This window comes from Malania oleifera, chromosome 10 (assembly GCF_029873635.1).
Source record: "Malania oleifera isolate guangnan ecotype guangnan chromosome 10, ASM2987363v1, whole genome shotgun sequence".
NCBI classification, from domain to species: Eukaryota; Viridiplantae; Streptophyta; class Magnoliopsida; order Santalales; family Ximeniaceae; genus Malania; species Malania oleifera.
In genome coordinates, this window is record NC_080426.1 from 29,207,019 (window position 1) to 29,279,107 (window position 72,089).

General features: G+C 38.9%; 3 protein-coding genes across 3 annotated transcripts in view; 1 reads left to right on the forward strand and 2 right to left on the reverse strand.

The window, feature by feature from the left end:
- The first annotated feature begins 8,629 nt into the window (after positions 1-8,629).
- On the forward strand, positions 8,630-26,850 carry LOC131166302 (pleiotropic drug resistance protein 2-like). The gene is made up of 20 exons (XM_058124733.1): positions 8,630-8,813; positions 8,904-9,024; positions 9,468-9,556; positions 9,658-9,742; positions 9,849-10,139; positions 10,233-10,323; positions 10,405-11,305; positions 11,416-11,576; positions 11,756-11,859; positions 12,052-12,217; positions 12,305-12,394; positions 22,357-22,463; positions 22,906-23,238; positions 23,346-23,636; positions 23,735-23,818; positions 24,340-24,473; positions 24,578-24,805; positions 25,237-25,408; positions 25,673-25,927; positions 26,397-26,850. Exons 1-20 carry the CDS (start codon positions 8,740-8,742, stop codon positions 26,664-26,666), a joined length of 4,047 nt encoding a protein of 1,348 aa, XP_057980716.1. The 5' UTR covers positions 8,630-8,739; the 3' UTR covers positions 26,667-26,850.
- On the reverse strand, positions 24,968-33,972 carry LOC131166303 (putative disease resistance protein At3g14460). Its single transcript, XM_058124734.1, is given in 3 exon segments — positions 24,968-25,480; positions 30,826-33,641; positions 33,643-33,972. Coding segments are annotated over 2 exon segments (3,009 nt in total). The 5' UTR covers positions 33,904-33,972; the 3' UTR covers positions 24,968-25,480; positions 30,826-30,893.
- A 36,066-nt stretch (positions 33,973-70,038) lies between these two features.
- The window catches only part of LOC131166578 (auxin-responsive protein IAA13-like), a 3,066-nt gene continuing 1,015 nt past the window's right edge, over positions 70,039-72,089 (reverse strand). Inside the window, exon 3 of the mRNA XM_058125167.1 lies at positions 70,039-70,108. Within this exon, the coding sequence (XP_057981150.1) occupies positions 70,039-70,108 (70 nt within the window). The remainder of the gene's footprint in view (positions 70,109-72,089) is intronic.

Here is a 72,089-nt window from a genome sequence, read left to right on the forward strand (position 1 = left end):
ATGAACTCTAGCTTTAGTGCGAAGAGAGTTTCATTGTCATCTGGGGCGGAAAGAATGAATCCAGCTCCCCCTCCAGCAGCATTAGAGGACCCATTAACATGCAGTGTCCATATATCCGACTTAGTGGATAACTCGGGGAGCCTTTCTGCTGTAAAATCAGCGAGTACCTGAGCCTTAATTGCGGGGCCTTGCTTGATACTATATGTCGAACTCACTTAATTCGATTGACCACTTCGTCATCCTTCTCGAACTCTCCGGCCGCTGTAAAATTTGTCTCATTGGTAGGTTTGTTAACACGACAACCCTGTGGGCTTGAAAATAAGGCCTTAACTTCTGTGCTGCACAGATGATGGAGAAGGCGGCTCTCTCCACCATGCAATAGTTCTTCTCAGCACCATTTAATACCTTACTTGTGTAATATACGGGCTGATGCTTCCTGCCTTCTTCCTGGACCAGGACCGAGCTGACGACATTCTCCGTGGAAGCTATATATAGATAGAGGTCTTCTCCATTCTTTACTTTTGTTAAAAGAGGAGGGGATCCGAGGTATTGCTTAAGCTGTTCGAAGGCTTTGGCCTGTTCCTCCCCCCATTCGAATCCTCCCTTCTTTCGTAGTACTCTAAAGAAAGGTAAGCCTTTGTCCCATGAGCAGGAGATAAACTTGCTGAGGGAGGCTATCCTCCCAGTTAGAACTTGGATCTCCTTTTTGGTATTTGGAGCTTCCATTTCCAGCAGCGCTTGTATTTTATCCGGGTTTGCTTCTATACCTCTATGAGTCACCATAAAGCCCAGAAATTTTCCTACAGAAACGCCGAATACACACTTCAATGGGTTCAACTTCATGTGGTACCGGCAAAGGAGCTCGAACGTTTCCCTCAAATCTTTACAATGTTGCCCTGCTTCCATGCTTTTCACCAACATATTGTCCACGTACGCTTCCATTGTTTTTCCGAGTTGGTCTTTAAAAATCTTGTTCACCAACCTCTGATATGTGGCCCCTGCATTTTTCAAATCGAAGGGCATCACCCGGTAACAATACAAGCCCCTTTCGGTGACAAAAGAAGTTTTTTCCTCGTCAGCTCGACTCATGGGGATTTGGTTGTACCTCGAGTAAGCATCCATGAAACTGAGGAGCTTGTGCCCCGAGGTCGAATCCACTAGCTGGTCGATTCGAGGGAGAGGGAAGTTGTCCTTCGGGCACGCTTTGTTCAAGTCCGTGAAGTCTATGCAGGTGCACCATTTTCCGTTTGGCTTCCTTACTAGAACGACGTTGCTCAGCCACTCCGGGTAGTCTACTTCTCGGATGAAGTTGGCTTGCAACAGTTTCGTCACTTCCTCGTCGATTATTTTGATCCGCTCCATCGCGAAGCTCCTTTTTTTCTATTTTACAGGTCGGTGGTTGGGATTGACCTGTAACCTGTGCTCTATCACAGCAGGGTCGATGCCGGGCATGTCTGCGACCGACCACGCAAACAATCAGCGAATTCATCCAAGAGTTCAGTCATCTCTACTTTCAAAGTGTCGGGTAAGTGGTTCCTGATCTGTATACTTCTCTCTTTGTGGCCCTTCAGGGGTATGTGCTTGATATCTTCATGTACTGTACTGATCTGGGGATACTCTCCTCTTACTTCTAGATCTTCCACCGTTAAAGCTTCTCTAGCCTCCATCTTCCCTTTTAGGGCCATTACATAGCAACTCCGAGCGGCTGCCTGATCTCCCTTGGCAAATCCTATCCCTATTGGTGTAGGGAATTTGACTTTGAGGTGGTACGTTGACGTCATCGCCCGAATTGCGTTAAGGAAAGGGCGACCCAAGACGACATTGTATACCGAAGGTCGGTCGACCACTAGGAATTCTGTCAACGTCGTTACCTGCTGCGGGGTAGTCCCTATTGTCACCGGTAACGTGATCGTACCCAAGGGGTGAACAGTGTCTCCTCCAAATCCTACCAAGTGGGTCGAGACGGGCTTCAGTCGTTCCTTGCCGATCTTCTTTCCAACCAGGACCGACCAGAACATGATATTGGCCGAGCTCCCATTGTCTATTAGTATGCGTCTGACCATGTAATTGGCCACAAGTAGGGAGAGCACTAGTGCGTCATCATGTGGTTGCTGCACCCCTTCTTCATCTCCATTGTCAAAGGTTATAATGTCATCTCCTATGTTTCGTTTGCTACTGGTTTCCCCCTTCTCCATCGTCAGCACCTGTTTAGCATATCTTTTGCGTACACTCCCGCTATCTCCTCCACTGGCGGATCCTCTGAAGATCACCGCAATTTCCCCAATGACCTGCTCTTCCTTCTCTTTTGCGCCATGTCTTCTCTGCTCGATTGGTTCCCTTTGTGGATTTTATTTCTTGATAAACTTTGACAGATTACCCCTTCTTATTAGGACTTCGATTTCTTTCTTCAACTGAATGCATTCTTCTGTGTCGTGGTCGTGATCCCTATGGAATGCGCAGAATTTGGACATGTTCCGCTTATGTAGAGGTATTCGCATGGGTTCAGGCCACGAGATGTAGTCCTTCTTTTTGATCTGCATAAGTAACTCTGAGCGCGGTACATTCAGGGGTGTGTAGGTGGAGAACTTGTTATGCTGTCCTCTCATCTTTTGACCCGGGTGCAGGGCACTAGCCTCGTGTCTTTTTGCGGATCTAAAGGGATCCCCTGTTTCTCTGCTGCTGTTTTTTCTTTTCCGCTCTAAGCGACTTCCTCTCGTATCCATCATCTCCTCCAGATTGATGTACTTCTGTGCTCAAACCATCAGCTCCCCCATGTCTACCGGTGACTTTTTTCCCAGCGAGTATAAGAAGCTTCCAGGCTAGAGAGCCGTTGTCAGGGCTACTAATGCTACCCCCATGTCTAAGTTGCGGATCTCCAGGGTTGCCGTATTGAAGCGATGCATAAAATATTTAAGGGTCTCCTGCTCTCCTTGCACCATACTCATGAGATGACCAGTTGTTTTAGCAACTCTTCTGCTGCTAAGGAAGTGACCGGTGAAGAGTTGTTCCATGTCTGAGAAGGAGCCGATGGATCCGGGTCGCAATGTGCGATACCAATCTATGGCATTACCCTTAAGGGTAGTCGCAAAAGCTCGACACATAATTGCGTCTAGAGCTCCTTGCAATTGCATCAACATTTTAAAATTATCCAGGTGATCAATTGGGTCAGATAAACCCTCGTACCTGTCAAAAGTGGGCATCTTGAATCTACTTGGCAACGGAGCCTCCATGATTTCTTTATTGAATGGCGGCTCCGAAGACCTCAGAGATGCTTCCCCGTGGTAGGGTTTGGTTCTGCCCTCTTTCATCATCTTCTCTATATGATCTATCTTCTTGATTCTTTCTTCAAGCTCCGTGGATCTTTGTTGGTTGACGTCCACGCTATTTGCATCTTCTACCTTTTTATTGAGTTGAGTTTTCTCCTCTTTCTCCACTGGTTTGTTAGCTTGCTTGTGTGCACTGGGATTCTCTTGCGGTTGGGGGAGGACGTGCCCTTTTTGACCCTTTTGTTGTAAGAGTTGGTTGAGCATGTCCTTCATCTCCTTATAGAAAGCAAGGAACTCCTCCCTACTAACACCCAATGATTCTGCAGGCGTGGATTTGATGGATTGGGATGGTTCTTTTGTAGCAGGGAGGGAAGTAGAATTGCGTGAGGTCGGCATTGCTGGATTGTTGAAAGTCGAGAAGCAAGATAATATCGCCTCCTAAAAGCAGTTCCCACAGACGGCGCCAACTGTTACGGGTAAAAATAGCTGGGATGCTCCTTCGACTCCCGTTGACCTGAAAAAGGAAGAAAATAAAGGCTTGGAGGACCCGGGGTGTACTCCGGGGGGTCACTCCGATGCGTAAGTAAGGAGAATACTTTTAGAGAGGCTGAATGCAACAGTATAATTGTGTTGAATGACTTACCTTGGCCTTCTCTCCAGATCCCTTCTTATAGGCGCTCGAGTTGACCGTAGGTTGGCTCGAATTTATTGCACGGGGGCGTGAATCGCTCCCCAGCCATAAGTGCGTGCACCTATTACTCGGCTATTAAAGCCATTGGCGTGGATCTCTCCTCCTCTTTATTGGGTTGGAGCAAATCACTCGTCAAAATGTCAGACCCGGAGAAAGTACGAGATAGGCGTTGACTTGCCCTCATTAGTGTGATTTATTATGGGCATATCAGTTGGTAATTTGCGTTAAAATTTTATTTAGTAATCAAAAGTGTTTGGTTAATCAAACTGAATTCAAATTATCTCTCCAAACCTATAAAGACGGGCTTCTGAAGTGAGGAGAGATAGTGAAGAATTCATGTAGGGATACATTCGTAGGGAGTCAAATATATAAGTAATTGAAAAGTGAGGAACAGAGAGTTCTTAGAGTGTTGAAACTGAAGAACTTATAAAGTTGCAGTAGGAATTTCAGAGCTAAAATTTAAAGCTAGAGGGTTGCCAAAAGTTAGAATTCGGGATTAAGGATTTCAAACAGATCCAAAAGGGAAGTAAAAAGACAGAAGGAGTTGAAGGTAAAGGTTGATTTTATTTTATTTTTAAATTATGTTTTGATTTTATGTTCTATTTTCATACAATTATACAAATCCAATAAAAAACTGTTCTGAAATTGGCCCATTAAACTAGATTCAATTCGTTGACTCGACCCAATCCAGCTGGAGTTGGAGCCCAAAGCCCATGACTCAATTACCAGAACCTTAACCCAATTTTGATTCAAGCCCAAAATTACTCATTATTATTTCATTATTTTCCACTAATATATCAATAATTCTCATTTCATTATTTTCTCAAAAATTACTCATCATTATATGTCACATTTTTCAATATGCGTCATATGCCACACAGTTTTCATCTAATATTCAATATATATTAATTTCACAAAGAAAAATATCATAACTTTATTTTCCAAATATTCATTCAATCAATAATATAAAAACACCGCTATAATTTATTCCCCTTACTTGCCTTATTGAGAGTCTCGTTAAAACTCAAATCCTACGCCCTTTCGCCCGAAACTCAAATCTTGTAATTCGCTTTATTAATTAACTCATTTCCCAAAATAATATCCATATAACCTTCCCTAGGCTCCATATACTCCAAATTAACATTTAAACTAATATTTAACACCCTTACTTGGTTTCTTAAATTATGTCTGCAGGGTCCCGAAATTACACCCGCAGTGCTTACCCGAACCCTGAATTCAACAACCTAAATTTAACCTCAGAATGCCCAACATTCTAACATTTCTAAATCTACATTAATTATATAATAATTAGTCCCTTAATAACCCCCTTATCCCAATTTTGAGATTATGCCTACGACGACCCCACGAGAAATACGCTCCACTAGACTTGTAGAGAATTATCCCTAAATTCTCGTTGTGGTATCCAATCGTTAATTGGGTTTAAGATTTACAAGAAATTGAGGTAAAAGTAAAAATTTAGCTTACCCCACGAGACATGCTTACGCCGCTCCTACGACCAATCTGCTCTAGTAGAATTGATGGCTGCGAAAAATGGAGTCCAGCAGTATTTTATGATTTTCGATCGGGCGAGTATCCGTCGAGAAAATGAGGAGAGAGAGAGAGAGAGAGAGAGAGAGAGAGAGAGAGAGAGAGAGAGAGAGAGAGAGAGAACGAAGAGAGGGAGAGAGATGCTGGTGGGCACTGCCTGCGGCTTCTCTCTAAAATTGAAATCAGATGCTTCCTAAAGCTTTAACTTTACTTTTATATATTATAAATTATAATTTATATTATATTATAGTATATTATATTATATTATTTAAATATTCATTAATTAATTTTATTTTTAATTTATTTTTAAAATTTTTAAATTTAAATTTAAATTTTACTTTATTTTTTTTAGGATCCACTACATTCTCCTATAATAATCATTTTTGAGACATTACATTTGCACTTGTCACAGCTCGTTAGCAAAGATTAGTTTATTCAGAACGACTAATGGGTTGCTATTATCAAAATATGATAATTAGAATCATGTAGCCACCAAGACTAACAATATATAATATGGAATAAATAGGTTCAATGGTGTTTTGAAGTCTAACAAAATCATCAGAAAAGTAAAAGAATTGAGATGATTGAGGAAGGAATTGAGAGGCAATCTAGTCAAGTTGGGGCGTTAAGCAAATTAATCCTCTCAAATTTTCAATCATTGTGTCCTTAAAAAGTTCCCACTCTTCATATGAGGGTTTGTTGCTAAGTTTTGCCTCAACGGGAATGGTATTTATTTGTTTATTTAATTGTTTATTCTAGAGGAGTTAATTAAAGAACATTAAATTCAATTTATGAATAAGTAATGATTAATTAGGTATCATTTGTAGAATATGTAATTAGGGGGTGTTGATGCCTTTCCCTAACATAATTGAACTTTCGATCCCAACTCTGGTGAAAGCAAACGAAGAATACTGGTTCCTTGATCATTCCCTTATGTGTGTGTTAAATTAATTGATCTGTTCATATGTTAGATACATACATAATAAACTTGTGTTTTGTTAGCATTAAAATAGGTATCAGACTCAAAAAGTTAACAGTAATTTTTAAAATTATAAATTTTGGTGCATGACTTTTGATTGTGTGGATTTAGAATAAAATGTATACATAATATACACAAATTAAAATACAAAATCTAAATTCCATGCTCAACTTTCCTATATAAATTTTAAAAAATTAAAAAATAAAAATAAAACTATTTTTCACAAACAAATAAAGTAAAACTGATTATGTTGTTCATTATTTTTTTTTACAAATATTACGAATAGTAAAATTTTAGTTAATTTTTTAATAATTATTTTGAAAAAATAAAATAAAAACATAATTTTTCTAAAAAAAAAAAAAAACTGAACATGCCCCTTAATTTATTTTTTCTTTTGAAAATGAAATGGTATATGAAATGATTAGGCGAAGTGTCCCATTATGTGGCTTAGGTCCAGTGGGCTCCAATGAATCCGAAAGATAAAAATAAAAAAACAAATATCACCCAATCATATCATAAACAAAACAAATGATGAAAAGTAGTTTGTAGGGAATTGATTACACTTCTTCTGCTGCTTTATTTGTTGCTTCTAGCTTCCAAAACATCGGCCAATTAAATTAATTGTACTTTTTTTATTAACCTTATCCCATAATTGAACTAATCGAATTGATCTCCATAATCGAATCGTACCTAACCGAACCGACTGTTGGGTAATTCAATTAATCGAATTTAACTGAATAAAATTAAAATTATTTTTTTTTTTTAAAATAAATGTATAATTTGAATGCCGAAATTTTAAAAAAATAAATGTATAATTTGTACGACGAAATTAAAATTAAAAACTTAATTATAGAAAAAATAATTTATATTTAATTATTAATTAATTAAAATTTAGGTAATTCAATTAACTGAATTACATTTTTCCCATAACCGAACCAAAAACCGAATACCTGAATTTATCCAATTCTAAAACTGAACTGAACCGAATTGATTGAATTCGATTGGTTAGTTCAGTTACAACTGAATTTTGCTCACCCCTAAAGAGTTTTGTGAAGATCTATAACCCATTATCGAGTTATATTAATGCCCTAATTAAAATGATGCTCGTAACGTATGTCAGTTCTATTTGTGAACTATTCGGATTTGATTCTTTTCTTAAATTTTATTTAATTTATTTTTTAAAAATATTTTAATGAATCAAACTTAAATTTAATTTTGAGCCTGATCAAGCTTTTTAATTTTATTATTTTTGTATTATATAAGTTACATAATAAATATTTTATTATTTTATAAATATATTTTGATATTATACACATTACGTATGTATTTGTACTTCTATTTAATATTAATTTATGGTCCATTGGAACTTAATTGAATAAAGATTCAATTTTAAGAACTAGTAGTCAAGTCAAATTTGAGTTTAATAATTTTGAAATCGAACAAGTTTGAGTTGAGCTTTTTATTTCACATTTTCGAGTTGAGTTGAGTATTTTGCTCCTTTAACTCGATTCGACTTGAATACACCCCTAATTATAAAATCGATATAATCAAGGCTCATATTAAACAATACAACGTAGTTATTTAACTAAGCCTCCTAACTTGAGGCAAATTTTAAATTGTTATTTTTTTTTTCATTTTGAATTTTAAACTCTTTAATCACTTATACTGACAATGATTTTCAATAATATATTGTAAACAAATTGAATATGAAACGTCTAAAATATGTTTGAAAACATGAATTTTGAATCTTGAATTTAAATTTAAAGAGTTTGACAATCAAAGATTGCCTTTTATATTTTTTACTTCTTAGAGATTTAAACTCTTGCACATATGATTCAAATTGTTAAAGAGGAATTCTATTATATGGGTTTGCGAGCTAAACCAAAAAATCACAAGGACTGGAACCTCAACCAAATTATGAACCGTGCTTACATTTTTATTTTTGTTTAATTTATTATTATAATTGTATTTAATTCCCAACAATTTTAGATCGTGCGTGGAGCAATCAAAGGCGCCACTTTTTGGAATCCGACGTTGCGGTGTTCGACGTCAAGTAATTTGGATGTATTTCAGTAATGACACGCAGCGCTCCTCTACTGGCTAGTAGGGTGGTAATGGTATGAACCAATAATGGCTGTGTCACTTGGAGATAAGAAATGGAGTTCCTCGTTAGCTTTCGCTCTGAAAATGAAAATCAATTATTTTGCTAAAGCTATAAAGAGAGGAATCATGAGGAGCAAGGGTGGGGCAGTTAGATGGAGAGCATTTTTAAGATGGTGGAAGACGACAACGAGCAGTTTCTTCGGAGGATTAGGGACCGGATTGATCAGTACTGATGATTTTGTTCAATTCTTGCGATTTTATTTTTAGTTTTTATGGTTTACGATTGCATAAGATTTATGGGTCTTGGTGGGTGCAGGGTGGGAATTGAGATTCCTAAGATTGAAGTCCGGTATGAGCATTTGTGGGTTGAGGGAGATGTGCTTGTTGGGAGCACAGCTCTTCCCACTTTGTTTAATGCTACATTGAACACAATTAAGGTAATCAGACTGTGTCTCCTATCTGTTAAGTTTCCCTTTAACCCTCTGTTTGAAGTTCTGTTGTCTTCTTCTTTTTCTTTTTCTTCCCTTTTTAAACCAGTTTCAATCCAACCAAATAGTTGTATTTCCCTTCTTATTTTATGCTCCTCTGGTTCAAGCAGTGACAATTCTGCAGTTTTCAGAGTTTTACTTATGGTAGAAGAGTGAATTAATGAAACTACATATATATTTTTTGACAATGAGCTCGTTCTTTCTCTGCATTTGTACATTAGTTGTGAAGTAGTCAAATAACTATATAAGTTTTCTTCAATAATTTTTACTGTTATACTCTCTTTCTAACAATATTTAACCAAAGATGGGACTGGGTCACTGGAAGTCATTTGAAATGATTATTACTTCTAACGGTTAACTCTATATGTGTTTCAATCTGCTATGTGCAATAGGGAGTTCTTGAATTGATTCGGCTTGCCCCGTCTGACAAGAGAGAAATCAGGATACTTCAAGATGTTAGTGGAATAGTGAAACCATCAAGGTATAAATTCATATGAAGCAGTGATTTAATTTTTCTTTAGTCTTGCCATTCTCTTCCACAATCTCGTCTCCAAGTAATACATTGTTTTCGGTGTTTTTAAGGATGACCTTGCTTCTGGGTCCTCCATCATCCGGGAAAACGACATTGTTGCTGGCACTTGCAGGGATGCTTAGGCAGGATCTTAGGGTATGTTTCCCATTTTCTCCTAACTATTTTGGTTTCTTTGTTTGTTTCGTAACTTCCATTGGCATTCGGATGCATGAGAGGTTTGATAACTAATAGCTGTGAATAGGTAAGCGGGAAAGTCACCTACTGTGGCCATGAACTGGGTGAATTTGTTCCTCAAAGGACCTGTGCTTATATTAATCAGCATGATCTTCACCATGGAGAAATGACAGTGAGAGAAACATTGGATTTTTCGGGACAGTGTTTGGGGGTTGGAAAGAGGGATGAAATGGTGGCTGAACTCTCAAAACGAGAGAATGAAGCGGGAATTGAACCAGATCCTGAGATGGATGCATTTATGAAGGCCACAGCAGTGGCTGGCCGAAAAACCAGCTTGATTACTGACTATATCCTCAAGGTTTGTCATCTCCGAAAGTAGGTAAGAGTTGTGTTTTCTTGTATAAGAAGAGAAGTGCAAATGGTGTACTTACATTCTAAACTCTATCAACAGATGCTTGGATTGGATATTTGTGCTGATGTTTTGGTTGGAGATGAGATGAAAAGGGGTATTTCAGGAGGACAAAAGAAGCGTGTGACCACTGGTCGGTTTTCATGACAACTTTATTTCCTTTTCATCTTGAACTCTTTCTGCCGGTTACAAATTTTGATTTAAATATGTGCAGGAGAGATGTTAGTTGGACCGGCAAAGGCTCTTCTTATGGATGAAATATCAACTGGGCTGGACAGTTCCACCACTTTCCAGATTGTTAAGTTCATGAGGCAAATGGTTCACATAATGGAAGTAACCATGATAGCTTCTCTTTTACAACCTGCACCTGAGACGTTTGATCTATTTGATGACATTATCCTTCTTTCAGAAGGTCAGATTGTTTACCAAGGTCCACGCAGGGATGCCCTTGAGTTCTTCAAATACATGGGCTTTAAATGCCCTGAAAGGAAAGGAGTTGCTGACTTCTTGCAAGAAGTAACTTCCAAGAAAGACCAAGAACAATATTGGTTTAGGAAGAATGAACCTTACAGATACATCTCGATTTCTGAATTTGTGCTGGCATTCAATTCTTTCCACACAGGGCAACAGCTTTCATCTGATCTGGGGGCTCCTTTTGATAGGTCCAGAACCCATCCTGCTGCATTGGTGACAGAGAAGTATGGCATCTCCAAATGGGAACTGTTCAAGGCATGTTTTGCAAGGGAATGGCTGCTAATGAAGCGAAACTATTTTATATATATATTCAATGTCACCCTGTTTGCAATTACATCCTTGATTGCCATGACTGTGTTTTTTAGGACAGAAATGCCACATGGAAGTTTAGCAGATGGAGGAAAATATTTTGGGGCACTGTTCTTCAGTCTCATCAATGTGATGTTTAATGGGATGGCAGAGCTTCCAACGACAGTGTTTAGGCTTCCTGTCTTCTATAAACAAAGGGATTTCCTGTTCTATCCTGCTTGGGCTTTTGGCTTATCCATTTGGATCCTCAGGATTCCTCTATCTTTCATCGAATCAGGGATATGGACGGGTCTTACATATTACACAATTGGGTTTGCTCCTGCTCCTAGCAGGCAAGTGGTGTTGCTTTGTGAAATAGATTCCAATTTTTGGGTTCAGATTGAGTATTAAAACTTGAATGAACCAAGATGTTATATACTGACATTTCTTCTGTTTCTTTTAGGTTTTTCAAACAGTTCTTGGCATTTGTTTGTTCGCATCAAATGGCTCTCTCCCTATTTCGGTTCATTGCTGCAGCAGGAAGAACACATGTTGTTGCAAACACACTGTCAACCTTTACCTTGCTATTTATGTTTCTACTTGGAGGATTCATTGTGGCCAAAAGTAAGAAATTGGTATTTATTAAGGGCTTTGTTGTATTTAATCTAAGCTATTAGCTTACCATGGTCTCCCTATTTTGCTGATATCTGTCTGATAATTGATTTAAGATTAATGGATTCTTGTGATAGGTAGTTCTTCTTGTTTATCAAATGAGTATAATTATCCTTTTTTTTCGCCTGCAGATGATATTGACCCATGGATGATATGGGGCTATTATGTTTCTCCTATGATGTATGGACAGAATGCCATTGTTATTAATGAATTTCTAGATGAAAGATGGAGTGCGGTACTATCTCCTCCTAGTTTGATAGACAATTTTGATTTACTGTAGTTATAATCTATAGAATTCTTTTTCGATGACTTATTGCTCTTTAAGTACATATAGGCTATGCATGTTTAATTTTTGGTTGGACATTGGGAATGTACTTGCATTAGCAAGAATCAAATTTCATGCTTTCATTTTCATTTTCCTATGCAGGCCAATACAGACCGCAGGATCAATGAAACTACGGTCGGTAAAGTCCTTCTCAAGTCCAGAGGCTTCTTTGTAGATGGCTACTGGTATTGGATTTGTATCGCTGCATTAGTGGGGTTTTCTGTTCTTTTCAATGCTTTATTTATTGCATCATTGATGTACTTAAATTGTAAGTTATCTTTGCATCTTCTCTTTAGTTTGGTTTCCTGGAACTAAATTCCAGTAGTGACATCCCTGCCTTAATCCTCAATTTCAGCTTTGGGTGGTTCAAAAGCTGCTGTCATGGATAAGAATGATGACAGAGAGAAGCTGTCCACTGGCCAACATAGAACAGAGGAATGTGAAGGTTTGTTTCAAACCTTTCCTTTGCATCTTCTTGATGTCTTCTGTTATTGGCCATTTCATGTTTCCACTACTCATTCTGCTAGCTGAATCAAATGAATTATAAATGAAAATTTTAGTACAATATCTATTGAAATTTTGGTGTAGAGGACTATATTTTGCAATAACTGCAAAACATATTTGAAGGAGTTAAAATATCATTATCCACCAGTTTTCTCATAATATAATTTGCTATAGGATATAGATTAAGCTGTAAGCCTGTAAGGCGGTAACTCATGTTTGAAGCAAAACTAGCATGACATATAAAATAGAGTTGGAATTGCTAAAATTGCATTTGGAGTAAATTTTGGGAAAAGGGATTCCTTTCATATAAAGTAAGATGACTTAGTTGCTAATATGTAAGGTGAGAGAGGGAATGAACTTCTTAAGTATTAGGTTTAACTTCTTTCTCAATCATTTAAGCTTAGAGTTACAACATATATAGAAACTAACATCTACAAAGTACGAAAAATATTGTGGAATATCGCGGAGGAATATTTCGGGAATAGTACGCTGATATCCTTCTGCAAACCCAGGGCATAGAAGATGTCCACCAGAGTTTGGAAACTAAATTTTGAAATTGCCAAGGAAGGTGGGCCTTAGTGAAGATATCTGCGGTTAACTGGGACACATCGTATACTTCCTTGAACGACATACTTTGACATGAAATGAAAATCATTCTCTATATTTTTAGTGCACTCATGGAAGATATCATTATGAGCAATTTGAATGGCACTCTTATTGTCATTGTGGATATCAGTTGCACAAGAATGCATCCCAACCATATCTTTCAATTTTCAACAAAGCCAGAGTAGTGCTTGAGCAGTGTCTGCAAGGACACGATACTCAGATTTAATGTTGGACGAAGTTTCGACAGGTTATTTCTTGCTGTGCCAAGAGACGAGCAAACTACCTAAAATAAGCAGTGGCTGGAGGTGGAGCAGCAATCAGTAGGATCACCAACCCAATTAGAACCAGCAGCCACAACCAAAAACCTCGAGGGTGGAATAGTTAGGGAAGTGCCAAATAAACATTCATGTGGGGACTAATTGGCAATGATGGGATATGGAACACAGTTAATGGCATAAGCAACACTAAAGTCGTGTCCCCCAAAAGAATTCAAGAATGAGGCAGGCATAAGAAGAGGAAGGAAAGTGTCCAAAAAGTTGCATCCCACATGACCAGTCTGGGGTGAGATTCTTGCACATGACTGATGAGGAAGCGTTCATGGTTGTCAAGCAGATTGATGAATGCAGTGACCTGATATTCCACGACATTATTAAAATGAAAAAACTTTGGTATGGCACGAAAATGAGTCTAACCATAGCAGAAAAGGCCAAATAAAAGTGCATAAGCTACTACCATATAAAACAAGAATAGTTATTCATGACAATAAAATATTTAGGACCCCCACTGTAACATGTGATGATGGTACTATATATGAGAATAAATAAAAACAAAAGATGCAACAGAAATAAAATCACTATTATTAAAGAGAAAAGTAGGTTGTTTAGCTAACTGACACAAAATACGATCAACATTTTCAAATTGCTCAGGCAACTAAATGGAACATATCCAACACAAGAATGCCAGAGTTTGGTGGATGAGGGGGGATGAAGAAGAGAGGGACCCAGCAGATTGGTCATTGGAGGAGAATATGGAGGTTGGTGAGCTCAATAGAACTTCATAACCAGTATCAAAAAGCTGCCATGCCCGAGGATCCTGCATGTGACAACCCATGGCAGAAAACTGAAAAACAAAATGAAGATCATAGAGTTGACAAATTAAATGTAAGGTTCAGAGTAAGTTTAGGAAAGAGGAAAACATCAGAAAGAGTAAAAGCATTAGTAGAGAGGGAATCGATGTGACTAATTAACATGTGTGAACCATTCATAATATGAATAGTAGAAGCATAAAATGCACAAGTTTTGGATGAGAAAATTGTTGAATAAAAATCATTTGATTACAGCATGTTGGGTCAAAATACCACAAAGAATTGCCTGTTACTAGTGAAGGCAAAGAGTGGTCATGGAATGAATAGTTGGTTTCAGCAGCAGCAGCAGACTTCACTTTGAACTGATTCTAGTTTCTGATCTAGGTTGATTTCCTCTGGAATGGCCATCATTTGCTTACTGGGATTTTTGGTGCAATCTGTAAAACAGTGATCTGTGTTTTGACAAAATTTGCACACTCAAATTGGACACTTAACAAGGGTATGACCAAGCTTATGAAAGTAATAGCAAATAAGTGACCCTGCAGAGCCTTGATCATCTTTAGAAGGGTGACGATGAGACGATGTGGCAAGAGTAGTCCCCAGGCGTTGATTTCTAAGGCAAGTCTAGTTTCTTTGGAAAGCAATGAGAAAGTACTCTTGAGATCAGGGAGAGGAAAGAAATTCTATGGCTCAAGTATTTAGTATTCTCTTATTTATTTCCCATGTCTATTATTTAGGCAGAATACTGTCACCTTTTCTTACTAAGAAACTTTTTGCACTATTACGAATACGAAAATAATGGGAAAATAAAAATTGGATTCAATTGTCAACTGCTTCTATTGCGAATCAGGTTGACTACGGATTCAAGCTGTAGCACATGGTAGGAATTCAATTGGTAATCTCAGCATTTAATGTGTATCTTGAATAATCTCATTTTTCAATTATTAAACCATTTCATTTTACCAAGTTCAATATTACCCAGATTAGTCAACATTTACTCAATGTATCCAAGCTTGCCCTAAATATGTATTAGAAATGATACCATGGGATGGATGTAAAGCTAAACAAATGGTCCTCATCTTGGACTTGGACCAGGTATGTGAGAAAGGAAGTTCTTTCTTATTAAAACTGGGCCATTAATATTTAATAGAACATTCCCAAGGTTTAAATAGTAATTCTTTGGATCTTTCTATGGGTCCTAAAGAGGGTTCTTCTCAACCAGGGTTTTCTAAGCTGGGTCTTGCTTCTAAAAGGCCCGTTGTGAGGGTACGGGTACTAGGCTCATCTCTTGTCTGATCCCATTAGTGATCAGGTTCAATCCCCAGTCCAAAATTCACTGAATTCTGAACACGCAGTTGGGTCAGATAATTCTTAACAAAGATAAAGGCCTCTATCCTTATACAAGAAAAATTTAGAGAGGATAAATATTCAGTGTGTTATCAGGAAGACTGTAGCTTGGTTTTGAAAATCATCCGGGAAGAAAATGATGATATTTATAGAAGTGTCAGATTGGTTGTTGATTTTGGTTTTGCATTAGAAACTGGTATATCCAAGAGAAATGGGTAAAAAAGAAGCTGGTATACAGGATAAATGGAAAAAAAGAAGCTGGTTTGGGTACAAAATCTGATACTTCAGGTTTTAAATCTGAAAAATGTAAGGGCCCAAAAGGTATATGCTCGTCATAAGGTTGTTCTTATGGATGTAGATATGAGGAAAGTATATGATGTGAAGAGAGTATTCTGGTGAGATAGGTCGAAGATTTTGAGAAGAGATTCTGCAGGAAATTTGAGTATTGTGGAAGATGCACGTGCTAAGATGAAGGATATAGGAAGTAATGGAACTAGCAAATTAAATTAGGTAAATAAATGGGGAGATATTTCAAATTATGACAGTGATGATGTTAGTGAGTTTGAGTGTAATGAGGGCTTGCTGTTGGAAGAGATTCGGGAACAATATGGTTATGTTTCTGAATCCTGTGATATTCTTGGGGACTTTCATATGTTCATCCAGCACCTTTGGAAAGATTGGAGGGGGTTTCTAATTTTGGTAATAAGGGTTTAGAGAACAAAATGCAGTGGAATGGTGGTGTTTTATCTACACCAGAGGTGGTGATTTCTAGGAAGGATTTAGAAGCCCAAGAGATATTGGATAAATTGGATTTGAAAATGGCTGATCCTGGAGGAATGGGAGTGTGTTTTATAGGGAGTATATTCAAAGCCAAAAAGGGTCATTGGGAGCTAGCAAATTTGAAGTGCCTTATGAATTACGATGGGAAGGGTTTGAAAAGGATTACCTTTGTTAATTGTTCTTTTTGGTTATTGTTGTTCTTGTTGTAAATGAAATAAAGAGGAATACAAAAAAGTTTGGAGCTATAGAAATTCAACAGTCTAATTCTTCAGGAACTAGATGTTGCTAATCATCTTACCATCTCATTTTGTTGTAAAGCATGTCCTTATATAGGCAAATACATTGACATCCCAAAGGTTAACCACATAATGAACTATTATGTGGGCATACCAAAGGTTGTAACCTATTTTCTAGATAGTCGTCCACATAAATATACATGTTTTACAAAACTTCCCCTTGGATGACTATACACTATGAATATGCCTCGTTAAAACCTTCGCTAAGGAAAATCCTGTGGGACAAAACCTTAACGAAGGAAAAAGAGTACAATATTCATACTTCCCCTAAAAAATACAATCAATTAAGAAATGTCCTTAAGTTGTCGCATTTCAATGTTATGTACTTGCTTCTTGAAAATTGAAGTTGGCAATGCTTTTGTGAATAGATCTACTGAGTTGTCACTTGAATGAATTTTGCAAATATCAACATCTCCTTTTTTCAGAAGTTCATGAGTGTAAAGGAACTTTGGTGAAATATGTTTAGTTCTATCACCCTTTATGTACCCACCTTTGATTTGTGCAATACATGTTGCATTGTCCTTGTACAATATTGTTGGCGTGTCATTCTCCAATGATAATCCATTTGTCTCTTTAATGTGTTGGATTATAGTTTTTAACAATACACATTCACGACTTGCTTCATGAACTGCCAATATTTCTAAATGGTTTGAAGAGGTAGCTGATCGTTTACTTTACAAATTGCCATGAGATAGCAGTATCACCACATGTAAAAATATAGCCTGTTTGTGATCGAGCTTTATGACGATAAGAAAGATATCCAGCATTAGGATATCCTTTCAACACAGACTTTACTCCCTTTGGGTAAAACAAACTCATATCAGATGTGCCACGGAGATAACGAAGAACATGTTTTGCTCCATTCCAATGTCTCTGAGTTGGTGTAGAACTAAACCTTGCTAGCAAATTTACTGCAAAAGCTATATCTGGTCTAGTGTGATTTGCAAGATACAAGAGTACTCCTATTGCACTAAGATAGGGTACTTTAGGACCAAGGATTTCTTCCTCATCTTCTCGAGGACGAAAAAAATCCTTTTTCACATCAAGTAAACGAACAACCATCGAGGAGCTTAATGGATAAGATTTATTCATATAAAATTGTTTCAAGATTTTTTCTATATAAGATGATTGATAAATAAGAATTCCACTTGTTAAATGTTCAACTTGAAAATCAAGGCAAAATTTTGTCTTCCCAAGATCCTTCATCTCAAATTCTTTCATTAAGTAGTCAGCAGTCGTTGAGATCTCTTCTGGAGTTCCTACTATGTTTATGTCATCAACATAAACTACGACTATAGCAAATTTAGAATTTATCTTCTTAATGAAAACACAAGGACAGATAAGATTATTTTCATATCCAATTTTCAACAAATATTCACTTAGACGATTGTACCACATTCGTCTAGATTGCTTCAATTCATACAAGGATCTTTGTAATTTAACAGAATACATTTGCCGTTGTTTTAGATTGTATGCTTTAGGTATTTTAAATCCTTCAGGGATTTTCATATATATGTCATTATCCAATGAGCCATACAAGTAAGCTGTTACTACGTCCATGAGGCGTATGTCAAGTCCTTCAGAAACCATTAAACTAATCAAAAATCTGAAAATAATTGCATCCATAACAGAGGAATAGGTCTCATTATAATCTATACCAGGCCTTTGGGAGAAACCTTGTGCTACAAGACACTCCTTGTATCTCACAATTTCATTCATTTCATTTCTTTTACGTACAAAAACCCATTTATACCCAACAGGTTTGACATTCTCAGGTGTTTGGACTACTGGTCCAAATACCTTACGTTTGGCTAATGAGTCTAGCTCAGCTTGTATTGCTTCTTTCCATTTTGGCCAATCATTTCGATATATACATTCTTCTACAGTTTGAGGCTTAGGCTCATTATCATTAATAATTTTTGAAACAATCGCATATGCAAACACGTTGTCAACAACAACTTCATTTCTTCTACACATATTTCCAAATTTTAATGAAATCTCATAATTTTATGATACTGGAACTACTTCTGGTGTTGCTTCTGTGGAAATATGGGATTGTTGATCTATATTTCTTTTAACCTCTTCTTGAGTGTTAATGAACTCTTTTGGAGTATTACTTTTATTCATTTCCTTTTTCTTTCGAGAAATAGTATCCTTTGCACCAATTGGTTTACCACGTTTTTGGCGCACTTTAGATTCATTAGCTGCTATTCCCATTGGGTGTTCTTTAGGAACAATCAATCTACCAGGAATATTTATGGCTGGAACATGTGATTGAGTGACCCTTTTAGTGTATGTAAAAACATCTGGCAATCGATTTGCAGCATTCTGCAAATGAATTATTCTTTGAACTTCAAGTTCACATTGATTTGTGCGTGTATCAAGATTAGACAAAGTTGGTGTGTTTCAACAAATTTCTTGTGTTTTTAATCCTTTAACTTTTCCTTTTCCTAATGACAGGAAAATTGATTCATCAAATTGACAATCTAGAAATCTTGTTCTAAAAAGATCACCTGTTAGTGATTCAAGATATCTAATGATAGAAGGAGAATCAAAACCAACATAAATATCAAGTCGACATTGTGGTCTCATCTTATTTCGTTGTGCAGGTGCAATAGGAACATATACAGCGCAACTAAAAATTCGAAGATGAGATATGGTTGGTGGTTAAACACAAGCTGTGAAGGTAAAAACTTGTAATAGGTCTAATTCTAATCAAAGATGCAGCATGCACTATAGCATAACCCCAAGCAGATGCAGGAAGCTTTGATCGCATAAGCATAGGTCTAACAATAATTTGTAAACGCTTAATGAAGGATTCCGCTAAACCATTTTGTGTATGAACATGTGCAATAGAATGTTCTACACTTATTCCTATTGACATGCAATAGTCATAAAATGCTTTTGAAGAAAATTCACCTGCATTATCTAAACGGAGAGTCTGAATGAGATGATCAGGAAAACTTGATCTTAACTTTATTATTTAAGCAAGAAATTTAGTAAAAGCAACGTTACGAGTTGAAAGTAGACAAACATGTGACCATCGAGTGGAAGCATCAATTAAAACCATGAAATATCGAAATGGTCCGCAAGATGAATGGATTGGACCACAAATATCTCCTTGTATTCTTTGCAGAAAAGATGGAGACTCTAAAGATAATTTAGATGGAGAAGGTCTAATAAGTAATTTTCCTTAAGCACAAGAAGTACAAAAATAATCACCAAGTAAAAGAAATTTCTGATCCTTTAATGGATGTCCATGTGTATTTTTAATGATTCGTCACATCATAGTTGAACCAAGATGGCCAAGACGATCATGCCAAAGTATAAAACTTCTACGCTCGGAGCACTTCCGATGCATAAAATTTGATTCAACCATCCTTATTTTTGTGAAATATAGGCCAGATAAAAAACTTGAAAATTTTTCTAATATGAACTTTTGGTTTGAAACTGTAGATGTAATAAAAAGATATTTCATATTTCTTTCATTTTTGGTTTCAACATGATATCCATTACGACATATATCTTTAAAACTTAGTAAATTTCTTCGAAATCTACTAGAATATAACGCATCATCAATATACAATTTTGTCCCATCTGGAAACATAATATGAGCTCTTCCAGAGTCCTCTATTACATTTGTAGAGCCAGATGTTGTATTAACATTAATTTCAGCTAATGTTAATTGTAAGAAACATTTTTTAACACGAGGAATTTTGTGAGTCATGCCACTGTCCACCAAACACATGTCATCCTCCATTTTATCAAGTTTATTTTGTATGATCTAGTAAATGAAAAGTAAAATTTAAGAATTAGGAAAGATAACAAAATATTACCAAGCATATCATATGTAAAACTTTAAAAAATAAATAAAATTACATAAGTTAATTTTTTCAAAATAACATAAACATAAAGATAATTTAATAGTAGACATTTTCATCCCCAATCAAATGATCAATTTTGCCACTAGGATCAAAATCAACATCCAAAGGAGACTCATTCTTAGCATCAATGGATTCAGACAAATTCACTTCAACATTTTTCCCTTTTCCTTTTAATGATGCCTTGTAAAGATAAACTAGGTGTTTAGAAGTGCAACATATTCAAGACCAATGACCTTTTGTTTAGCAAATATTGTCATTATTTTGCACTTTGTTATTTTGTTCAGAGCTTTCTTTATTCTTTGCCCATTTCCTTTGAGTCTTTTTAGCACCTTTGCTTTCAAACTTTGAAGGATGATCATCACGGGTTCAACAATTTTTCTAACCACAACCCCTTTTAGCACCACGACCTTGTCCACGACTTAAGAAAAAGCCACATTCACTTCAGGGAATGGTGTTGAGCTAGTTGGATGAGATTGATGATTTTTCAACAAAAGCTCATTATTTTGTTCAGCCACAAGTATACAAGAAATTAGCTTAGAATATTTTGTAGATCTACGCTCTCGATATTGCTGTTGCAGGAGCACATTCGAGACATGAAAATTCGAATATGTTTTTTCTAACATATCATCATCAGTAATTTTTTCTCCACATAACTTCAATTGAGAGCTAATTTTGAACAAGGTTGAATTATATTCACTTACAATTTTAAAATCTTGCTGTCGTAAGTGTATCCAATCATATCGAGCTTTTGGAAGAATTATCATTTTTTGGTGTTCATATCTCTCCTTTAAGTTGTTCCAAAGGACTAATGGATCCTTAATAGTAAGGCACTCAATTTTCAATTTTTCATGTAAATGGTGTCGAAGGAAAATCATTACCTTCACGCAATCCTGCAGGGATGCTTGATTTCCTTTTTCAATTGTACTTCCAAGATTCATAACATTAAGGTGAATCTCTGCATCAAGTACCCATGGCAGATAATTTCTTCCAGAAATATCAAAGGCAATGAATTCAAGCTTTGTGAGGTTTGACATCATAAAGTCACTTTGAAAACAAATAAAAATTCAAAGTTAGGTAAATATTAAATGGAAATGTTATTCTCACATATATCCCAACATAAAAATATTTAAGGACAAGTACTCAAAATAAGAGATATAGTTAACATATAAATATAATTTGATGAAAAACTAAAGTTATAAAGATAACAAATGTTAAAGGAAACAAGATTTTTACCTTAGAATAATACCAATGAAACTTGCTATACCATTAGAAACTTGATCGTGCTGATAACGTGTTGTAAATGAAATAAAGAGGAATGCAAAAAAGTTTGGAGCTATAGAAATTCAACAGTCTAATTCTTCAGGAACTAGATGTTGTTAATCATCTTATCATCTCATTTTGTTGTAAAGCATGTCTTTATATAGGCAAATATATTGGCATCCCAAAGGTTAACCACATAATGAACCATTATGTGGGCATACCAAAGGTTGTAACCTATTTTCTAGATAGTCATCCGCATAAATATACATGTTTTACAACAGTTTTTTGCTTTATATTTTCTTTCAATTTTTTTTTTTTAATTTTTTCCGGCAGGACTTCTTGTTCCCTCAGTTTTTAACTTCTCTCTCTCTCTCTCTCTCTCTCTCCCACATGTACCTTCTTTTCTTATCTAAAAAAAAAAAAACAAATTGCTTTTGCTCCCAGAACAGAGGATTGTGAAAAAAGAAATATAGAGGCATTATTAGTCAATGACTCAATAAAAGAACTGTACAAAACAAACTACTCTACTCATCACAGCAGAGTCAGGGAAAATTAAAAAAAAAAAAGGGGTGTAAAATTTTAAAAGCTCCAGCGACTGTAATCTCTTTGATTCACTGACATTTTTGAATATGTACTGGCATTGCAGAAAATGTGGTTGCTGCTGATCATGTGCCAAGAAGAGGAATGATTCTGCCCTTCCAACCGCATTCGATAGCATTCAACCATGTGAACTACTATGTGGATATGCCTGCTGTAAGTCAACTCTTTTTTAAATATTCCATCCTCTAAGGTTCGCCGATATTTTTGGTCTTTTTGAATCTTCATTTTTCTACTTTGAAAATATGATATTTAAGGAAATGAAATATCAACCTGGTTTATTACCATGGCTCCATTATAAACATAAAGAAGATTGCAGCAAGCACTTGCATTCCTGTTTCAGTCTATCTTGAGAAGTCTTAATGATCAGCATGTTCTACTTTAAATCACTGTATTGTGCCTAAAAATATTGCTTTTGTTAGAAACAGCTCTCATTTTGCAGTGTACTTTTAGATCGACAGCTTTAACTTAAGAGCTTATACCAGTTTTCTAATTGTGCACGATAATTAAAGAATTTTTTCTAGAGAAAAGGTGAATGTTTAAAAAAGTTGACTCTTGAAGAGCAAAGCATGGGATGAACCTTTGATATCTTGACCAGGAAATGCAGAGTCAAGGAGGTAAGCAAGATCGTCTGCAACTGCTCAGAGACATCAGTGGTGCTTTCAGACCAGGGGTATTGACAGCACTAGTCGGTGTTAGTGGAGCTGGAAAAACTACCTTGATGGATGTCTTGGCAGGAAGGAAGACCGGTGGTTATATTGAAGGAAGTATCTGCATTTCTGGTTATCCAAAGAACCAAGCAACATTTGCTCGCATTAGTGGTTACTGTGAACAAAATGACATTCATTCACCAAATGTAACTGTCTATGAATCTCTCCTGTACTCGGCCTGGCTTCGTCTTTCTTCTGATGTAAAAGCAGAAACACGAAAGGTATTTTAACTAGCTTTGTGGGATCATCTTTATCTAAAGCTTACACAAAAGTTCGAAGATGTGTTCTCTAATCAACGTACTATTTTTTTCTCTCTTCTGAAAAATAGATGTTTGTTGATGAAATTATGGAGTTGGTTGAACTCAAATCACAGAGGGATGCTTTAGTTGGCCTTCCAGGAGTAGATGGCCTTTCAATAGAACAGAGGAAGAGGCTGACAGTAGCAGTAGAGTTGGTTGCAAACCCTTCTATCATCTTTATGGATGAACCAACATCTGGCCTTGATGCCAGAGCTGCAGCAATCCTTATGCGAGTTGTGAAAAATGCAGTGGATACAGGGAGAACTGTTGTGTGCACAATACACCAACCGAGCATAGACATTTTTGAAGCATTTGATGAGGTGCGTGTGCTCATTTCCTAGATTTCTTTTCACAAAATGTGCTATTTTTACATTTTAAATACATGCATTTTTGGGGTCTGATATCATGTATGTTGCAGCTGCTGTTAATGAACAAGGGGGGACAAGTCATTTATGCTGGATCCCTTGGTCGCAACTCTCACAGGCTTGTGCAATATTTTGAAGTAAGCATCTTCTTTTTTATCTTTTACCCTGCTAGTGGAATGCCTATTCCAAGAATAAATTAGTTATAATAGGTTAGTTAAAATTAGCTACACAAAAATTATGTTGATACTATAAAATGAGTAATAATGTGAACCTTTTTATGAGTTCATAATAAGAAATAACTATGCTCAAACTTCACCATGGGAATGTCTATTCTTTACTTATTACATGTTGAAAGAAATAATGAGGAACATACAAGGAATAGCTATTAGCTATATTCCCAAAAATTGCACAACATTCCTTCTTATTCAAAGGAATAGATATTCAAGGAAGCAAACAAGCCATTAAGTTTTTATGTTTTTGTTACAGTTTTATACTATCAGAAAGGTTAAAATTAATCAATGTCTTGTGTCTACAAATATGCATACTTTCTTTTCCACTTGCAAATTTATGAAGTCCTGGTTTGTAAGTCTTTATGATTATAGAACAGCAGTTACTTTGGCTGGAATTGCAGCATGGAATAACATGCATACTTTTGCAGGCTATCCCAGGAGTTCCTAAGATCCAGAAAGGTTACAATCCTGCTGCGTGGATGCTTGAGGTCAGTGCTCCTTCAGTTGAGGCTCAACCGGGTGTGGATTTTGCAGAAATTTATGGCACCTCCTCCCTTTATCAGTAAGTTAAAAATGATACCGTAATGTTAACAATAATCATTCATCCATCATGCTTTGATTTGTTTCTGAATATTCTTACTAAATCTTATCTTGATTCTTTCTCAGGAGGAATCAGGAACTTATAACAGAACTTAGTACTCCGGTGCCAGGTTGTAATGACCTCTACTTCCCAGCCAAATACGCTCAGCCATTTGCCACTCAGTGCAAGGCTTGTTTCTGGAAACAGCATTGTTCTTACTGGAGGAACCCACAGTTCAATGCCATCCGTTTTTTCATGACAATAGTTATAGGAATTTTATTTGGTGTCATCTTCTGGGACAAAGGGCAGAAGCTGTAAGTCTTGAGTCATTCATCAATCTATGTTTACTAAATGTAGTTGCTAAATGTTTTGTTCCAGATTCCATGTAGTGATTGTACCGTTAAATTGATGTAGTAAGACTGTAGGAGAGCAGTGCTGAGAACCAGTATTAGTAGGTTTTGGTATTCGTGCTCAAATTGGAAGGGAAAAATGAAAAGCATCCTTCATTGCTTTGTATCTAAAGTTAACTTATCCCATATTAGGGAGCTTGGGGTTTGGACATTGGATTTGGATTTGTGGGGATTTAAATAAAATGCAATGTAAAATTATGTTGACTTTTGGCCAAATACATACAAATTCAAATCTGAGACACAACACCCATACTCCTAAACACAATCTTATTTCTCCTGTTGGTTGGGAGTTCCATAATTGCATCTGAATTCTAAAGTAACTCTTTTGTTAATAGATCCAAACAACAAGATCTGATGAATCTCGTGGGAGCTATATATTCTGCTGTGATTTTCCTTGGAGGAACCAGTGCTTCTGCAGTGCAATCTATTGTTGCTACCGAGAGAACAGTTTTCTATCGCGAGCGAGCATCAGGGATGTATTCTGCACTGCCTTATGCATTTGCTCAGGTAACACAACTCAAAGTGATCTTTTAGGTCTTTTCTCTCTTCCATCATGGGTGACACTTTATTATGCCCCACCTGAATAGAGTATAATAGTAGAACCTGCAGTTAAGTATATCTTTCCTTCTAAACTGGTACTTTGAAAAAATTTTGATGGCTTAAAGAAAGAAAATTGAACAAAATATGTCATAAAATGGCAGGATATTGGAACCTTATTAAACAATTTAAAACTTGACTAAACACCTGTTTCTGGTATTTGATATTCTGCAGGTTTCTGTAGAGATGATATATGTCACAATTCAAACTTTTGTTTACTCTTTTCTCCTTTTCTCTATGATTGGGTTTGAGTGGAAGGCAGACAAATTCTTCTGGTTCTATTACTACCTATTGATGTGCTTCATCTATTTCGTAATGTATGGTATGATGGTTGTTGCACTGACGCCAGGCCTGGAAGTTGCAGCCGTTGTGACGACCTTCTTCATCAGCTTCTGGAATTTGTTCTCTGGTTTTCTCATTCCTAGAATGGTAAGTGATGTTGAACACAAACAATAGCCATTTATCTGAGTAGATGTTAATCATCTCAGTGCATCAATTTCTAAGTGTTTGAATAGTATCTCCTGTTTATGGGTCACCTTCTCTGGTTTCCCGCATTCTTTTTGAAGGTGCCATCTTTTGCCCAATATTCCAATTGTATCTTGATTTTCCATGATATTTTCTTCATTATTAACTCGAGGATTATACACATGTAACCTGGGCATTGCAAATGATTCCTAAAGTCTTAACCTGTTTCTAAGAGCATAGATTTCAAGCTGTGGATTTATATTTGTGAGGATTTGAACAAATTTCAATACAATTTTGGATTGCCTTTTGTTCAAATCTACACAATTCAAGAGTCTGAATTTGAAGCTCCCAAACATAGGGTTAGGCAATTCTTCAGCTAGCTACATTAAAAATTATTAATTTTTCAATTGTCTACATGTACTTATCATTGCAGCAAATCCCTGTTTGGTGGAGGTGGTACTACTGGGCTTCTCCTTTAGCCTGGACAATCTATGGCCTCATAACCTCTCAAGTTGGTGACAAAAATGTTGAACTAGAAATACCTGGAGCAGGTAACCTGCCACTGAAAACCTTCCTCAAGGGCAGTTTTGGTTTTGATTATGACTTCCTTCCAGCTGTTGCTGTAGCCCATATTGGCTGGGTTATCCTCTTTTTCTTTGTCTTTGCCTATGGCATCAAGTTCCTAAACTTCCAAAGGAGATAACGAACTTCATTTCCAAACTGGCTATTCTTGAAGCTATAGGACTATATCCAGGCAAGAGGACTGTGATTTCAGCAAAAGGGTGAAGGGGGACAAACAGTTAGCTCTTACTATTTCATTGTGTAATTATTCTCGCGTCCTAGTCTTTGCTTCATTATATTAATAAATAAATTTCTCCGCTGTCAAATTATTTTTCCAGTCTCTCATAATTGTCAGCTAGATTTCCTTCTCAGTCACAGTTTTGTGGCAAAGCTAGCATATGTTTGGAATTGCAAGCTTATACTAGCACCAAGCATAACATCCTTGTGCACAGAATCATTGCATTGCTAGCTTGATAATATACCTATGTGGCTCTGCCTCTTAAGATTGAGGACTCTTGCAGCAGCAGAATGGGTTTACAAAGGAGGTGCACTAGTTAGATACAAAAACTAAAAATTTTTTGGTGGGGACTGTTAGAAATTTTACTTATGTAGACTTATTTTGATTATATATATTTTATTTTTTGAAAACAGAGGTTAAATTACAAAAATCATACTTAAATTTTTTGTCAATAGCAAATAACTCCACTAACTTCGACTCGATATAAGAAGGCGTACTGATCTTTTTACACATTGCAACTTAATCCACCAACTTTTATTTCTAGAAAAACTACTAAATATCAATGTATATAGTTATCATTAATTAATTTGATAAAAAAATTAATTGCTATAAGATATTATCTAAGCAGTATGTGATATTAAGAATAAAACTTCAACTTAAAAAAAATAGGTTTCTCCGTAATGTTGCCTCACATTATAGGATAAGTTTAATTAAATAAGTTAATGTTAATTATTAATTTATGATATTTTATGTAATACATTTGTACTAGCTCTTCATTAGAAAATAAAATTATTATTATTATTATTATTATTATTATTATTATTATTATTGCAATGGAAAGGATTACCAAAAAATGGGCATGCTGTATCTTATTATTCAAGTTATTTAACAATGAAAAATTGAGCTTCAAAATTAAAATAAAAGTTCTTATTGATTGTAAATGGATTATATATGAACTGCACAAACTTCATATCTAACATATAACTTCATATCTAACATATAAGGTTTTCTATCCTTTTTAAAATATATTTCTAAAGATAAATTTTAAATTTTTTATTAATTATAGATATTCAAAATAAGAGCTTTTAAGTTCAAAAACTATATATAAATGATACCAACTAATATTACTGCAGATAACTGAAATAAAAGTTTTCAAATTCAAAAACTATTCTTCTAAATATATAAAATGATATCAATTGATATTCCTGCATATGATCCTTTGAATATAGTTTTTTTTTTCTTATCAATACATATATTATTGCACATGAAAAAGAAGAAAAATCTTAATGAGTTTTTTTTAGCTGACAACTTTTACATACAAGTTACAATATTATAATCATCCATTTGATTTTATCAATGTTTTAAAAGGCTCAATCGAGGCTCACCTCAAGGCAAGGCATGCCTAAAACGCCTTGACGCTCAAACTAAAATACTGAATTCCAAAAAGATTAATGCATTACATGCTGAGGTTTATGCATTTTTACAAAAAACATGCCTTTTTGGCCTTTTTAGTTAGGCTTACACATTTTGGGTGTGTGATTCTCAAGTAAGAATTGGTTAGAAAATTTTAAATACATGTTTGTATAAAAGGAACATCATAATATGAGTTTATTTCTAAAACTATTGAACTTCAACCTTTTCAAAACAACTGAGAGTTATATCCTACATTTGAAAATAGTTTGAACTTTGTAATGGTATAACTATCTCGTCATGATTTATGCCATGTATTCAAGTTAGCAATTTTTGAATGACCAACCAGTATTTTGCGAAGTACAACTAGGTTTTCTTTTTTACATTATATTAGTGATTTTCTTAATTTTTACTTTATTATATATATATATATAATTTATTTAATATATTTTTATCTTGAAGACAAATTCTTAAATGGCTTATGTCCCAATACCTTAAGGCTTATACCTCGCCTCTTGAGGATTAAAAAGCCTTGCCTTACCCTTTTGCCTCTTAAAACATTGGATTTTAAAATAAGCTGTATTTCTATTTTTTTTTTATAAAAAAAAACTCCAATTAGAGGAAGTACATTGAAGAAATTAGTAAGGCCATAAAAAAGTGACAATTAATAATTAACAAGAAAATAATATTGGCTTACTAGTAAAATAAGTTGAATCAGTATATCTGGATAGTTAATTGTTTTCTTTGTATTGTATTCAAATAGGTGGATTGAATTGTAAAATGAAAAAAGTAAATGACTTTTCATCCCAAAAAAGAGGATGAATTACAACCTAAGCAGGATGAATTATCCCGCTTCATTGTTAGAAGGACCAAATTATTTTTCTTTGGACCTTGGTAGACGATTATGGACAGCTGCTGCATGTATGGAACAACATAAAAGGTGAAGATGTCTATGAAATGGCTGAAGGAATTTCGCTTTCCATAAGATATATGACCATAGAAGGAGAGTTATGCAGGATCACTCTTCCTCTTTGCCTTCAATCCATTAAAGCAACAGAGATGGGTAGACGATATTCAATAAAAAGCTCATGATGAGTAGCACTTCTGGCAATGAGGAAAATGCAAGAGCAATTGTGTTTCACTAGAGGTCTCTTCGGAATAAAATTGCTAGTTAAAAAATTATTAGAAAATAAAAATTCTGAAAATTCAAATCCCAACATGATCATTAAAGGCTCAAGGCTACTCACTTTGCACCATTGATTGGTAGAATTGATAACACCATTGGGTCGTGGCCAGGCAAGATTCTGTCGTATGCAGGAAAATTGGAATTGATAAATGCTGTGGTGCAGGGCATGGAATGTTTCTGGCTTTCCATTTTACCCATTCCAGTAGCAGTGCTTAACCATGTGGTCAGACTATGCAGAGTGTTCCTTTGGGGTGGCAGGGTCAAGCCATTGGTTGCATGGAGAGATATTTGTCTTCCCAAGAATGAAGGGGGTTTAGGTGTGTTTGACATGAAAGTATAGAACAGAGCAGTGCTTACAAAGGCGCTGTGGAACATACATAAGAAGAAGGATTCGTTATGGTCAAAATGGGAGAATCAGGTCTACCTCGGAAATTGCAGTATATGGGAAGCTACAACAAAAAACGGCGACTCACCCTTGTTCAAGAAACTAGTGGAAATCAAAAACTTGTTGCTTCAGCAGTGCAGAAGTAGTGAAAATGCTGAACAGCAGTTAATGAAGTGGATTGATGGGGATCAAATGAATTGCTCTAAAGCTTATAACTTTTGGAGAAGGAAGGGTCCAAAATTACCATGGTATCCTCTGGTGTGGAAGAGTGGATGTACACCAAAACACTCATTCATATTGCGGCTAAGTGCCAAAAATAAACTGTTGACAACTGATAAGCTTTCGGGCGTAGAGAAGCTGAGACAGTAGATCATTTATTCTTCAAGTGCAGGGTAACTGCTGAGGTTTGGAAGCATTTGAGGGGTTGGCTTGGATGGTCTAGATCATCGACAACACTAAAAGCTGCTCTTAAATGGTTGAAGAAGGAAGTTAGAGAGACGGGAGTTCAAACAGTTGCAAAGAGGGCTTGTTTGGCTGCAACAGTGTATTTTTTATGGCATTTTAGAAACATGAGTAGATTTGAGAAAAAAAGTACACTGGTTGAAGCCATCATCAAGTTTATACAGATGCAGGTGGATAGAACTGTGTATAAGAAATTTCCATATCTTATTCAGTATGGAAGTTGAGTTGTGTACTGTTGACTTTCATATGTTCTGTTCGTATTGATGTATCTATGTTGCATAGTTAGGGAGGCCTATGGTCTTGCCTTTTGATTGTATTGCTCTGCAGTTTTGAGTGGGACTCTGTTTCCCTTTTGCCTGGGTATGCTCAGAGTGCGTTGTATATATCTCGATTTGATCAATACATTTAGCTTTACAGATAAAATAAAAAAATAAAAAATAAAGAGAGTTGATCAAAATTTCCGAGGAACTTGAACAAGCAGAACTAGTACATGTTCGCAAAGAGATTAATGAACATTTACAGAGATGAATATTGTAGAAAAATAATGGAAACTAAAATATAGGTAAAATATTGTTGTGCAAACTAGACCAATATTATGGATTAGACATCATACTTCGTACCTGAATGGATACTGGAGATTTGTCTGCCTGTTTAATTCTGCACAATCCCATAATCAGTCTCATAGAGTTCACGAGATTGTCTTGCCATCGATGTTGACAAATGGAATGTGAGCAATGTTAGGCCAGTCTTTTCCTTCATCCCTTCCAGACTGTTTCATCAGCAAAGGGCAACGCCAAATTAGCAGAACAGAAAGGGAAGTGGGCAGTCCCTCATATGGAATGCACTGTAGCTTAGGGCAGTCCCTAATCTCCAACTCTTCAAGAGAGGTAAGGCGTTGAAGCCCCTTCACGTCCAGCATTTTAAGATTTAGAACACGGGATATTTTGAGAGTGCTAAGAGTGGCAGGCAGTAGCCACTCCTCTGGGAATGACTCTTCACGTGCATCAGCAATCTTGAAAACTCTAAGATAAGGGAGCCCTTGTAAATTCCATTCCATCCTGTTGGCAGTGAGTCTGCTACAATCACGAATTGCCAGCAAATTTAGGTTGGGGGGCAACCCCCCTTCTGGAAATGATTCAAGTCTCGGACATCCACTTAAAGTCAAGCTTTTTAGGGATGTGAGAGTGTACATCCGTTCTGGCAATTCCTTCAGATTATCACAGTGCGAGACCAAAAGAAATGTCAGGTTGGGGGCAGGCAGGCCCCGACTTGGGAAAGACACAAGATTAGAACAAGCCACAATTTGGAGGTGATTGAGAGAGGTGAAATTTCTGTGGCAAAATGCTAGTGGAATTGAAATGCGTTCAAGATTTGCACAATGAAAAACAACAAGAGTTTGAAGCATTGGAAAGCAGAACAGTGGGAGGGATTCAAGAGAATTACAGCCATTCCATAAGGATAAATGCTCAACAGATGAGCAGGAGTGCATTGTGTCTCCATGTGACCAAAGCTCTAACTCCCCACATTTATAAATATCAAGCGTCTTCAACGAGGTGGGCAAACCAACTTGAGAGAACAGCAATCCTTCAGGTAGGGAACATAGGCTGTCACATTTCTCAATGATAAGATGCTGAAGAGACCTGCTATTTTGCAGCCCCTTCGGCAATTCCTTCATCTGGGACATGCTTGAAAACAGCAATCTTTCAAGATAAGGGATGAATTGCAATACAACTGAGTCATCATCACTTTTCACTACCAAGTTTTCACAGTCACTTAATTCCAATTCTCGGATAGCTGAAGCTGTACTTGGTAGTGTAGACATAAGTTGTGGACACTTAACAAATGATAATTTTACCAGAGAAGGAAGGTGATTTGGTAAGTGCCCAGTCAGTTTAGGACACTCTAAGATACAAAGCTCCTTTAGATGAGGAAACTGTTCGCCATAACTGCCACAACAAAGCCATTCCTCCCACTTTAACATTTTTTCAAACCTTAGAGTCTCCAAAGATGCAAATGGCATAATTGATGAAGAATCATTCCCATAGAACTCAGGACCAACTTTTTTCACCCCATCAATCCCAACAAGAAATAGCCTTTTCAGAGAGGGAAGCTGACCAAGTGGTGGCAAGGACCAACAATATCTGCAGTTGCTAAGGCGTAAGAAAACCATGTTTGAGAATGTGGATTCCCCTAACCAATCGGGAAATCTTGTACCACCATAGTATTCAATGACGAGTTTTTTCAAATTTGTATGAGGCACTAGTTTCTCAAGTACACTCCTTGCATTTTGTGAATCATCTCTATCTCCATCCCACTTCAACACTAATTCCTGAAGGTTCTTTTTGTTCTTTAGATTGGCCTCAAATGCATCCATGGCATTGGCTACATTTTGAAGATTTAAAATGGCAAGGGAACCCTGAAGATCCTGAAGCTCTTTCAACTCTTTAATACTTGATCCACTGTGTTCGCCCACTACGAAGGCAGTCAATGTTTGGAGATTTCTCAACTTACTCATTTGTACTGGCATCTCTTTTATGTCAGTTTCAGTAATATTCAGATGACGCAAATTAATTAGTTTTCTCAAATCTGAAGGTAAACACACAAGAAAACAGCAATTTGACAAAATCAATGTTTGTAAATTGAACATATTGCTCATTGAATCTGGTAATATTCTGATTGCAGTGTGAGATAAGTCGAAGTAACGCAACTGTTTAAGGTTATCGAGTGCATTGGGCAACATAGTGATCTGATAATTAGATAAAGATAGCACCCGTAGGCATCTTAGCATTGGTAGCAAATCATGAGTCACCATATTAGTTAAATAGTGACGATTACTGTGAAATGGTTGCTCTAATTGTAGAAATGTCCGCAAGCATTTTACGTCATTAAAGGCTCCAAACTTTTTAGCGCTGTCGTATTTGCCTCTATAGTATGAGAAATGATGAGCTTTTTCAGAAACACGATGTTGATTACCACCCTCCAACCTAAAACAAAATTTCCGAGATATTGACTGAGCCAGATCATTAATGAGGTCATGCATTACAAAACATGATTTACCGCCACATGATTGTTGAAAAAACGACCTTGATAATAAATCGTAAAAGTACTCATCACCCACCACATCCATTGTTTTCCCTGATTTTGGCGGCTGCACAAAACCTTCAGCCATCCATAATAGGACTAATTCCTCTTTTTTGAATTTATAGTCCTTGGGGAAGATCGAAAAGTATGCAAAGCATCTCTTTAAATGCGTAGAGAGATAGTGATAGCTCAGCCTTAGAGCTGGAAGAAGAATGCTATCGTTTGGCAAATCCCAAATCTCACTTTTTAGTATCTTATTCCATTCCTCAAATTCTATTGTAGAGCATAGAAGACCGCCTAATGCCTTTGCAGCCAAAGGCAAGCCATCACACTTTCTAACAATTTGTCTGCCAATCACTTCTAGCCTCTAGGTTTGTATAGGCACTTGGGTTACTGTTTCCAAACGCATGTTTTGTGAATAATAACCAGCAATCATCATCTGATAATTTTCCAAGATGATGAGAAGAAACAGGCCGCATAACTGACGCAGCATTTCTACTGCGCATTGTGGCAACAATTCTGCTTCCATGTGCTCCATCTTTGAAAGGCCTTTGTAACACATCCCAGTCATTGTAATTTTCATTCCAAACATCATCGAGGACAAGTAAAAATTTCATTCCTCTAAGGATCTCCCACAATTTAACTTGAACTAAATTGAGATCATTGACCTCAAAAGGTTTGCAAGTGATCGACTCAATAATTGTTTTGGTTACTCTTAAAACATCAAATTCTTCAGAAACAAAAACCCATGCTTTCAATTCAAAACAGGCATTCACTCGGTCATCGTTGTATGCAAGCTGAGCAAGCGTGGTCTATTGGTCTTGCCAACGCCACCCATACCCACTATGGTAACCACGGCCACCTCGTTATCACCAGCATCATCAGACAACAAAAACCTAATCAATTCCTCTTTATCATATTCCCTGCCATATACGCGGGTTTCATCCACTAAAGAAGTTGTTGGCCATCTCCGTAAGGGTCTTCCCTCAACACCTTCTTTCAAACCAAGGGCATCTTTTTGTTTCACAAAAAAATCTAATCTATCAATAATCTCCTCAATCCTGGATTCTACAGCTTCATCAAACGAACTGACAGAGGTTGATGCGAAATTGTGCACCTGATTTACACTGCAATTAGATCCGGCGGCGATTTTATCCAACAGGTCCTCTGCATCGTAGATTGCATTTTTGAGCTCATCGAGCCACTCTCTGACCCAAGGCTTCGTGATTTGCTTCTCCTCCGCATCGTCCAGAACCGCGTCGAGCGCGAGCAGCGTTGTCTTCAACTTGTGGGTCACAATCTTGTTCCTGAGCTTTTGGCATCGAAAGAAGTCCATGAAGTCGCGAGAAGCCATCCTGTCGAAGAGGACTTGAAGGGAAGCAGAGAGAAACGCTCCTCCTACCAGTGCCGCCGCCATTCCCTTCTTTGAGAGAGAAGAACGACAAATGCAAAGCTCCAGAGCAAGAGATGAGAGAACGGACTGGGCGTACTCGCTATACGCGTCTTGCTCTTGGTGTTTGATCAGTCAACCATGGAAGCACGCCTCTTCACTCTTGGAGTTTTTTCCGAATTATCTTTTTTTTTTAAATAAATATATTAAATAATATCTCTTTCTCAAAAATATTTTCCAGAATGACTCTAACGTTCCTTTTGACTGAAGGGCTCGTGTCGACGCGTGACAAATCTTGCTACTTGAAATAGCGAGATTTTCTTCGGATACTTAATGCTCGGCTACCCGTTGTTTGACGCTTGGCAAATTTCGTTACTTAGAGTAGCGAGATTTGCTTCGAATTTGAAATGCCCATCCACCCGGCTATCGACGTGTGGCAATCTCGCTACTCCAAGTAACGAGATTTGCTTCAGACTAATTTTAATTGTTCTTCCTCCTTCCTTGCACGAACAGAGCAGTAACTTTACAGAGGGGAGGAGCAGTGTTGCAGGTTACCGTTAAAGGACTCCAAAGCGCAGGTGACCGTTGCCACGAATGGGGTTCAAACTGTTGAGGGCTATATAAACTCAAGATGGGGTAAGACACATTTTCAATGTTTGGTTCATAAATTTTTAAATTAATTTTGTTTGATCGAAAGCCTTTGATAATCGGAGAGTCTTTGAGTTTAGAGTGTTGCAAGCTTTATTCGGAAGTGCTTTTCTTTAAGGTTAGTATTTTTATTTTTGTATTTGAATTTGATTTTTTATGGTACTACTAAGAATATGTAATTTTTTTTGTTTAGAGTGTTGAAAATTTTTTTTCTCCCTTTCCATCTCTTTAGGTGATTTCATACAATATAAACAACAATAAATTCTAATTTATAGATTCATTGTGATTTGAGGGCGCGATGTTATAGGTTTTAATGATATTTGAACTATTCAATCTAGAAGATAAGGTTTTATATATAATGAGGTTTTTTTTTTTTTTTTTCTCTTTCTAGTTCTGTAATGTATAATAGATCTAAAATAATATTACAATTTTGTTTTAATATATAACGCTAGTGCCCTAATTTACCATTTTGTTTTGGAACATAACTATTGTTATTATTGACATGGAATTCGAACTTCTAAAATTCCAAAAGTGAAAAGAGAAAAGGGATGGTGAATTTGTGTGTGGGGATGTATGTTAATCAAGTCCATTTTTAGAAATTTAACAATGCAAACCAAACAATAGTAAATTGGACTAATTAGTATGTATTTGTTAATTTTTTTTTTTTTATATTGATTGAAATTTTTAAGATATAGATTTAATTTGATACATATTCTTAATTTCTTTTTATGTTAAAAATTTGATCACTTTTTATTTATATGTTGTTCATAATAGATAGGTCAATTGTGCTCTTTTTCAAATGTTTATTAGAGCTTTTCCTTATTGGTGCAAAAAAATGTTATGGATATTGTAAGAACCCGGAAAATATAAAATGGATTTCTGCAGATTTCGTCGACGAATAGAAGCCAAGAGGTCTGAAAAAGTTTAAATATCAGACTTCGTCAACAAGGCTGCCGACATCCGCGACGAAATCCTTGACTTTTCGTCGATGAAAACCGGGTGGGTAAAAGGGGGTATAAAAGGAATTTTCCCTTTTCTTCTTCACTAAGTTTCTCTCTCTCTCTCTAAACTCTCTCTACTCTCTCTCTCTAGAGTTCCTCGCCTGTCGTTAATAGAATCAGAAATCTGAGATTAACACGAGGATCGTGGAGGGATTCTCTACAACTTCTGTGGATCGAAATTTCGGTTCGAGCGTTTTCAGGTTTCGGGCCAAAATCGAGGTAAGACTCGGTTTTCATTTTTGATTCGGTATATATGTACTAGAATGGATTATAAGCATGTTTAGTATTGTGATTTGTAGATTTAGAGTCTCCATTCGTAGTTTTGAGGGCCGTAGAGTTCATGGTTTGGTTTCGGGTTGAGGTAAGGGGATTCTGTTTATATCAGTTCTTTTTTGAAATCAAGATCGGTAAGCCTGTAGGCTACAATCGTATGTATGTTTTGACTACTTATTTGGGGAAATCTATAGGGTAAAAACACGGGATTTTCGGGTTATAGTTTTCGAGAAAATTGGGGATTTCGGGTATCATCTCTTATTTGATTGGAAAATCGTTTATGTTGTTTAAACTGTATATTGAGGTGACCGTAATCCATATTTGCATAAACTGTATACTTGAAATTGTAAACGATATGATTTGCCGTAAACCAAATAAGTGTGGTACGTGTGTATGTATGTATGTTGTTCTAGATATTTGTGAAAAATAGCTATGTGGCGGCTTATTACCGTACGCTGAAATGTATAGGGACGTGAGTTCCAAAGTATTTCCAGATTTTTTGAAATCAGCTAGGGGCGGCTAATTACCGTACGCCGAAAGTGGCTGGCTCTATATCCGGGGTGCGAAATATCACCGAGAGTGGCTAGCTCTATATCCAGGGTGCGAAATATCACCAAGAGTGGCCGGCTCTATATCCAGGGTGCGAAATATCACCAGTATGATTCGGTTGGTCACCGAATGTAGCAACGGACCATAGTGGGCCTAGGTTGACACAGTGTAGTTTGCACATGATAATGTAATCGGGGTTAAACTAGGTGACCTTGTGTAGTTGCATGTGTAGCAATGGATTCACTATTGGGTCTGAGTCGGAAACCTTCGTAGTTTAATGTGTTGGAACGTAACCGCTGTGAGACTAGGTGACTTGTGTAGTTGTGAGTAGTGTGACGACACTAACCATATGTATGTATGTATGTATTTGAGTATCGTATGAACTAGAATGGATTTGTGAAAATACTGGAACTGTATGAAATTGTATGGGAATGTATGGAACTTGTTTTGAAACTGTACGTATGTGTTTCAAACTGTATCGTATGTATGTGTTATGAAGTATGAAAATGACATTGGTATGCCACACACTGATATAACCTATTTTCTCCCTTACTAAGAGGTGTCTCACCCCGAATATATACAAATGTTTTTCAAGTCCTTCGGGTAGCCGAAACTAGCATCCTAGCATCCGGAAGCGGGGGGTGTGTTTAGCTACTATTAGTACCTGATAGGTATGAATTTTGTAACCGGGTTGTCCTAATGGATTTTATAGACACCCGTGGTATGTATAGTGTTTGTAGGTATGTTTAACCTTGTATGGTATAGACTCTGGTATGGTACAATTTTATGTAAAGAAAGACCATATTTCGCTGCGTATATTGATGAGTATGGACATGTATTGTATGTATGTATATAGGGCATCCGTTACCCCATGGGGTCGGACCCTCTTGTATATGGTATCATGTATGTTTTATATTGATACAAAGACAGGTTAGGTTACTTAATTCACCCTTGGGTCCCATTTCAAGGTTCGGGGCGTGACAGCTTGGTATTAGAGCTAACCAGGTTATTAGGTTTTGTAGACTTGGTTAGGAGTATTGATGTGTACATACCAGAGTATAGGATGTGGATATGGGTAGAGTTGGTTGTGGGTTGTTTGGTTGCTAGACTGGGAATTGTCGACGGTATTCCTTGTTTTTCCTAGGATGACGACTCCAGTAAAAGCGGGGTAGATCATTGATGACTTTCGTATCAGTGTGATAGGACAGACCTAGACCTGGCAGGGAGTAGTTAACATGATTAGTGTAGATCATTGTGTTAACTGTATGTGTTGTAGGGATTCTAACCGAATTCTCATCCTGTTTTCAGCATGGAGCCCAAGGATAATAACTTGGAAAGTGGCTCCGAGGAGACGGCAAGTGATGAGTCTCCTTCTGTGTCTTGTAGTATGGCGAGACAGGTGATCCGGGAAATTGGGCGGAGTGTTAGGAGACATGAGAGCTCTCCTACTGATGCGGGGTGTACCATCGAGAGGTTCACACGCATGCACCCTCCGACATTTACGGGAGGACCAGATTCGATTGTGGCAGAAGATTGGATTGAGAAGACCGAGAGGATTTTGGGAGTCTTCCACTACAATGAGAAGCAGAAGGTATTGTACGCTACCTTCCAGTTGGCTGGGGAGGCAGGGCGATGGTGGAAAGCTATGAGTCTACTTGAGAGGCAGAGAGCTGGTTCATTTGATATGACGTGGGGCCGCTTCAAGGAGGTATTCTTCGAGAGATACTTTCTGATCTCCACTCGGGATGCCAAGGCTGATGAGTTTTCAGGCCTGACGTAGAGGACTTTGTCGGTGCAGAGATATGCTTCCAGATACATCGAGTTATCTCGATTTGCACGATACTTAGTTCTGAATGAGCACGAGAAGGCTCGAAGGTTCGAGAAGGGTTTGAGGAAAGACATCCGCCGTTTTGTGGGGATGCTGCAGATCCGTGAGTTTTCTGTTCTGGTGGATAAGGTCACCATAGTTGAGACCGACCTTTGAGGAGATGAGGTAGTACAGGTACAAGGGAAGAGGCCAGTATCTTCTGGTCCTCAAAGTAGTTCTCGGCAGGGATTGTGGAAGAAGAAGAAGAGCTATAGTTCTGGGTATCGGCAGAACATCGAGCGGCTGAGTTCTTAGGGGGATCCATCCTCCGCATTGTGCGCGAAGTGCCATAAATGGCACGATGGCAAATGTCAGCCATTTTGGGGTGTTTGCTTTAACTGTGGCCAGTCGAGCGACATGGCGAAGTATTGTCCGAAACAGAGAAAGATTATGCCTGTACAGAGTCAAAACCGTTGGAGTAATCAGGTGCCTCGGGAAAATTATCAGGCAACCATGGCTCTGGCAACGGCTCGTTCGAGACTATATTCACTTACTCCAGCGGATGCGGAACACGCTGGGAACGTGGTGACAGGTACCATGTTATTGCTTTCGAATAAAGTTGTTGTTTTATTTGATTCGGGGGCAACCTATTCGTTCATATCTGCTAGTTTTGTGAAATTGTGTGAGGTAGAAACCTGTGTGATGAATGAGATGTTGTCTGTGATTAAGCAAACTAGGAGTGCATCGGTTTGTAGTAAGATGTTAGAAAACTGCCCAGCGGTGATTCAGGAGAGACTATTACCAAAAAACCTTGTAGTATATGATATGTTGGGTTTTGATGTTATACTGGGAATGTATTGGTTATTTTTTAGTTATGCGGTGATTGACTGTCGGAAGAACGTAGTAGTATTCAGACCTCCTGGGAAACAGGAGTATGAGTTTGTGGGATCGTGTGTGCGTCCGACGCCACAGATCTTATTAGCATTACAAGCGAAGAGGTTACTCTTGGACGGATGTCAGGGGTACTTAGCTTGTGTGCAGGAACCGCCGCGGATTGAGTTGAGACTTGAGGACATTCGGGTAGTCAACGAGTTCCCGGATGTGTTTCTAGATAATTTACTCGGTTTACCTCCGGATTGTGAGGTGGAGTTTGCAATAGAGTTACTGCCTGGCAAGGCACCGATCTCTAAAGTTCCGTATCAGATGGCTCCAAGAGAACTTCGAGAGTTAAAGGAGCATTTGCAGGAATTACTGGACAGGGGATTCATTCGACCTAGTGTTTCGCCCTGGGGAGCTCGAGTACTATTTGTGAAGAAGAAGGACGGGTCGATGCGGATGTGCATTGATTACCGTGAGATTAACAAAGTGACGGTGAAGAACCGTTACCCTTTGCCTCGTATAGATGATCTCTTTGACCAGTTGCAGGGGACGCAGGTCTTTTCTAAGATCGATTTGCGGTCAGGATATCATCAGGTAAGGGTTAGAACAGAGGATGTAGCGAAAACTGCTTTCCGAACCAGATATGGCCACTACGAGTTCTTAGTCATGCCTTTTGGGTTGACGAATGCACCAGCGGTGTTCATGGATCTGATGAACAGGGTTTTCCATGAGTACTTAGATCGGTTCATGGTGGTTTTTATTGATGACATTCTGGTATACTCGAGGAGTACAGAAGAGCATGTGGGTCATTTGAGGTTAGTGCTACAGAGGTTGCGAGAAAAGAAGTTGTACGCTAAGCTGACGAAGTGTGAGTTCTGGTTGAATTAGGTCGAGTTCTTAGACCATGTGGTGTTTGAGGGCTGTATCTCTGTTGATCCTAGCAAGATCGAAGCTGTGGTTGACTGGGTTAGACCGAAGGGTGTGTAGGAGGTTCGGAGTTTTCTGGGATTGGCAGGTTATTATCGTCTGTTCGTAGAGGGTTTCTCTAAATTGTCTGGACCTCTGACACGATTAACCAGGAAGGGAGTTCATTTTGAGTGGACTAGTGATTGCGAGCAGTGTTTTCAGGAGTTGAAGCACCGGCTAGTTACTGCTCCAGTGTTGACTATTCCTTCGGGGGATGGTGGATATGTGATTTATAACGACGCGTCTCTGAAGGGTTTGGGATGTGTGCTGATGCAACAGGGTAAGGTAGTGGCGTATGCTTCTCTACAATTGAAAGAGTATAAGAAGAATTACCTTACGCATGATTTAGAGTTAGCTGCCATGGTATATGCACTGAAGATCTAGCGACACTATCTGTACGGGGTGTAGTGTGAGATCTTCACGGACTACAAAAGCCTTCACGCAGAAGGAGCTGAATATGAGGCAGAGGCGGTGGCTAAAGTTGATCAAAAACTACGATTGCACGATTAGTTACGATATAGGAAAGGCTAACGTGGTAGCTGATGCATTGAGTCGTAAGTCAGAATATACAGTAGTATCTACAGTCGTAGTTCAACATCATGTCAGACGGGATCTGGAAAGTCTTGGTGTGGAAATGGTGTTTGGTAATCATCAAGCTTTCATTACTAGCTTGGTGATTTAGCCAACCTTGTTTGAGCGTATTAAAGCCGTGCAGGCTAATGATGCGGAATTAGTTGAGATTATAGAGAAAGTACAGCAGGGTTTGGCTGCAGATTTTAACATCTCTGACAGAGGTGTGTTGAAGTTTGGGATTAGGTTGTGTGTTCCAAACGATGAGGAGATCAGAAAGACGATTCTGGAGGAAGCGCATCATTCTTTGTATACGGTACATCCGGGTAGTACGAAGATGTATCGGGATTTGTGCGAGTCCTTCTGGTGGAGTGGTATGAAGAAGGATATTGCCCGGTTTGTGGAGCAGTGTCTGACGTGTCAGCAAGTGAAAGCTGAACATCAGAGGCCAGCAGGGCCGTTGCAGCCTTTGCCTATTCCGGTGTGGAAATGGGAGCATATTTCCATGGATTTTGTTATCGGATTACTGACAGCACTTCACGGGTAGAATGCTATTTCGGTAATTGTGGACAGGTTGACGAAATCTGCTCACTTCATACCGATGAAGGTTAGCTATCCTTTGGGTAGACTAGCTGAGATGTACGTGCTTGAGATTATAAGAATGCACGGGGTACCGGTGTCCATTGTTTCAGATTGGGATACGAGGTTTACTTCTTGATTTTGGAAGAGCTTACAGGAAGCATTGGGGACAAAGCTTACTTTCAGTACAGCGTTCCAACCCCAGACTGATGGACAGTCGAAGAGGACGATACAGATCTTGGAGGATATGTTACGGGCTTGTGTATTTGACTTCGGTGGTAGTTGGATTCAGTTTCTGCCACTAGTGGAGTTTGCCTATAACAACAGCTTCCAAGCTAGTATAGGGATGACACCGTTCGAGGCTTTGTATGGTCAGAGGTGTCAATCTCCTTTGTATTGGGATGAGGTCGGTGAACATCAGGTTTTAGGACTTGAACTTGTGCAGCAGGCGTCTGAGAAGGTGGGTTTGATCCGGGAGAGGATTAGATCAGCTCAGAGTCGGAAGAAGAGTTACACAGATGTTCGCCGCAGTGAGTTAGAGTTCGAAGTGGGAGGTAAGGTTTTTCTGCATATCACTCCAATGAAAGGGGTGATGAGATTTTGCAGGAAGGGTAAGTTGAGCCCGAGGTATATCGGATCATTCAAGGTACTTGAGCGAGTGGGTCCGGTAGCCTACAGAGTTGCATTACCTCCAGCACTTTCGAGGGCCCATGATGTGTTTCACGTCTCCATGTTGAGGAGGTACGTGTTGGATCCTTCACATGTTATCAGCTATAATGAGTTGGAAATTGAGGATACTTTAGCGTATGAGGAGATACCCGTTTAGGTTTTGGACCGTAAAGTTCAGAAGCTCCGTACCAAAGAGATACCATTAGTGAAGGTATTGTGGCGAAACCACGAGGTAGAGGAGGCTTCTTGGAAACTAGAAACGGAGATACGCCGGAAGTATCCACAGCTATTTGAGTAGTATTTTGATAGCAAGGTAGTATGAGTATGTATGTAAGTAATACCCTGTTATCATTTGGTATTAGTGGTTAGTCTTTAGGTGGGTCTTTTTGTATTGTGAACTCCGAGACTTTGTATGTATGTAACCACGGTTTTTCCTCCACCATAAGGGAGGGAATGTATGTATGTATCGTAACGGGGCTGCGTATAAATGGCGTCATATTCATAGAGTATGTATGTATCGTAACCGCTTGGTATCATGGCCGCTGTATTCTCTAGAGTGTGTACGTATTATTGTAACGGGGCTGCGTATAAATGGCCGCCGTGTCCTCTAGAGAATGTATGTATGGATGGTGACCGCTTGATATCAGTATGTATGTATTGACACGGTTTGGTATCCTCTAGAGTACGTATGTGTCTATCGTGACAGTTTGGTTTCGCTTTAGAGTGAGTATGCATGTAGTAGTATGAATGTATTGTAATGAGAGATTGCAAATTTCGAGGACGAAATTTTTGTAAGGAGGGGAGATTGTAAGAACCCGGAAAATATAAAATGGTTTCTGCAGATTTCATCGACGAAACCAGATTTCGTCGACGAAAGCAGTAGACTTTTCGTCGACGAAATTCAGAGGTTCGTCGACGAAGAGAAGCTGAGAGGTCTGGAAAAGTTTAAATATCAGACTTCGTCAACGAGGCTGTCGACATCCATGACAAAATCCTTGACTTTTCGTCGACGAAGGTACTTTTCATTGACGAAAATCGGGCGGGTAAAAGGGGGTATAAAAGGAATTTTCCCTTTTCTTCTTCACTAGGTTTCTCTCTCTCTCTCTCTCTCTCTCTCTCTCTCTCTCTCTCTCTCTCTCTCTCTCTCTCTCTCTCTCTCTACTCTCTCTCTCCAGATTTCCTCGCCGGTCGTTAATAGAATAAGAAATTTGAGGTTACCGCAAGGATCGTGGAGGGATTCTCTACAACTTCTGTGGATCGAAATCTTGGTTCGAGCGTTTTTGGGTTTCGGCCAAAATCGAGGTAAGGCTCGGTTTTCATTTCTGATTCGGTATATGTGTAGTAGTATGGATTATAAGCATGTTTAGTATTGTGATTTGTAGATTCGGAGTCTCGGTTTGTAGTTTTGAGGGCCGTAGAGTTCGTGGTTTGGTTTCGGGTTGAGGCAAGGGGATTCTGTTTATATCAGTTCTTTTTTGAAATTAGGATCGGTAAGCCTGTAGGCTACGATCGTATGTATGTTTTGACTACTTATTTGGGAAAATCTATTGGGTAAAAACACGGGATTTTCAGGTTACATTTTTTGAGAAAATTGGGGATTTCGAGTATCATCTCTTATTTAATTGGAAAACCGTTTATGTTGTTTAAATTGTATTATTGAGGTGACCATAATCCATATTTGCATAAACTGTATACTTGAAATTATAAACGATATGATTTGCCGTAAACCAAATAAGTGTGGTACGTGTGTATGTATGTATGTTATTCTAGATATTTGTGAAAAACAGCTATGTGGCGGCTTATTACCATACGCTGAAATGTATAGGAACGTGAGTTCCAAAGTGATTCCAGATTTTGTGAAATCGGCTAAGGGCGGCTAGTTACCGTACGCCGAGAGTGGCCGGCTCTATATCCAGGATGCAAAATATCACCGAGAGTAGCTGGCTCTATATCTAGGGTGTGAAATATCACTGAGAGTGGCTGGCTCTATATTCAGGGTGCGAAATATCACCAAGAGTGGCCGGCTCTATATCCGGGGTGCAAAATATCACCAGTATGATTCGGTTTGTCACCGAATGTAGCAACGGATCATAGTGGGCCTAGGTTGACGCAGCGTAGTTTGCACATGGTAACGGAATCGGGGTTAGACTAGGTGACCTTGTGTAGTTGCATGTGTAGCAATGGATTCACTATTAGGCATGAGTCGGAAACCTTCGTAGTTTAATGTGTTGGAACGTAACCGCTGTGAGACTAGGTGACTTGTGTAGTTGTGAGTAGTGTGACGACACTGACCATATGTATGTATGTATGTATTTAAGTATCGTATGAACTGGAATGGATTTGTGAAAATACTGGAACTGTATGGAATTGTATAAGAATGTATGGAACTTGTTTTGAAACTGTGCGTATGTGTTTCAAACTGTATCGTATGTATGTGTTATGAAGTATGAAAATGACACCGGTATGCCACACACTAATATAACCTGTTTTCTCCCTTACTGAGAGGTGTCTCACCCCGAATATATACAAATGTTTTTCAGGTCCTTCGGGTAGCCAAAACTAGCATCCTAGCATCCGGAAGCGGGGGGTGTGTTTAGCTACTGTTAGTACCTAATAGGTACGGATTTTGTAACTTGGTTGTCCTAATGGATTTTGTAGACACCCGTGGTATGTATAGTGTTTGTAGGTATGTTTAACCTTGTATGGTATAGACTCTGGTATGGTACAGTTTGATGTAAAGAAAACCGTATTCCGCTGCGTATATTAATGAGTATGAACATGTATTGTATGTATGTATATAAGGCATCTGTTACCCCACGGGGTCGGACCCTCTTGTATATGGTATCATGTATGTTTTATATTGATACAGAGACAGGTTAGGTTACTTAATTCACCCCTAGGTCCCATTTCAGGGTTTGGGGCGTGACAGATATCCTATGTATTTGGGAATCTTATAATGCAAAATACACAACTTAAATTCAATTTGATAAATATTCATAGTTGAATTTTTTTTTTTAGCTGAAAATTTTGATTATTCTTCATTTATTGTTCATAATAGATGGGTCAACTATGTAATTATTTAACATTAAAAATTTTGAACAAGAGGCAAAGAATCTAATTAGATTCTAGGCTTATAAGTGTAGGCCTAATTAATCTAGCCAAAAAATAAAATAGCAGCACATGTTATATAGCATCATATAGAACTTGTTTCATTTTCTACAACAACTAAATTAGAGTTAGTATAATAAATTTTCTTTGACAAGTTTTATTTGATTTGGCTTACGGCATGTCCCATCTTAAAAGTTAGGCCCCAATAATGAACAATTAATTAAACCATATGATACATGCAGCACTACTTGTAAGAACCTGAACCGTGATAATGGGTTTATATATATAAAGAGAGGGACATTTTGGTAAAAGAGCATATTCATTGACGAAGCCGAATTTCATCGATGAAGCCTTTGTTCTTCTTGTCGACGAAATTCAGAGACTCGTCGATGAGGGGAAGCCGAGGAGTCTCGGGAAAATCGGAGATCCTAGATTCGTCGACGAGGCCACTGATTCGTCGACGAAGCCAGTGGAAGATTCATCGACGAAGGCACCATTTCGTCGATGAATTGGGCTGGGTCAAAGGGCTATAAAAGGAAATTTTCATTACTTCTTCATTAAGAAATCTCAATCTTATCTCTCTCTTTCTCTCTCTAAAACTCTCCCTACTCTCTCTTTCTCTAGATTTCTTCGTCGATCGTTGATGGAATCAAAAATCTAAAGTTACCACGAGGATTGTGGAAGGATTCTCTACAGTTTCTATGGATCGGAATCTCGTTTCGGAGATTTTCGGGTTTTGGTAAAAAATCGAGGTAATGCTCGATTTTCAATTCTGATCCAGTAGTTTTGTAAGAAACAGTCTTGTGAGTATATTCTGTACTGTGATTTGTAGGTTTTGGAACTCGGTTTGCTGTTTAGGAGGCTTGGAGTTTGGGATTTGGTATTCGAGGAAAAGGTAAGGGGAACTATGTTTATATTGGTTATTTTGAAATCGAACTCGGTTGAACTGTGGTTCACGGTCCTGTGTGTGTTTTGGTTACTCATTTGGGGGGATCTAATGGGGAAAACTATGAGTTTTTCATTATTACAATTTTGGAAAAAAGGGGCGACAGGCTGAATCCCGAGTTTTGTTAAAAACAGAGTATATGTGTGATTTATACTGTGATATTGGGATGGCCATGCCTTGACTTGTTTAAATTGTATTTGTTTGAAAAACCATGATTTGGATTACCAAATGGGTGTGGTTTGTTTGGTTATATGAGCATGCATGTGTGTGTGATATGTTGAAATGCTAGTAGGAACTGGGTTCCGAAATGATTCCAGGTACTGAGAATGTTCGGCTCTATATTCGAGGGCATGTGTTTATCGTCTACCATGTAGGCAAGAGTGTCCGACTCTATATCCGAGGGAGTGAGCCTATACCGGCAGATCAGGGCGAAGGATGTGGATCCACTAGTTAGCGCCAGTACGATGCCATGGGAGTCGGGACTAGCCATGTGCCGGTGACGTTGTGCTTCATGGGTTGGCCGAGCCAACGTCGAATGTCACGGACCTGCTTCGTTTCGAAGGGTGTGACGACACCAGGTCGCTGATCATGTGTGTGTGTGCACATATGCACTGTGTGAATTAGTACTGGATTGCATTCAAATGCGTGTATGTTGTATCACGATAACACTCAAATGTCACACACCGATATAACCTATGTTCTTCCTTACTGAGAGGTGTCTCACCCCTACTGTACGTACATTTTTACAGGTCCTTCGAGTAACCGAAACTAGCATCCTGGTGTAAGGAGCGTAGTGGCCGGTGTACTGCGTTTAGCGCTTGGGTAAGTGCTATGACTGTATTTGGTGGGTTGCCATTTTGGGATGTGTTGGGCACCCGTTTGTACGTTTTGATAGAGCATTGTGTCTGCTCTTGTATAGACTCCGGTATGGTACTGCATATGTATGCATGGTTTTTCTGCTGCGTATATGATTATGTTTGGATGTGTTTAGGGTGCCTGGGAACCCCACGGGGTCGGACCCTCATCCTTTGTACTGTATCTATGAGGATTTGTATGATACAGGGACATGTTAGGTTACTTTCTCACCCCGGGTCCTATTTTCGAGATAGGGGCGTGATAGCTTGGTATCAGAGCTAACCAGGTTACTAGATCTTGTAGACTTGGTTAGGCTTAGTTGTGGGTACATATCAGAGTATAGGATGTGGATATGGGTAGAGTTGGTTGAGGGTTGTTTGGTTGCTAGACTGGAATTTGTCGATGGTATTCCGTGTTTTTCCTGGGATGACGATTCCAGTAAAAGCAGGGCAGATCATTGATGACTTTCGTGTCGGTGTGATAGGACAGACCTAGACTTGGCAGGGAGTAGTTAACATGATTAGTGTAGATCATTGTGTTAACTGTATGTGTTGTAGGGATACTGATAGATTCCTATTGTGCTGCAGAATGGAGCCCAAGGATAATAACATGGGAAGTGGCTCCGAGAAGACTTTGAGTGATGAGTCTCCTTCTATGCCTCGATGTTTGACAAGGTAGGTGTTATGGGAGATTAGGAGGAGTGTGAGGAGACGCGAGTGCTCTCCTACTGCTACGGGGTGCACCATTGAAAGGTTCACACACATGCATCCTTCGACATTCTCTGGAGGACCTGACCCAGTGATAGCAGAGGATTGGGTGGAAAAGACTAAGAGGATCTTGGAGGTCCTGCACTATACGAATAAGTAGTGAGTCCTTTATGCCACCTTCCAGCTGTCTGGGGAGGCGGGTCGATGGTGGACTGCGGTGAGTCTGCTGGAGAAGCAGAGGAGTGGTCCTGAGGAGATGACGTGGAACCGTTTTTAGGAGGTGTTCTTCGACAGATACTTCCCGGTTTCAGTATGTTATATGAAGGCAGATGAGTTTTCTGCGTTGACTCAGGGGAGTTTGACGATGTAAGGGTATGCGGCTCGATACATAGAGTTGTCCCGCTTTGCACCATGTATGATCTCAAGCAAGTATGAGAAGACTCAGAGGTTCGAGAAGGGTTTGAGGAAGGATATCTGCAGACTGGTGGGTATGCTTCAGATTCGCGAGTTCTCGGTGTTGGTGGATAAGGCCACGGTAATCGAGACCGGTATCCAAGAGGATGAGGTGGACCAAGAATTGAGGAAGAGGACGGTGCCTTCTGGTTCTCAGATAGGATCTTGTTAGGGATCATGGAAGAAGAGAAGCAAGGGCTCGGTTTATCGTTAGAATATCGAGCACCAGGATTCTCAGATGAGCCAGACTGGTGGTCGTTGTACCAGGTGCCACAAACGACACGAGGGTGAGTGCCGGTCATTTGAGGGTAATTGTTACAACTGTGGCCAGCCAGGTCACATGGCTCGTGATTGTCGAGCACCGAGGCGAGATGTGCCTGCATTCAGTGGGAACCGAGGGAGCAATTAGATACCTCGAGGGACCGTTCAGATGAATACAGCTCCGGCCAGAGTATACTCTCTTACGCCAATGGACGCTGAGCATGCAGGTAACGTGGTGACAGGTACCTTATTATTGCTTTCGAATAAAGCTTCTGTTTTGTTTGATTCGGGTGTAACTCATTTCTTTGTGTCTGTGAATTTTGTGGGACGGTGTGGGGTTGAGACTTGAGACATGAATGAGGTGTTATCTGTTACTACGTCATCTGGGAGTGTATCTTTCTATAGGAAAATGTTGGTAGATTGCCCAATGGAAATTTAGGAGAAGCTGCTACCGGCGAATCTTGTGGTATACGACATGCTAGGGTTCGATGTCATCCTGGGGATGGATTGGTTGTTATCCAGTTATGCTGTGATCGACTGTCGTAGTAAGGTGGTAGTTTTCAGACCTCTTGGGGAGTAGGAGTACGAATTTGTGGGATCGTGTGTGCGTCCAGTGCCACAGATTCTGTCAGCACTACAGGCGAGGAGGCTACTCTTGGATAGATGTAAGGGGTACCTAGCTTGTCTGAAGGAACCTCCGCAGGATGAGTTGAGACTCGAGGACATTAAGGTAGTCAACGAGTTCCTAGATGTGTTTCCAGATGATTTACCTGGTTTACCTCCAGATCGTGAGGTGGAGTTTGCGATAGAGTTTCTGTCTACTAAGGCACCGATCTCTAAAGTTCTGTACCAGATGGCTCTAGCAGAACTTCGAGAGTTAAAGGAGCAATTGCAGGAATTACTGGACAGGGGATTCATTCAACCTAGTGTTTCGCCCTAGGGAGCTCCAGTGTTGTTTTTAAAGAAGAAGGACGGGTTGATGCGGATGTGCATTGATTACCGTGAGATTAATAAGGTGACTGTGAAAAATCGCTATCCTTTACCTCGTATAGATGATCTCTTTGACTAGTTGCAGGGCACACGGGTCTTTTCGAAGATCGACTTGTAGTCAGGATATCATCAGGTGAGGGTTAGAGTGGAGGATGTAGCGAAGACTGCTTTCCGAACCAGATATGGCCACTATGAATTCTTAGTCATGTCTTTTGGGTTGACGAATGCTTTGATGGTGTTCATGGATATAATGAACAGGGTTTTCCATGAGTACCTAGATCGATTCGTAGTGGTATTCATTGACGACATTCTGGTATACTCGAGGAGTACGGAAGAGCACGTGGAACATTTGAGGTTAGTGTTACAGATTCTACGGGAGAAGAAGCTGTATACTAAATTGAAGAAGTGTGAATTCTGGTTGAGTCAGATTGCGTTCTTAGGCCATGTGTGTAACGCCCCGACCCTTTTAAACCCGGGTCCAGCGCGTTATACTTGATAAAATCTCTGATAATCCATAATTCATAATATACACAGCGGAAAACATAACCATAATCTCCATATAACATAATACCAGAGTTTGCTAATTCTAACCACCAACCATAATAAATTATCCATCACCTGCATTCCATAAATCTACATAACTCCCAAAACAATTCAGTATTTTCACAATCATTCCTAACTCAATAGCCTTACAACATAAAGACATAAAACTTAAATATTCACATTCTCCAAAAACATCATTAAAATGTTTATACCCTTTTTCTTATATCTCTCAATAATGCTATAAAAATCTCGAGCTCTCTAAGCTCGATCTTGAAGAAATCCTGAAAAAGATGAATTCATATTCAAGTGAGACACATCTCAGTAAGGGAAGAAACAATATATTAAACTCAGCGTGTGGCCATCATGAGATTATACATATCATTTTATAATATTTGCAAATCATTAACATAACACTGAAAGTCATTTTCTGAACCTAACAATCACATGCAAAGGTTTACCCACGAGATTACCCAAGGATAGGGGTGATTACCTGCCCATACAAGTAGCACCCCTCTGCTTTGATGCATTTAGCAACCTGAAGGTCACGATTTAAGCATACTAGGGCACTCACCTTACTCAGTAAGCCCTCAAGTGTTAAATTGATCTCGTACTCACGCATTCAACAATAGTTTACCGGCAAAGGCCCTAAAGATAGGGAATTCTACCCGCCCATACAAGTAAGTTCCCTCTGCCCTAGTGCGTTATGCAGCTACTGCCACATCTGAAACTACTAGTGCACTCACTTTACTCAGCAAGCCCTTAGGCGAAAAGTATGTCTCGCTCAATCATAACATGTTTTACATACATAGATACTTCTAATATCATAATACATCATTCTTTCCATCGTTATTCAATCATTCACATTCTTTCATGTTCATAACTTAACATTTCTTTGTGTTTCACTTTAAGTGACTCTTTCCCATTTGTATCATTTACATTTCACATTTCATTTCATTGCATTGTCATTTTTTGTCATTTCATTTCATGGCATTTTCATTTCATTCCTTTGTACTATAGCCGCTCTTTAGCCGTCATTTGTTAGTCCACATAGAAATGCGCTAGAATCTACTAGAGTTAGTCCACATAAAAATGCGCTAGAATTTGCTAACCCGACTTTCAACTGTCGTACCTTTACATGGTTGCATTTAACATACATAGGCAACATTGTCCATATCATATTTTATTCATAATGTCTTACTTACTTAGCCTGCATCTCATACATTTAGCATATATTTGCACAGAATCTCATGCCACACAGTTTAGCAGTAAAATTCATACATTACCTGTAAAATAAGCCAACGAACATTTAACGTTTATATATTGAAAATACCCTTCATTTCTTACATAATTATCTTGAAAATATTTTTTTACTTTCATCAATTCATTTTCGCATATACATATCTAATAAACAACCCTAAACTCGAAAAAATATAATTTAAACAGTTGACTTTTACCCATACCGAAATATATACACGTATATATAATACAATTTATTTTTCCGTTAAATTCATAAAAATTCTGGTTTAATATATTTTCCCCCTTACCTGGTTTCTTGAACTACGCCAACAGGGACCCCGAAAAATACCTGTGGCGCTCAACCGGACCCTGAATCGAACATCCTAATTCCATTAAATTAACCCTAAATAATATATTATTTTAATATTTCCTAGACTCTTAAATACTCAATAAATAATTATACCCTTAAATATAGCCAAATTACCAAATTTTCCAAATCCTACTCTCGCTTTGGAGTGGGGCCTAGAAAACCCCAATTGAAAAATTACCTACGCCAAAATGACGACTAGGACCCCATGGTAGTGCCTGATCGTCGATTTAACAGCAGATTTAAAGCAAAATTGAGAAAATGGAGAAAAGTTACCTTTCCCCAGGAGCAGTGCCTAAGTCATTCCCACGACAAATTTGCTCCAGTAGAAATGTCGGTGGCAGAGTTACAAATCCAACGGCACCTTCCGTTTCCCGATCGGTTGAGTATTCATCGAAAAATGAGGGGAGAGAGAGAGATGGAGACGGAGATGATGGAGAGAATTTGAGAGAGGCTAACTGAGTTGCAGGATGCTTCGCAGGAAGCCTCTGGCTTCCTTTTATTTTTTTATATATATATTTTTCATTCTTTCCTTTACTTACTTTACCTACAATATAATAATAATATTATATATATATATATATATATATATCATATTATTTATTTAATTCATCAGATTTAATAATATTTAATTAATTAATTAATTCACAATAATTTTTTTAAAATTTATTTATTTAATTTAATAATAATTAATTAATTAATAATTAATCTTAATTAATTTTTTATATTATTTCTTTTTACTTGTTTACTTAATACATTAATTTAATAATGCTTAACTAATTAACTAATTAATAATTTTAATAAATATTTATTTATTTATTTATTTTTTTCAGGTTATTACAACGTGGTTACTAGGGATGGTATATTCGTTGATCCTAACAAGATTGAAGCTGTGGTCAATTGGGTAAGACCGAAGAATGTGTAGGAGGTTCGGAATTTTCTGGGACTGGCGGGTTACTATCGTTGGTTCATAGAGGGTTTCTCTAAACTGTCTGGACCTCTGACACAATTGACCAGGAAGGGAGTTCAGTTTGAGTGACCAGTGATTGCGAGCAGTGCTTTCAAGAGTTGAAGCACTGATTGGTTACTGCTCTAGTGTTGACCATTCCTTCGGGGGATGGTGGGTTTGTGATTTATAGTGACGCGTCTCTGAAAGGCTTGGGATGTGTGCTCATGCAGTAGGGTAAGGTAGTAGCGTATGCCTTTCGGCAACTGAAGGAATATGAGAAGAACTACCCTACGCATGATCTGGAATTGGTTGCTGTGGTATAAACACTGAAGATCTGGTGACATTATTGGTACAGGGTGCAGTATAAAATCTTCACTGACTATAAGAGCCTCAGGTATTTCTTCACACAGAAGGAGTTGAACATGAGGCAGAAGTGGTGGCTAGAGTTGATTAAGGACTACGATTGCACGATCAGTTATCACTTGGGAAAGGCTAATGTGGTAGTTGATGCGTTGAGTCGGAAGTCAGGGCTTACGACTATATCTGCAGTTGTAACTCAGTGTCACATCAAATGTGATTTGGAAAGTTCAAGTATAGAGTTGGTGGTTGGTGATCATCAAGCTTATCTTGCTGCTTTGGTGGTCCAACCGACCCTATTTAAGCATATAAAAGCTGGGTAGGCTAGTGATGCAGAGTTGACAGAGGTTATGGAAAAGTACAGCACGGACTGGCTATAGGGTTTAACATCTCTGAGGGAGGTGTGTTAAGGTTTGGGACTAGGCTATGTGTTCCGAATGATGATGAGATCAGAAGGACGATTCTAAAGGAGGCGCATCGTTCTTTGTATACGGTACATCCTGGTAGTACAAAGATGTATCGGGACCTGCGCGAGACCTTTTGGTGGTTTGGTATGAAGAGGCAGATTGCTCAATTGGTGGAGCAGTGTCTGACGTCTCAGTAGGTGAAAGCTGAACATTAGAGGCCGGCAGGGCCGTTGCATCCTTTGCCTATTCTAGTGTGGAAATGGGAGCATATTTCCATAGACTTTGTGACCGGATTGCAACCAGTGCTTCACTGGCAGAATGCTATTTGGGCGATCGTGGATAGATTGACGAAATTTGCGCATTTCATACTGATGAAAGTTGGCTATTCTTTGAGTAGGCTAGCAGATTTGTATGTGCATGAGATTGTGAGAATGCACGGAGTGCCCAGGTCCATAGTATCGGATAGGGATCCGAGGTTCACTTCTCGATTCTGGATGAGCCTGCAGGAGGCATTAGGGACAAAGCTTACCTTTAGTACAACGTTCCACCCCCAGACTAATGGACAGTCGGGGAGGACGATTCAGATATTGGAAGATATGTTGCAAGCTTGTGTGTTAGACTTCGGTGGTAACTGGATACAGTTTATGCCACTTGTGGAGTTCGCTTATAACAACAGCTTCCAGTCTAGTATTGCGATGGCACTGTTTGAGGCTTTGTATGGTCGGAGGTGTTGATCTCCTTTGTGTTGGGATGAGGTTGGTGAACTTTAGGTGTTAGGACCTGAACTTGTGCAGCAGACGTCTAAGAAGGTGGGCTTAATCCGGAAGAGGATTAGATCAGCTTAGAGTCTGCAGAAGAGTTATGCAGATGTTCGCCGCCGTGAGTTAGAGTTCAAGGTGGGAAGTAAGGTATTTCTATGTATCGCTCCGATGAAAGGGGTGATGAGATTTGGGAGGAAGGGCAAACTAAGCCCAAGGTATATCGGACCATTCGAGATACTTGAGCGAGTGGGTCCGGTAGCCTACAGGATTGCATTACCTCCAGCACTTTCGAGGGTCCATGATGTGTTTCATGTATCCATATTGAGGAGGTACGTGTTGGATCCTTCACATGTTATTAGTTATGATGAGTTGGAAATTGGGGATACTTTAGCGTATGAGGAGATACCTGTTCAGGTTCTGGACCGTAAAGTTCAGAAGCTCCGTACCAAAGAGATACCATTAGTGAAGGTATTGTGGCGAAACCACGAGGTAGAGGAGGCTTCTTGGAAACTAGAAACAAAAATACGTCGGAAGTATCCACCGTTGTTTTGAGCATTTGTACATGATCCTACTGTGGGTTGGGATAGGTGGTTAATCGTTGGGAGTGTGTGTGTATTGTGAACTCCTGAGACCGTTGCATATGTAACCACGATATTCCTCCGCCATAAGTAAGGGTATGTATGTGTATGTGTATGATGGGACTGTGCTGTGGTGATTGCCAGTTCGCTTTTGAGTTGTGTCTATGTGTTCGATTGTATGTATGAATCTAGGAATGAGAGATGACAAATTTCGAGGACGAAATTTTTGTAAGAAGGAGAGATTGTAAGAACCCGAACCGTGATAATGGATTTATATATATAAAGAGAGGGACATTTTGGTAAAAGAGCAGATTCGTCGACGAAGCTGGATTTTGTCGACGAGGAGAAGCCGAGGAGTCTCGGGAAAATCGGAGATCCCAAATTCGTCGACGAGGCCACTGATTCGTCGATGAAGCTAGTGGAAGATTCGTTGACGAAGGCACCATTTTGTCGACGAATTGGGTCAGGTCAAAGGGCTATAAAAGGAAATTTTCATTACTTCTTCATTAAGAAATCTCAATGTTATCTCTCTCTCTCTCTCTCTCTAAAACTCTCCCTACTCTCTCTCTCTCTCTAGATTTCTTCGCCGATCGTTGATGGAATCTAAAATCTGAAGTTACCACGAGGATCGTGGAAGGATTCACTACAGTTTCTACAGATCAGAATCTCGTTTCGTAGATTTTTGGGTTTTGGCGAAAAATTGAGGTAAGGCTCAGTTTTCAATTCTGATTCGGTAGTTTTGTAGGAAATAGTCTTGTGAGTATATTCTGTACTGTGATTTGTAGGTTTTGGAACTCGATTCACTGTTTAAGAGCCTTGGAGTTTGGGATTTGGTATTTGGGGAAAAGGTAAGGGGAACTATGTTTATATTGGTTATTTTGAAATCGAACACGGTGGAATTGTGGTTCACGGTCTTGTGTGTGCTTTGGCTACTCATTTTGGGGGATCTAACGGGGAAAACTATGGGTTTTTCATTATTATAGTTTTGGGAAAAAGGGGGCGACGGGCTAAATCCCGGATTTCGTTGAAAATCGAGTATATGTGTGATTTATACTGTGACATTGGGATGGTCGTGCCTTGACTTATTTAAAATGTATTTGTTTGAAAAATCATGATTTAGATTACCAAATGGGTGTGGTTTGTTTGGTTATATGAGCATGCATTTGTGTGTGATATGTTGAAATGCTAGTAGGAACTGGGTTTCGAAATGATTCCAGGTACTGAGAATGTCCGGCTCTATATCCAAGGGCGTGTGTTTATCGCTTGCCACGTAGGCAAGAGGGTCCGACTCTATATCCAAGGTTGTGAGCCTATACTGGCAGATCAGGCTGAAGGGTGTGGATCCACCAGTTAGCACCGCTACAATGCCATGAGAGTCGAGGACTAGCCATGTGCCGGTGGCGCCGTGCTTCGCGGGTTTGTCTGGCCAACACCGATGTTGCGGACCGGCTTCGAGCTAAGGAGTGTGACGAGACCGGGTTGCTAATCATGTGTGTATGCGTGCGTATGCACTGTGTGAATTAGTACTGGATTGCATTCAACTGTGTGTATGTTATATCATGATAACACTCAAATGCCACACACCGATATAACCTGTGTTCTTCCTTACTGAGAGGTATCTCACCCCTGCTGTATGTACATTTTTACAGGTCCTTCGAGTAACCAGAACTAACGTCCTGGTTTAAGGAGCGTAGTGGCTGGTGTACTGCATTTAGCGCTTGGGTGAGTGTTAGGACTGTATTTGGTGGGTTGCCATTTTGGGATGTGTTGGACACCAGTTTGTACGTTTTGATAAAGCATTGTGTCTGCTCTTTTATAGACTCTGGTATGGTACTGCATATGTATGTATGATTTTTTTCGTTGCGTATATGATTGTGTTTGGATGTGTTTAGGGTGCCTGGGAACCCCACGGGTTGGACCCTCATCCTTTGTACTATATCTGTGATGATTTGTATGATACAGGGACATGTTAGGTTACTTTCTCACCCCCGGATCCTATTTCCGGGTTTGGGGCGTGACACTACTAATGAAGCTCACTAAGCTTATGAATAACTTTGTTAATCAACCTATCTAATTATATCTATAATTAAAGGTTTACCAAGGTGCAATGAATCTATAAATTTTTTTTTTTTAAAGATCAAACTTATAATAGAATATTGTATTGATGAGCACTGAATCTAGTTTGAAGTAAATTTTTTTAACATATTTTCAGTTTGTGTTTTAGAATTTAAATTAGAAAATTACTAAACAACAATTAATCTTTCTTTGGTAAAATTGCTTAAGAGCACCATTTTATAGTTCTTTGGATTCTAAGTTGAAGTACCATTTTGGAAAAATCCTAAGTATATGTCATATGGGGAAAATCAATAGACATTAATGTTTTAACAGGTTATTCATTAGACTTTTCAATTAATCTATTTGTTTTCTTGGTGGAAATTGAAGTTAGCTCCAAACTCTAGAGTTTGTTTATTCATAGACTTTTAATTCATCTATTTATTTTCTTGGTAGGAAAGTTAGGTCCAAACTCTAAGTTCATTGATTCATTAGACTTTGTATACATCTATTTGGTTTATAGTTATTTCGTTAAGCTATAAGTAACACATATCACTTATACATACAATTTTGTTTTGCATAGGTTTTTTTTATTAACCGATCGTCGATCTAAATAGCAGGAAGCTCAAGCAGTGCTCCGGTGACGGTATTATTATATATAGGGGGGAACATCATAATCGGATTAGATGGTGTTAGGTATAGTAGTTGGCCAGTTCAACCTATTCGAATTGGCCCCAGGTGTAAATTAAATAAATTATATACGAAGATATATAAATATTTGCATATTGATCAAGATCAATATGCATTACGGGTGATCGCAAGATACCCTTTGCAAGGGTTAAATAATACAGCCTTCTACGAGGCTGTTCCCATATCAAATGATTATGGGCTACGCATTGTATTGGACGCACACTGCGTTGGTGAGACATATTTAACAGTGCAATTATATGTATAGACCATTCCTCAAATGGGTGTAATCGCAGTTAGGTAGCCAGATGTGCCAGCGGAGCAATTAGGGGTGTACAAAAATTACCGAAAAACCAAAAACTGCACCGAAACCGCACCGAAACAATAAACGGTTTGGTTTTTCAGTTTTCGGTTCCAGTTGTGGTTTGCAAAAATTTAAAAATTCGGTTTCGATTTCGGTTTCGGTTTTAAGTTTAAACCGAACCAACAAAACCGAAAAACCGATTTACATATATATAATTATATATAGTTATATACATGGACACGGTAACACACACACGTGCTTAGGGTTTTAGTTTTTAATCATTATTTTCACTTTTCACCTTTTCATTTCACTTTTCATGGTTCACCTTTTTCAGTTTTCAATTTCACGCCGCCGGTTCCCTCCCGCCTCCTTCTCTTCGTCTTCCTCAAGCCTCATTCCTCAGTTCTTCATCTTCACTGTGAATCTGTGAGCGGTCTGCGTGTGCAGCGATCGCCGGCCAGTGTGCCTCCCCCCTCCTCTTCCTTCCTCATTTTTCTTCTTCTCTGCTAATCTTCTCGGCTCTCGCTGTGAGCTTGTGAGTCTATGACTCTGTCAGCCGGTTGTGTGCCATCCGCCGTGCATGCCTCCCGCCTCTGCCTCCTACTCCTCCTCCTTCCTCATTTTTCTTCTTCTCTTCTCGACTCTCGTCTCTCGCCTCTCACTGTGAGTCTGTCACTTGTCCGGCCTCATCTGAGTCGTTTCTCAGACTCTCACTCATCACTCTCACAGACTCACTCTCTTGAGTCTCGTCTCTGTTGCGCTGTGCCGCCGTGCGTCCGCCGTGCGCCTGCGGCTCTGCCTCTTTCCTGGCTCCCGTGTCTTTAGTTCTTCAGATCAGAGCATCTCTTGTGCCTGCGTCTGCTGCTGTTGCATCTTCAGTTCTTCAACTACTTCATGAAAAATAAATGTTATTTTTTTTGTAAAAAAAATCAATTTAAAATCGAAAAACCGCAACCAAACCGCCACATTTTTGGTTTTCAATTAAAGCATAATTTCGGTTCGAAAATCACATAACCAAAAAATTCGGTTCGGTTTTCGGTTTTGGCCAAAACTGAACCGCACCGAACCGTGTACACCCCTAGGAGCAATTGGATGAAGTCGGTCAAGACACCAAACAAACACATCACCTCAATGTTGGTGCGGAGGTTCATGTTATGTCTACGGTCGATTTTAATGAATATCTGGGATCGTCATTCGAGCCGTCGGCATATGAAGCACCTGTTCCTGACAAGTTTCCGCAGGGAGGTTGCGAAGACGTCCCGAGTGCGGGACCAGCATCATTGTTCGCCATTGCGAACGATGCATTGGACGAGGGCATGAACATTACGAATGATGTTCTTCTTGAAGACGAAGATATGCATGAGCAAGAAATGGCTGAAGGGTTAAATGATGTCCCCAATGATGTGAACTTACCCCACCGTGACACGGACGACGCAATGTTTGACGCCCAATTCTTGGGCGAGCTTCCGATGTACGGTAAAATTGACCTAGATGCTGTAGATTTAATTGCAGTGGATGAGCTTCCTATATGTGTGGCTCGTTGGGAAGAATCCTCTGAGTTGAGTAAGGGGATGCTCTTCGGATCGAAGGATCAACTGATCGCTGCAGTCCAAATATATCACGCTCGCACCCACCATGACTTCCACATCATGCGATCTACACCTGATTTATGGGTTGCTAGGTGTAAGGACCTTAATTGCTCGTGGAGATTGCGTGCCATGTATCAGATGATACACCGTTTATTCAAAATCACCCAATATGGTGGTCCGCACATGTGTCTGAATGAAATTCTGTCATAGGACCATAACTAAATCACGTCGTCCCTCATTGCTAGAGAGATAGTGAATATGATAAGGGGAGATGCGTCGACGTCGATCGCTACATTGAAGGAGTTCATAGATCGTTGATTCGGGTATTCAATCTTTTATAAGAAGGTTTAGTTGGGCAAACAGAAGGCAATAACCCAAGTACTCGGTGATTGGGAGAAATCCTATGAAACGTTACCGAAGTGGATGGAAGCGATGCGTGTGTACAATCCTGGAACTATAGTCGGGTGGAGGTCGACTCCTATTCCAGGTAGCAAGAACAGCGCAACCTTCGTATCTATATTTTGGTCATTCGCAGCATCTATTCAGGGTTTTCGTCACTGCCCTCCCATTATATGTGTGGACGGGACACACTTATACGATAAGTACAAGGGCAAACTCCTTATTGCAATGTGCCTGGATGCAAATAGGCAAATATTTCCCCTTGCATTCACTATTGTGCAAGAGGAAAGTGTTGACCTTATAGGTCACGCCCTAGTTTTGATAATGACAAATACTCTTGTATTTAATGAATATCTAGTTCATGTGCAGGTCCATATTAGCAGATCATTAATGGCACGTGAAAGATCAAAGCTTGAAGACAAATTCATACTCTTGATTGTAATATTTTTGTAGTGAAATTTGTCTGTAATAGTAATTAGGATATTCGGTTTGTAATAAGCACCTACACATCACATGTATGGTTTATTTTGTAAGCTCAAATCAAATCATAATGCAAAATGACCTTAGCATGACCTTAGGGTATACCCTTCGGTCGACCGACACTGGACTTTTTCGGTGTCTTCAAATTGGACTCCAAGTGACCCTAGGACATACACATTACACATATGTTTGTTAGGCACTTGAATAGGGCTTGTTTGTTTCAAAGCGAGATTGAAATGCACACATGGTGCACTTTCGGTCAACCAGCCAAGCCAGTTCATTTTGGCCTGGTCGATCGAAACCTCCCTAGGTCAACTGATTGACCAAAGCCCTGGTCGACCAAACCATAATAGTTCAAAAAGCCTTGGTTGACCGAAACCCTCTTTGGTCAACATTTTGACCACCTGGTCGACCGAACCAGGTAGTTCAAAAAGCCCTAGTCGACCAAAACCTCCCTAGGTCAAAAATTTGACCATCTGGTCGACCGACCATTTTTGTACTCCAACTACTTGGTCGACGGGAGGGTCATCGAGAGAAATCCCAGCGGTTTGGTCGACCGAACCAAGTTGTTCAAAATGTCCTAGTTGACCGAATATCAAAAAATTGAGAAATCGCCCTCTCCTGGTCGACCGAGCCTTCAGTTCAAAAGTCTCCTGGTCGACTGAACCATATGAAACTTGGTTGACCGAAACATTTCTGGTTGACCGGACCTCTCGGGTTGCCATCATTTTTACCGCGGGTTAAATATTTTTAAATAGGGTTAAAATTGTTTAAATGTCATTAATCTTTTCTAACAATCCCTAATAGGTCCCCAACGGTCAAATATTTTGGTGTGTCTATATATACTCTTTCATTTGGGAGAATTAAGGGTTGATTAGAAAAAACCAAAATCAAAGTTTCTCTCTCAAGCTAAATATTTCCCATTGCTCATACTCTTTTAAAATCCACTCAAGCTTACCTTCTTCATCTATCTACATTATTTGTAAGTGTATTGAGTGGTATTGCTTAAAAGGTTTGCTCTCTCATTTGTTGTGTATTTGAATTGATTTTTCTTTGAGAGCATAACCTAACTATTCTTAGGAGGCTTTTCTAATAAGCCTACCCTAAGAATACTTGTGTTAAACTTCCTAGTGTTGCATTCTCATTGCAATAGCTTAGGAGGTTTGTATTTGTTTTTGGCTTGCAAAAATATTTTCAAAAGTACTCAAATATCTTGTGGTATTCATATTGATACATTTGTGAAAAGATATTTGTGTGTGTTATATTAATCTTTGTGGCAATATCCATTCAAGACTATATCATTTGCTGAAATACAAAGATTACATATATTTTGCAAATCCAAGCATATACATATTCATGTGATTGAGACATTCTATTGATTGATATTCTTGAGGCTTGTTTGACATTCTATGTGAACACGTTTGATTGAATATTTTGAAATACATAGATTATTATTGATACTCTCACATACTCACTACACTGATAGAAAACATCTTTGAGAGTTAAACTATCTAGACCACATTGAGCTTACATTTTAAATCATCTGTGGTGTTTGTGATTGTGCGCAATTGTGGTACAAATTTGCTTTACGTGAAAGCACCCGTATATTGTACCTTTTGATTGTATATCTGAGAGATTCCAGGCGTGGCCTGAGGGGGCGGTAATCTAGTCCAGTAAGGATTGGTGTAAAGGTTGAGGTAAGCCCTGTGATAGTTTGACCTGGTTTGTATAGGTGCCACTCCACCCGTTTAAGTGAGCAAGTTATTGTGATAATCCTTGTGCTGGTTAGCCAAGGAGGGGACGTAGGCAGTTGGCCGAATCTCAATAACATATCTGCGTGTCACCCTTTATTTACTGCTTTCTAGTGCTTGTGCGATTAATTAAACTGCTTCATTTAATTTCTGATATATTTATAATATTCATATTAGATTGACCATAGGGTTGTGAACATACTACTGTTAGGAGGAATACCTAGGGGTTAAATTTTAAAAAATACCAATTCGCTCCCCCTCTTGGGATTACAGTAAAGCTAACAGAAAGCCTCGATACATGGAATTGGTTTCTGTGTTGTCAACATTATGTTGGCCTTACAAGGCTATATATCCTATTTTGATGCTAACAAACAAGTGGATCTTAACATGCTATGTTAAGTGATGCATTTTCAGGACTCAAGGATAGAGCATTAAAGAATTGATGAAAGCTTGTACTTCAAATAAGGATGATTACATCAAGCTTGAAGCATGGATTAAAGCCTAAAGAAGATAATGAGAGCATTAATATTAAAAATCTTCAAGCATTAAAAGCTTAAAGATCAATGAAGCTCAAAGAAGTTTTGAAAGATCAGAGATTAGCAATAAAGAGAACTCAAAGCAAAAGAGGAGTCAAATGAGTCTTTAGGAAAATCCATGTAAGTGCTTCAAAGAATTTCAATATGGATGCATGAAGCTCTTAGGTTAATGACTTGGACCTAGATACCTTTGAACATAATTGGAGAATATTTTTATAAGGTCAAAAATCATTTCAAAAAGGTTAGAATTATTTTTTCAAATGAAAAGCACTAAAAAGAGAATTTTTCAAATGTTGTCATTTTTTCTACATTTGCATTGATGCACATTTTTTTCCATGAAAACGTCTTTATTTTAAAATGTGTTCAACATGAAATTTCTCTTATCTTTCATTTGACACCAATACCATCAAATGTGGATTTATACAGAGAAAGTTATGAGCAAAATACTGGAGGGCACACGAAGCTGACAGCTTGACAGTAGTCTGTCATAAGCTGGTGTTGCACTGTCAGTCGTCTCTGAGGGTTTGGATAGATGACTGCCTACCTACTGCCTTTTTAATTTAAGAGGATAGACAACTACCACAAATGGACAGTCATCTGTCACCATGGCAGATTTGAAAATTTCATAATGGGCAAATTTTTAAAAGAGGTTGTTTGTGGTTCAAAATTTATGGAAACTTGGGGGATATTTCAACACACTTGGGGACCAAGTTACTTACCTTTTTAAGTCTATAAATAGGCCTCAAAGATCATTGAATCAATACAACCAAGAATTCAAATTCTGGAAAAATTCAGCATCTCTCTCAAATTGTTCTCAAATTCTCAAGGCTCTCTCTTGCTCTCAACTTGCATGAAGCTTACTGAGTTCTTGTTGATTTTACTCACCAAGTTTGTGCTACAATTCTGAAATCTTTCATCCATTGAAATAATTAAATTGGTGATACACTTCCTTGAGTTTCAAGTTAATTTCCATATTGTTCTTTACTTTGAAGTATATAGTGCTGTAATTGTTGTACTAATCAACTCTTTGAGGAGCAAAATTTTTGTACACATATTGTGGTTGTATTTCTTGTATATTGACGATTCCAAGGGTTGTTTGGATCGTTGGCTAAGCAAGGTGATATTGCTTAGAGAGGCGGGCTCTAGCCTATATAAGGAGTGACCGAACGAGGAGATATCGTTTGGAGAAGGCGGGCTCTAGCCTTAACCAAGGAGTGTTGTAATCAGTATTGTTCCAACCGTCAACGGAACTGAACTAGTGAATCCTTTGGTGGTTTTCCAAAGGCAAGGACGTAGGCTGGGTATAAGTAGAACCTCGTAAAAATCCCCGTCTCACTCTCTCTTTCCGTACTATTTATTTTCAGCATATTGAAATTGCGTGGATGGTTTATTTGATAATCATATATACTACGTAATATAGAAATCAAGTAAACTTAAAGTTTAATTTTGATTTGGGTTGCGAAAACCGAAAGGGAGTACGTTGGTTATACCATATCTTGCGGAAACTATACGGGAGTACGTTACTTGGTTAACAGCCCAAGGATAAATTAACTGAGAGTTTAGTTGTGTTCTGAATATTGAGAAGAGTGTGAATGTGTTGTTGAAAAGCATATTGAAGAAGAAAATCTATATCAGCAAAGTATAAAATATAATTCGACTACAGGGCTTACAAATTCATATTCAAGGCTAACAACAAAAGATATATTGTGTGATTGAATGGTATAGAGTTTGAGAATGATTGGATAGTGTTTGTATTCCAAAAGTGCTAAATCTTGAATTTACATCAATCTTATTGTGTTGAAGTGAATTTATATTTGGCAATCAAATTGGGTGTATTGGTTTGGAAATTGTGATTAACTGTTTGATTGTTTCAACTTTCAAAGTGTAGTTATTGATTGAATGTTTGATTATGTTTAATTGATCGGTTGTTTAATTGTGTTATTGATTGGATAAAAGAACTAAATTTAAGGTAACTTAAAAAAAAATTAAAAGAAATTTTTAGAATCCAAGATGACATTTGCCTCATATCAGATCGGCATCCAGGGATTATCACTGCAGTGCAGCGCAATCCTGATTGGCAACCACCACATGTGCACCACTGATTTTGTCTTCAACATGTGGTGAGCAACTTTAATACGAAAGTGCGGAGTGTCAATCTGAAGCGAATGGCTGAGCAAGTGGGAAGGGAGCATCAGGTGAGAAAATTTGACAAGTGGATGGAGAGGATATTCGATGAGGGTAGAGAGCCAGCCAAGTCGTTCTTCGATCAGATTGCTCCTTATATGTGGACTCAGTGCCACGATGTTGGAAAGAGGTATGAGAACATGACCACTAACCTAGTCGAATTTTTCAATGCCATCCTAAAAGGCGCTCGTAGCCTGCCCATAACGGCCCTTGTGCAACTAACATTTTATCGCATTGCATATTATTTTAATAGCCGATGGGAGGCTGCTTGTAACGTAATAGCTGGAGGAAATACGTTGACTCCGCATATATTGCTAGCGATGGAAAGAATGAAGCTGAAGGTGACTGGACTTCGAGTCACGAAATTCAACCGGTCTAGGGGTACTTTTAGCATCACGACCGCGCAGTTAGGACCCCATAAAGGAAGCAATGTCCAAACTTTGAGCATCTAGAGGCGCGAATACCCCTGTAGAAAGTGGCAATCTTTACACTATCACTGCTCTCACCTTCTCACAGCCTATGCCGAGACACAGCTAAATGCAAGCCAGTATGTTGAGCCATATTGGAGCACTGGCGAGCACTATGCAACATATGCTGTGGATTTTCATCCAATTATGCATGAGGCATATTGGCCAGCTTCCTCGTTGCCGAATTTGCAGGCAAATCTTGCATATGCTCGACATAAAGGTCGGACTAGGAGCTCACGTATACACAACGAGATGGACACTCGGGAAGGTAGGAAAAATATCACGTGTAGCATATGTCGTCAAGAAGGAAATAACCGCATGAGATGTCCAAGAAGGACACAACCTGGGGATGCAATTGAACCTTCGCACTGACCTATCACTTATAAGATAAATGACGTGTCCTACACATTTAATTGCCATAAGAGGGGCGAAAGAATGATTATGGGTGCTGCCATACTACTTCTATCTCTTTGTTTCACACACATTCCATATGTAATAGATGAAGAAATTTGCCTACTTGTAGCCTTATAATTACAAAAAGTTTTCAGCTGACTACTTCTTCCTTCTAAACAAGGCGATTATAAATAAGTCGGCCGCGTCCATTTAGGCGAGGATTCATGATCTTGGGCTCGGGTAAGGAGAGCCATATTCCTAGATTCCAAATCTAAGATCCCTAGGCCGCCTTCCTTTATCGGTGAACTTCCATGCTATTGGTTGCCTTTGAGCAATTCAGTCACTCTGTTCATCAATAGGGAATAGTGCATCTTGAGAAAAAAAAGCTAGGTGGGATATTTTCAGTTGTACACATCTAGGATAAAACCTGAGATTTCCATTCAGTTCCACCATACAAAGCAGCCGTGACAGATACTCAATTTTGATGATTTTTATGTTGACGCTTTAACTATGTTGTCTTGTTTGTAGGATCGATCCAAGGCCGTCCGATCCTAGTGTACTGACTATAGGTGATTGTTACCAGTCCAGTTGGGCATGGACGGATTCGCATGTTGACGTGTTATATTGCCGAGGGGGCAGTCAGAGCGTACACGAGAGGATAGGTGCGGACCCCTGCATTGTTGATTGGATATGGGATACGGGCTTTTATGGGATATATCAGATTGGCCATGTCCAGTTGGATTGGCATCTTGTGACCACGTTGGTGGAGCGATGGAGGTCAGAGACGCACACGTTCCACTTGCTGCACGGGGAGACGACTATCACCCTACAGGATGTTGCGGTGTTATTTGGGCTGCCGATTGATGGGTTGCCCGTCACTAGTCGTACTGCTGGACCAGTATAGGAGGGAGGTGCCGGTCAGGGGGGAGCACCCCGCCGCATGTGTAAGAGATTGTTAGGAGTGGTGCCTCCAGATGGTGAGCTTGTTGGTGCCCGTATTCGCATGCAGTTTCTCGAGGGCGAGCTGTTTCGCCAGCTCCTGGAAGCTACCGATGATCACACAGTAGCGTGCCACGCACGTGCCCACATGCTATGATTGATATGTGGGACGCTGTTCTGTGACCCCTCGGGGAGTTACGCGCACTTGATGTTCCTTCCACTCCTCACGGAGCGAGCAGAGATATGCCAGTATAGTTAGGGCTCTGCGACGTTAGCGTGGCTGTACCGAGAGATGTGCCGCGCTGCTGACGTTTCCCACTCACAGATCGGAGTAGCACTCCACTTATTGCAGGTTTGGGAGTGGGAGAGATTCATGTCATTAGCTCCTACGCATTGCGGTCTCCGGTATCTTATTCAGAGGGACGAGGATAGACGCCCGATTGACCCAGCTCCACTCGCGTGGAGGTTAGTAACTCCACTTACAATCCTTTGCTTGTATAAGTGCTACGAATATTGAGTCATACTATGTACTAGTCGTTACACCTTTTTCACTTACGTTCTATTTTGTACAGGTGGAGGGATCAGTTGTTGGCGCCTAATGTTGCACAACGCACGCTACCCTGGTACAGATTCGAGCTGGACATGCACTGGGAGCATGAGGTAGTGTCGGTCATGTGTGTTGATAGTATTTTGCATTCTTTGTAGATATCCCTACCACCTCTTACATTTACCATATGTTTACGCGCAGTTTGTATGGGCGTCATACATGGATGACATTTTAGCCAACCTACCGACTGACTATGCAATTGGGTCCGACCTCTGGGTTGCCTTAGTGCCACTCATATGTTTTCATATTATTGAGTGGCATCTCCCAGACTGAGTGATGCGCCAGTTTGGCTTTCGACAGGGCATCCCAGACCGCTTCTTTACTTCAAGGGTCGATGTACGTAGGGACGACTTGCACGAGATTGATGGTTGTGGTCAGGGGAACACAGATTGGGCTGCCGAGCACACGATGTATGTGAGTATGTGGGGACATAGGCGGGACTATATCATACAAGGAGTGGAGGCGGATGGACCGATGGGTCCGGAGGATCCGTATTACACGTGGTACAGGTCGATCACACATCGCTTCGTAGATAGGACCACGATGGTCTACATGAGCCTCGTACGCATACTCAAACGCATGCCTAATTTGTTACCGTTTATATTAATAGTTCAATGTCGTAACCACTATTTTCATATGCTGTAGGTTGACGTATTACACCAGGTCGACGTACTATCATCAGACCCCACTGTGAGCGATTTAGCGAGAGCTGGTTTGGACATTGTCTACGAGGAAAGGCAACGGATCCCTACCCCACGCCGGCCCCCAGTACCACGAGGTAGTCGAGAAGCTCCAGTACGAGGTGGTCGAGCAGCTACCTCCAGTAGTCCATTGAGTCCGGCCTTCTCACCGCCCATTGTACATGAGGAGTACGTATTCGGGCCGTCCGCACCGTACGCCCCATTGACAGTCGCTGATATTATGGGACCCTTCGGTAGACCGACAGATTATCAATCTGGCTCTGCTGCTACCCCGTCGATGTCGTACCTACTAGACAACCCTCTGGATGCGGAGGAGGTGGATGCACCCGGGTTGCCACCTCGGACTCGTCCAGAGACTACATACGACATAGCTCCCCATCTGCTTCACCTAGAGATATATTATCCTGTACCTATGGGCAGAGATGACAAACATGCAGCACATCGATGTGACCGGACGCCAGACGCGGATGAGCAGCCAGGTGAGGGCAGACGCAGATGCAGACGGTAGCCACCCCGACACCGGAGACAACCTCTCTGCTGCACTGAGTAGGCGATAATCGTCGTATTATTTCACTTCTACAACATGTATATGTTCATTATTTCATTTGTACATCATGTATATGTTCATTTGTACATCATATATATGTTTACAACTTCATTTGTACATAATGTATTTGTTCATTACTACATAATGTATTCATTACTTCATTTGTACATAATGTATTTATTCATTACTTCATTTTTACATCATGTATTTTGTTTAGAATATATCATTTGTACATAATGTATTTGTTCTTAATTCTGAATCTATAGAGGACCCCTGTGTAAAGTGCCAAGCATGTATCAATTGTATTTGAAGAATGTTTTCTTTGCACAGGTGCATGGATGGATATGCTTAATTTGTAAACGGACTCTACCGAAATTAGTATAGTATATTGATGAGTTGAATGTATACGAATGTTGTGAATGTAATGTTGTGAACATACTGGTATCAATTGTATTTGAAGAATGTTTTCTTTGCACAGGTGCGTGGATGGATATGCTCAATTTGTAAACAGGACTCTGTCGAAATTAGTATAGTATTTTTATAGGTTGAATGTATATGAATCTTGTGAATGTAACGTTGTGAACATACTGGTATCAATTGTATTTGAAGAATGTTTTCTTTGCACAGGTGCGTGGATGGATATGCTCAATTTGTAAACAAGACTCTGCCGAAATTAGTATAGTATTTTGATAGGTTGAATGTATAAGAATGTTGTGAATGTAACGTTGTGAACATACTGGTATCAATTGTATTTGAAGAATGTTTTCTTTGCACAGGTGCGTGGATGGATATGCTCAATTTGTAAATAGGACTCTGTCGAAATTAGTATAGTATTTTTATGGGTTGAATGTATACGAATCTTGTGAATGTAACGTTGTGAACATATTGGTTCCATTAAATTTGAAGAATGTTTTCTTTGCACAGGTGCATGGATGGATATGCTTAATTTGTAAACAGGATTCTGCCGAAATTAGTATAGTGTTTTGATAGGTTGAATGCATACGAAACTTGTGAATGTAACGTTGTGAACATACTGGTTCCATTAACTTTTACCGCAGTTCCATTCCATGAGTCATAAACATAATTGCAGAGTAATTAGTACAATTGTAAATATATTCTTTATTTTTGTTTATAGGTATTAAAATGTTTTCCTCTATTTGTTTGACATTTTTTTTTATTTTTATAATTGTGTTAAGTAAATTAGTTAACATATAATTTCGTATCATCTAGGCGTTTCCAAACTTCGATGTCTTCATAATTAATAATCTTAGGTACGAAGTCCATTAGCTTCCACCGTCTTCATGATTCTAAGCCTCTTCACTGTGTTGAGAAACATCCTATACACAAATCAACAAACATATGTTTACCATCTAAACATCCAAAGACAATATTGTCTTTTCCAACGACATAGGCCTCTGCCTGTCCAAAGTACCTAGGAACTTGAATGAAACAGGCCTTAAAAGCATGGTCCAAAATGTAGTGACCCGAAGAATAATAGTATCTTAATAATAATGAGGGAGAGAAATAGAAACAGAAACAGAAGGAGGCAGTAGACTTAGTCAACGAACGCGGAGCGTTCATCGACGACATTGCATTTTGGAGACAATAATTTCAAGGAATTTCCGGGCTTCGTCGACGAATACAGGGATTCATCAATGAAAGTCTTCAGGATCTCGTCGACGAGGTCCCATTTCATCGACGAGAAAATACTGAGCGAAAGATTGGGCTATTCTGAATTTCGTCGATGAAGGGTAAGATTTGTCGACGAATTTACTGAAAGACTCGTCGACAAAGTGATGTGTCTCGTCGACGAATTTGGCCCTATAAATAGTGCAAACTCGGAATTTTATCACATTTCAGCGCCTCTCTCTCTCTCCTACGACCCCTCTCACTTCTCTCTTCGATTTCGGCCCTGCCAGTCGCCGGATTGACGATCTGAAGCCACCACGACGCTCCTGGCAAAGTTCTTTGCAAGTCTTCCGGAGCGGGTCATTGGTAAAATGAAGTTCGATTTCATCCTAAATTCAGGGTAAGGCTTTTTAGTCTATTTTTGGTCTTCTGACAGTTATAAGAAATGATGTAGGTGAAGAAATACAGATATTTTGTTCTGACAAATGTTATTTTTAGGGTGTTATGTCAGGGGCCCTGTGGGTGTTAGGCCAGTATACCATAGGGGCTTTCCAGTAGTCAGGTAAGAGAAATATGCTATGCTAGGTAATTTTAAAATATTATACAGTTTATTAAATTATGAATATTATGTATTAAAGTGTGGTATGACTTGAGAATATGAATATAGTACGGGGATATGTTTTACGAATTTCAGTATCATGATTTTACAAATTCAATACCATGATTATACGAATTTTAGTACCATGATTATACGAATCTCAGTACCATGATTATACGAATTTCAGTACTATGATTATACAGTTTTCAGTGTTATGATTATACAGTTCTCAGTATTATGTTGTATGGATTATAGTTATAGTTTATTCAGTATCATGGTTATTACAGTTATTTCAAAATCATGGTAAATCAGATAGTTGAATATAGAAATATATTATATAGTATCAGACCCTGTTGGACCATACAGAAGAGCACGGTACCGTTGCTACAAATATTTATGTTATGAGTGCAACCACCTATTTAGATAATACGTGGTAGTAGGTCGATCACCTAGGCACTTGACGTGGATAGGCTCCCCATTAAATATGGGTTGAGGTGGGCAGATCTGACCGATGGAGTATAGTGATTTACCCTGATCGGCCAGCCAGTGTAGATCCCGCCTACGGGCCGCACAACCCTGTCATGAAGGGTTAAATCATGACACACAGTTATCCACAGGGAAAGTTTTCAGTTACTGTTACGTATATACAACTTTACAAAAATAGGAAACATACTTATGTACACTAGAAGTATTTTAAATAGTAACCTACAATACTGTTATGTTAAGTAACATGAAAAGGGTGGTGTATTTTATTACTTGTAAAGTACTTACGTATCCAGTTATACATGATAATATAGAAACAGATTTTCATAATATTGTAGCTTATTTACCACACATTAGTAATAGCATATTTCGTCTTACTGAGCGTTGACTCATCCCAGTGTTGAATCATTTTTCAGGTGATTTAGGTAGATGAGTAGACCAGACTCGCAAATAGAGGGGCTCCGGTACTGCCCTATTAGCAGATAGTGAGTATGTTTGTGGAGGATTTTTTGTATATCCCAGCATAGTTGGGAATATTTTTGGAATAGTGATATGTGTGTATTTTGGAAAACATGATAGCACTCTAGTATTGTATTGTATATAAATTA

Coding starts and splice junctions, on each gene's coding strand:
- LOC131166302 (XM_058124733.1), top strand. CDS start 8,740: ATGGAGAGCATTTTTAAGATGGTGGAAGACGACAACGAGCAGTTTCTT. Junction 10,140..10,232: donor TTACTGACTATATCCTCAAG/GTTTGTCATCTC, acceptor CTCTATCAACAG/ATGCTTGGATTGGATATTTG. Junction 11,306..11,415: donor TTTGCTCCTGCTCCTAGCAG/GCAAGTGGTGTT, acceptor TGTTTCTTTTAG/GTTTTTCAAACAGTTCTTGG.